Genomic DNA, 71,532 nt, shown 5'->3' on the forward strand with positions numbered 1-71,532 from the left:
GCAGCGCAGGTGTGTCAGTCCCATGCACCGACCACCAACAAACTGCAAGTTGAAGGAATACAGGGTTAGAACTTAACTCCATTATTTCAGTATGAATGAAGTAACAATGATTGCAATGGATCCATTAGTATTCTGGAAGTCAAAGTGGAACGAAATAAGTGGAAACTTTGTTTCACCAGACCACAAGAGAATGGGCTCTACTTTACCTTGTGGTAATTCCATCATTTCCTTAATTGCTGATGAATCTGAACCTAACGAACCCAATTTTCTTCTATATACTTCAGTTTGTGCTTTGACTTTCTTTGGATCATAATTACCATTGGCCATTTGGGTGATGCAGACCTCAATACTGCTGATGACCTCAGGATCATTACAGGCATGGTCTTTGTAAAAGACACTTGGGTTTAGAATATATAACCAGCAGCATGCAGTGGGGAATGCAACGAATGGAATTGTGTAACCTTCAAAACGTCAGCCGCAACACACCAAAATGCATCTGTCTTCACTATGTGACAGATATGCCAGAACGTACCGCTAGCATCCCAATCAGAGGAAGCCTATTTAGGAGAGTTAAACATCTCCACCAGATTTGCTCTCTCGGAAACTAGCTTCTCTAGTGTCAAATGCAGCAACATATTTCAAACAAGAATTGCTCACAATCTCGCCGTTTCCAACCAGTATAACCGGCATCTCATTGCCATGTATAAACCTTGTTATTTCCTTTGCCTTCGTTAGAACATAACAATGACAAGCATTCAACATAAATAACATTCACCAAGAATAGTACAGTAAATTCATCAACTAGATTTACCACCGTTGATAATTACGAAATATGAAAAAAGGGCAAAATATTCAACTCCTTAATATATGAAATGGTAAATTATAAAAAACAATATTATACTGTTAATGTGTAGGACATTTTGTTGATATATGGAAATCCAACCACTATATTATGTGTATACTACAATACTAGAATTCTAGTTTAATAAAATTTGAGTGGCTAACAAAAAAATACGTACACGCATATATAAATAAGGCACTACATTCGTGCATGTCTTGCAAAGAAGGGTAACAAATCTTGCACTCTTTCAGCCAGGAATTAAACCTTACAGATGCAGCCAGGAATCGAGCATTTCGGTTTCAATAGATTATAAGAGTATATGGTTCCTACTAACAAATTTTGTCCACGCAAAGATGTCAGATTATGCATGCACTACGCATCACTGTTTTGCATTAGATGCAAGGAATGAATACAGGGTAAAGTTTAGAAATAAGGAAAATATAGGTAACACCCACACCGGGGTTACAGTAAGGTACCTCCAAATGTCATCTGCCATGGTTCTGATGGTTGAATGTCACAGATTTTTTTCTACTACACCACAATTAACCACAGTCGGTTTCTATGGAAAATAGCTAGGTCCACCTGGCTATGATGATTGTTCAAGAACTAAAACAAGCAAGAGTCTGATGAGGCACAATCAGAATCACACCAGAATACCAGCTTGGAGATGAGAGCATGAGCGCTTCTGGAAAAAGAAAAAGGAGATGGACGCATTGCTCCAGAGTCTGGATGGTGAGCCGTCATTGGCGATGCCGCGGACCCCATATCCAATCACAAGCGGACTGGCAGGTTTACCAACCTGATCCCCACAAAGACCTCCTATGAGTGGTTTAGCACTGGCGAGACGCATATTGTAGTGGACGGACTCCAGGCCGCGATACAGGTCCTGGTCATGAAATGGCTTCGCCTCATGCACCTTCTCAGATATGTGCCAAAGCATGTTTGGCTTAATATCCGGGTCGCAAGGGTTTGCAGCGCAGTTTGTGTCAGTCCCATGCACCGACCACCAACAAACTGCAAGTTGAAGGAATACAGGGTTAGAACTTAACTCCATTATTTTAGTATGAATGAAGTAACAATGATCGCAATGGATCCATTAGTATTCTGGAAGTCAAAGTGGAACAAAATAAGTGGGAACTTTGTTTCACCAGACCACAAGAGAATGGGCTCTACTTTACCTTGTGGTAATTCCATCATTTCCTTAATTGCTGATGAATCTGAACCCAACGAACCCAATTTTCTTCTATATACTTCAGTTTGTGCTTTGACTTTCTTTGGATCATAATTACCGTTGGCCATTTGGGTGATGCAGACCTCAATACTGCTGATGACCTCAGGATCATTACAGGCATGGTCTTTGTAAAAGACACTTGGGTTTAGCATATAACCAGCAGCATGCAGTGGGGAATGCAACGAATGGAATTGTGTAACCTTCAAAACGTCAGCCGCAACACACCAAAATGCATCTGTCTTCACTATGTGACAGATATGCCAGAACGTACTGCTAGCATCCCAATCAGAGGAAGCCCATTCAGGAGAGTTAAACATCTCCACCAGATTTGCTCTCTCGGAAACTAGCTTCTCTAGTGTCAAATGCAGCAACATATTGCAAACAAGAATTGCTCACAATCTCGCCGTTTCCAACCAGTTTAACCGGCATCTCATTGCCATGTATAAACCTTGTTATTTCCTTTGCCTTCGTTAGAACATAACAATGACAAGCTTTCAACATAAATAACATTCACCAAGAATAGTACAGTAAATTCATCAACTAGATTTACCACCGTTGATAACAAAATATTCAACTCCTTAATATATGAAATGGTAAATTATAAAAAACAATATTATACTGTTAATGTGTAGGACATTTTGTTGATATATGGAAATCCAACCACTATATTATGTGTATACTACAATACTAGAATTCTAGTTTAATAAAATTCGAGTGGCTAACAAAAAATATGTACACGCATATATAAATGAGACACTACATTCGTGTATGTCTTGCAAAGAAGGGAAACAAAGATGCAGCCAGGAATCGAGCATTTCGGTATCAATAGATTATGATAGTATATGGTTCCTACTAACAAATTTTGTCCACGCAAAGATGTCAGATTATGCATGCACTACGCATCACTGTTTTGCATTAGATGCAAGGAATGAATACAGGGTAAAGTTTAGAAATAAGGAAAATATAGTTAACACCCACACCGGGGTTACCCAAGGTACCTCCAAATGTCATCTGCCATGGTTCTGATGGCTGAATGTCACAGATTTTTTTCTATTACACCACAATTAACCACAGTCGGTTTCTATAGAAAATAGCTAGGTCCACCTGGCTATGATGATTGTTCAAGAAATAAAACAAGCAAGAGTCTGATGAGGCACAATCAGAATCACACCAGAATACCAGATTGGAGATGAGAGCGCGAGCGCTTCTGGAAAAAGAAAAAGGAGATGGACGCATTGCTCCAGAGTCTGGACGGTGAGCCGTCATTGGCGATGCCGCGGAACCCAGATCCAATCACCAGCGGACTGGCAGGTTTACCAACCTGATCCCCACAAAGACCTCCTATGAGTGGTTTAGCACTGGCGAGACGCATATTGTAGTGGACGTACTCCAGCCCGCGATAAAGGTCCTGGTCATGAAATGCCTTCGCCTCATGCACCTTCTCAGATATGTGCCAGTCAATGTTGTACCTTTTAGCGCCAAAGCATGTTTGGCTTAATATCCGGGTCGCAAGGGTTTGCAGCTCAGGTGTGTCAGTCCCATGCACCGACCACCAATAAACTGCAAGTTGAAGGAATACAGGGTTAGAACTTAACTCCATTATTTTAGTATGAATGAAGTAACAATGATCGCAATGGATCCATTAGTATTCTGGAAGTCAAAGTGGAACGAAATAAGTGGAAACTTTGTTTCGCCAGACCACAAGAGAATGGGCTCTACTTTACCTTGTGGTAATTCCATCATTTTCTTAATTGCTGATGAATCTGAACCTAACGAACCCAATTTTCTTCTATATACTTCAGTTTGTGCTTTGACTTTCTTTGGATCATAATTACCGTTGGCCATTTGGGTGATGCAGACCTCAATACCGCTGATGACCTCAGGATCATTACAGGCATGGTCTTTGTAAAAGACACTTGGGTTTAGCATATAACCAGCAGCATGCAGTGGGGAATGCAAGTAGATATCCCATATCTTGTCAACCCAAGACAAAATATCACCATGCTTATCTCCAACATAGCGCAATATCTCTTCTTTAGCACAATCCATGGCCTCATACAAGATACTCATTGGACAATCATCACGTTCTAATTTAAACAACACCTTGACGAATGGAATTGTGTAACCTTCAAAATGTCAGCCGCAGCACACCAAAATGCATATGTATTCACTATGTGACAGATATGCCAGAATGTACTGCTAGCATCCCAATCAGAGAAAGCTCATTCAGGAGAGTTAAACATCTCCCCCAGATTTGCTCTCTCGGAAACTAGCTTCTCTAGTGTCAAGAATGCAGAAACATATTTCAAACAAGAATTGCACACAATCTCGCAGTTTCCAACCAGTTTAACCGGCATCTCATTGCCATGTATAAACCTTGTTATTTCCTTTGCCTTCGTTAGAACCTCACTGATGTGACCAAGTGCTGCAATTTTCCCAAGCAGAAAGTTAATGCAAAAGTCAGCACACAGCGGGAAGAAGAATGAATGGACATGTCTCTTCAGCACTCTATGCCGTGCATTTTGCATATACGGCGAAGCATCATCCATGACAACTTGAACTATGTTACTGGCGCCAACTTCATCAACCACGCAAGAAATTATTTCTTCTAGCATATGCACGTCCTCAATGATTGCAGACACATCTTTGGATCTGAGGAACAACATGCCTTTCCTGCAATGTACCAAAACACTTACGAAGCTTTTTGTACCACATTGGCTCCCCCAACTATCCAGAATTACACTGCAACCACTTTTCTCCCATTCTTGCTTCAGTTCCCTTTCACGGCTCTGTATTTCTTTTAGTTCCTCCAGCAGAAGTGATTCATATGTAGGAATTGCAACCTGAACCTTATTGGCAATCGCACAAACCGTCTTCTTGAAATATGATGAGTTTAGAACATCAGGCCCATGTCCAACTTCAAAGATGAACTTGCGTATTGCTTCTATTGTCAGAAAATCGGAGAGAGCATTTGCCTCCGTTAGTGGTTTCAATTGTTGTACCTATGATGCAGAAGACATGTCCACAGAGGACTAGAGTTAACTCGCTGTCCTGAAGATGTTTTTGGCTTCTTATTCGTCAAACAAGGATTTTGATAGTTTGGGTAAGTGGCTTCTATAGTCTGGTCTCCCTGCAATAATTAACAGCTTTAATAATCCTAGCAGTCATGTATCCAAAGTGCAATTCTCATATATTACTGGATTCTCACATAATAAGACCACACATAACGTACAATTACTAAAATGATCCAACATGTACCATAGCTAACACAGAAGAGGATAAACAATACTGCTTTAATGTCATATTTTATTCCGTGTAACTGGTATCAAGGAACTGTTGCCTAAAGTGCGAAACACATTTACCAACTGCCAGTAGATAAAGACACGACTTTTCACAAATAAAAGTATTTCCGTCACGGGGCAAAACAATCTTTTCGCAACTATAACAGTAACCATGACAAGGCAGTTGAAGATTTCCCATCTTCAACATAACACCTTCAAGTATGTAATTTTTTAGCTGATAGACAACATAATTCTTCCTTGCAGATACAAACAATTGTCTAGTGAGTTGCCACATGAGCCATACAAAATATTATATTAAAGTAAAACGTTGCCAATTTTGGTAATACCAACGGAGCAGTTTCGTAGTATTTACAGACTAGTTATATTCTATTACAAACAACGTGATGTAACTTTTGAAGCTGGCGGGGAACTCTGTAATTTACTAAACAAGGGAATGGGAAACCAAGCTGGTCCAAGGCCTCGAACTAGGGTCAGCCGAGAATTAAACAGCCCTTGTAACATCAGGCCATTAGCATGCCCCCTTCAAAGCTAATTTACACAGTAATAATATCCCTGCAAAACCAGCCACCGGCAGCAAAACTACCTTTTGGTGCCAAATTTAATCCCCGCAAAACCATATTCACTTTGTAGGTATGTCCCATCAAAAGTTTAAGCCCTTCCCTGTCTACAACTTCCCCCACCAGATCACCACCCAAAAGGGGGGAAATGTAGTACTTCCTCAGTTCCAAAATATATGATATTTTGGTAGCTAAAAATAGCCTGCCAAAATGTCTTATATTTAGGGACCGAGTTAGTACTATTTAACTTCGCTAATCAACCTAGGTCATCTGATTGGTCACTCTAGTTAAATCAAAAAGCAGTGTTATACGGGAACGTGTGTCATAATTTATTAACTGGACATCCTGAATCCGTGTAGGATATTTGCCATATCTGAAATCTTTTTGCCGAATCCGACACCCGAATCCGTGTCGGATTCCGGAACTGTGTCGGAGTCCGAGTACCACTTACAGACCACCTAATGAACCAAGACCTGAACCTAAAACTGGGGAAAAATGAATCCTTTCTTGTAGATATACTAGGATTAAGCAACCTAAAGGTCCCTCCCTTTGTTCAGCCCATATCCCGGAACAGGGCACGGATCACAGTCCAATCTTTTTCGTCTAGGGGCGATCTAGATGGCGTACCACGTTTGCACCGGCACACCTAAAATTTGCGCAAGCCAGCAGGATTCAACTAATCACCGAATGAAAAAGAAAGATAGCGAATGCTCACCAATGGTTAAGTCGTTAAGACCGCCGACGGGGCTGAGGAAGAAGCGACGGGACGACGCGACGAGGGGAGGATGGGGGCGGCGGTGACGGCGACGAGCGCGTGAGAGGCGGAGGAGTTGGGGCTTGGGAGGGTCGAGGCTTCGGCGGCGACGTCAGCTACGGTGCCAGGGCGGCAGCGCTAGGGAACAGTGGCGGGGTGGGCTGCGAGAGATGGATTCAGAGCCGCCGCCGATCTACGGGAGAGGGCGGGGTTGATTTTGGAGGGTTTGGAGAGGAATTCACGCGGAAATGCGGCGGGTTCACATGTACAGTTCTGTTCTTCCCAAATTCATCCACGCCGTTACCACTGTTTTCTGGCCACTCTCTCAAGTGTAGTCGACCTATACAAGGCCTCGGCCCATTCCTCATCCGGCAGATGAGCCGATAGCATCCTGGGCCTGGTGCTGCCTTGTTAAGATAAATTCATTGAATCCCCTAAAAAAAAGCAAAATTACTTAAACCAAGCACAACCTGATGCAAAAGAAAAACACCAGCAGCCAGAAAAGACTCATTGCTATTGATCAGCTTATTGGTTCCCCATTTCCATTACAAACGTGAAAGTTATATACATATACATACATACCCTGGGTAAAACTCAGGTTCACTCGCATGCTACCAACTTCCATATGTGTATTGTATATCAATATATCTTTTTCGCAAAAGATTTGCTTTTCTATGCATTGATAGAAAAAAAAAGGTTTTGTATGTACAAGCCCAAAGTAGGACCAACGCCACACCGTACAACTCAACCCAAAAAACCTAATTTAGGGGAGGAGTTGGCGAATCCCCGGGTCGCTCGCGTCCGCCCAATGTCGTGCCTTGGCCTTGATGTCACTAAGCAAGGAGGCCAACGAAGGACGTGCGTTGTTAAAGACCGCAGCGTTCATGTGCTTCCAAATCCACCACGCTATGAGCATGATGAGTAACGATGTACCTTTACGCTATTGGCGTGGGGTGGTCCGCACCACCAAGGACCACCACTCCATGAAGTCACCCTCAACCGTAGGAGGCCCAACAGTGGATTGAATCCACGAAAGAACCTCAAACCAAACTGTTCTAGAGAAGGAACAGTCGGTCAGGATGTGTGCCATAGTCTCCACCGACTGGTTGCACAGCGGGCATCTTGTCGCATGGGGCAGTCCCCGACGCGCCAGACGCTCACTCGCCCAACACCTATTGTCGGGGGGATGGCCCTCGATAGTCCAAGACTATGGAAAATATGTCATGATAAACCATTTGTATACCGGATTATAGGTTAATCCAGATCCTGTGAGTTAAGTTTAATAATGTTAAACTGGTACAATCCGGTATCCTAGGAGGGGTATGCCGGAGTACGGGGAGCAGAAGAGTTTAAGCTACCAAGGCAAAGATGCCGGAGCTCACAGGTAAAGGTACCGGAGATCCGGCATAGGCTCAACTCTAGCATGTCGGCACTCCGGTCAAAGATTCCCTCAAGGACTAAAGGACAAGATGAGTGAAGCACTTCAGATTTAATCGAAGCCTTGACGCCAAAGCAGAGGATGTTGTAAAATAAACCGGACGAGGTCATCAGCCTCCGATTAAAGACAGAAGCATCGTCACTAGGGCCAAAGAAGTTTTATAAAGTAGCTTAGGTCATCAAAGATGCCATTAGGGTTTCTTCCCTTGTAAGCCACCTCTCCCCTATATAAGGAGAGGAGGGGCACCCCTGCGTGGGACGGTTTACTGATAATCGATCTAGGGTTCAGTAGAGGTTCTCACCTTGTAGTCCGTACCTTCTTCAACATGTGGCCATTTTGGCTAAGTTCCTTAGAATCAATACAATCCAGAGTTCAATCTCTTTCTTTTCCTCTTATCCTTCCCCTCACCCAGATCCTCAAGCGTACATCCGGCCCCAACTTAAGCCATCCTATGGCATCTGTCATTCCACCACGACGACAGTTGGCGCCCACCATTGGGCCAGTAGCTGCGCTTGCTGGAGTACATATCCGGGCGGGTCTCCTCACCGTATCCGGCGAGCGTGTGGTGTCCGGCTTCGTCCAGCACCTCGGCTTGCTGGATTTCGTCAATGACAACTGACGTGGGCATTACCCTTCGGGTAACTAGTATTGCCCTATCCGGTATTGACAAATTGGAGGCCCATGAAGATACCTGAAGGCGAGATGGGCCACCAGGTCGGCGCACCAGAAGATTCCTTGACGGGCAAGACAAGGAAGCGAGCAAACAAAGAAAGATTAGATCTAAACTACTGTAAACCTAGTCGTACTCGGTTAGGACCCTTGAGACCTGGCCTCCTATATAAAGGCCAGGAGAGGGGCTGCCGAAGGATAACGAACAATCTTAGCAATCTTAGCCCGGAAAAGCTTAGAGCTAGATAACCCTAGCAATAGCAATCTCGACTAGATCTCAGCCGAAGTATTCGGCACCCCATTGTAACCCATTATCATCATAATCAAAGAACAGACAGGCAGGACGTAAGGGTTTTACCTCATCGAGGGCCCCGAACCTGGGTAAATCGCTCTCTCCGCTTGTCTGTGAACCGATGTCTCGTGTCAGCCTATAGGATTCCATCAACCCTAAGCCCCTATCGGTGGGCATTGGCGAGGAGTACCCTCGACAATTGGCGCCGTCTGTAGGAAGCGCGACGTATGGATTTTGTCATCCGGACGGGATCCGTCGAGTTCATCATCATCAACCTTCAAGGATCTCAAGTTCATCAAGCATCATCTTTGAGAGATCGGAAAATTCGAGTGTCATGGAAAAGATCGCTTTAGGCCGAAGCATTGCATGGGGATGTGCGTGCAACAGACAAAGTTGTACGTGTGCCTGTGTTCATCGGTTATCACAGCAAGAAGACATCCAGACGTGGAAGGAAAAATCAGCGTGCCAAAAAGCTCACATCAATCATCATCGTGCGACTTGGGCTGATGGATTAGTACACAATTACCCGCCAGCAACCAAGAAAAATAGTCAAAGCGTGTGCAGATCGGATCAGTTTTTTAATTCTGATACGCTGGCTTGCGGACGGTCAAAGCTGAGTCTTCATGGACAGTTTAACAAAGGGAGAGAACAAGAAGAGAAGATAGCGGGTACCAAAGAGCTCGGCATGGTTTACAAAGTAATTTAATCCTACACGGCAGGAGCACTCACGAGGAATCAGGAAAAAGCAAGATCAATCATTAGCTATCACATGGCTTTGCTCTTAGCTGATTCGAATTAGGAGATAAGCACGGGTACGACGTATACCTGGCTTGCTTGCAATCGTAATTTTTGACTCGGAGACGGAACAAAATACTGGTCGCGAGGATACCGCCTGTTGAGGACCTGCCAGGCTCGGAGGCTCGTCATCACCAACATGTTGAAGCAAAACTTCTATTACTCTGCCCCGTCGACTGAGCCCCGTTTTGCCTGTCATAGACCCGCCATTACGGACTAAATATATTCGGATGCTCATCTGTCGCGAGTCCGCAACATCGACTGCGTCCTCTTCATCGACCACCTTTGCCTGGCGCCCGCGTGGATTATCTTGGATGGCGCAATTACTTCAGCTGCGCCCGCCGCACCGACTATCTTGGATGGCGCAATTACTTCGGCTGCGCCCGTCGCATGGACTATCTTTGGCAGCGCAATTACTTCGGCTGCGCCCATTGCATGAACTATCTTGGATGGCGCAATTACTTCGGCTGCGCCTGCTGCAGCGCCGGTTCGCTGGAATTGCTCGGGGGCTCCTGGAATATCTTCGAACTATTGCGGTTACTCTCATCGGGAGCGCTGGTTCGTTGGAACCCAAGAAGATATGAAGACTATTACTCCCATCGGGAGCGCCGGTTCACTGGAGTTCAAGAAGATATGAAGACTATTACTCCCATCGGGAGCGCCGGTTCGCTGGAACCCGAGAAGATATGAAGACTATTACTCCCATCGGGAGCGCCGGTTCACTGGAGTTCAAAGCAAGATTTGAGGACTCTTTATACCTGAAATTGTCATCTAAAAGCCTTTGAAAATACAAGTGCCTTGAAGATTCGACTGTGCTCACGGTCCCTTGAAGATTCGACCGTGCTCACGGTCCCTTGAAGATTCGACCGTGCTCACGGTCCCTTGAAGATTCGACTGTGCTCACAGTCCCTTGAAGAATTGACTATGCTCACGGTCCCCTGAAGATTATTTCGAGGACCTTGCTCTTGTCCTTTGCTATAGATGCCTCAAAGAGTGCCGCAGATAACAAGGATCATGAAGCAACGGGGACCTTGCTCTTGTCCTTTGCTATAGATGCCTCAAAGAGTGCCGCAGATGGCAAGGATAATGAAAAAGCCTCTGAAATTACGAGTGCTATGATGCAAAATCAACGAAGACCTTGCTCTTGTCCCTTTCTATAGATGCCTCAAAGAGTGCCGCAAATAGCAAGGATCATGAAGCAACGGGGACCTTTCTCTTTTCCTTTGCTATAGATGCCTCAAAGAGTGCCGCAGATAGCAAGGATCATGAAACACGTACGAAAACGACCCACGGTCAAGACATGCATCGGTTGAAAGCAAAGTTGCACGTACAACGGGTTTAGCAAGACCTGCAACACGAGCTGATCACTCAAATAATTTGCTGACCAACGAATACACATACGTCTAAACGGGCAATTAAGATTTGCTCCTTCAAAATTTGCCAACGGCATTAACACGGTAAAAGTACATATACATGTATCTACCGAACAAAAGGTCTCGACTACGCAATCCAAACACTTGGATGAAGTAGCCAAAATACCTATTTCGACTTGAGTTTATTCACGGTTGCAAGCATCAGTGCCCAGACTCGGGGGCTACTTCCATCGGGAGCGCTGGACGTGCACCCGATAAAATCATCGACTCTTCCCGGGTATCATACGAATCATCGGCTCCTCTGGGCCATCATCCAAATCATCGGCTCCTCTGGGCCATCATCCGAATCATCGGCTCCTCTGGGCCATCATCCAAATCATCAACTCCTCTGGGCCATCATCCAAATCATCGGCTCTTCTGGGATATCATCCAAATCGTCAACTCCTCTATCAATGACATCATCAGAATCATCGGCATCATGTTCTCGGAACTCGAGGACGTGTACGGTATTTGACTTAGCATTTTTTACACCCTATACATAACTATTTCATATTTATCTACAGGCTCGGGGGCTACTCCCATCGGGAGCGCTAGTCGCGCACCCGATAAAAAAATATGGCAACCTCGCCAACAAAGAAAAAGACGTCGGCATCAACAATCAAGATCTTCGAGTAGTACAACTTGAGTCTATGCGTGGCTGCAAGCACCCGCCCATATACTCGGGGGCTACTCCCATCGGGAGTGCTTCGCGCACCCGACAGAAAGCAACTTCGACTCTACATCAAGCACAAGATTCAACAGATGATCAAGACATTCGGCGAAGGCAACTTTAGTCCCTGCCCGAAGCTTCACTTCGGCCAGACACTCGGGGGCTACTAACGTGGGCATAACCCTTCGGGTACTCGACATTGCCATACCCGGTGCAAACTATGGAGCTGGACCGGCACAAGGACTCGACGAGCTAGACCTGCACGCGCCTCAACTTGGACTACAAGGAAAGAAGACTCCAACACGAATCCTACTAGGACTCTTGTAAACCCTAGCTTGGCTGATATATAAAGCCAGGCAGGGGCACCCCTTAGGGACAGACAATCAGAAACATAATTATAGAGGCAGGGGCACCCCTTAGGGACAGACAATCCCTTAGGGATGCTTCACCAACGGCGGCCGCTTCTCCAAGAACGAACGCATCATCGAGTTTGGCTCGCACCATGTCTACCTCGGCACCGTGTCGGAGCCCCGGTACCCCTCGCTTGTGCTGGTGGCGCCGGATCCGCCAAGGTCTGCAGCTGCCCGCGGGGCGTGCACCGGCGTCAACACCCGGATTTTTAAGTCCAGATGCCTATTATGTCATACATCGCAATCCCAGGAATATTGTTGTTGCGAGACATAATAGTCGATATCATAAGTCATCATTCATTACAAACCATATTGTCTTAAAAATTCAGATCACATGATCCATATTACACAAATAGTTGATCTGTTGATCAACGAACACAAATTTCATAGCGGAAGCGTAAATAGAATGGACTCTCTAGTCCACAGGCCAACGCTTGACGTCGAAAGACTCCTAGTTGTCGTAGGCATCCTGCTGGTCGTCACCTTGGTAGTTCTGTTCATCTTCATAGTCTGGCCATTTGAATAGCCAGGGACAAAGCCGTGAGTACTTTAAGTACTCGCAAACTAATACCAGTGTAAGTGCTACCAATTCTAGTAAAGGGGTGCTAAGCTCTAGTTTTATTTGCATAAAGCCAATTTTAGTTCACAAGCATTTAATAACAGACTCTTCATATGCTAACTAACTCAAGTGGGAACATTAGTGTCATTCCCACAATTCAGTTATGATTCAAGTCAAGTCACCATTCAATTCCTCAACCATTTTCAAGAAATATCTGACACCGGAAACAGTATGGCCTTTCCAACCGTCTGTAACCGTGGACACGGCTATTCGAATAGATTTACACTCTGCAGAGGTTGCACACTTGTGCCACAACATTTGATTACATCCATCAGGGATAACCCTGAATCATCGTAACTCAGTACGCGGATCATCAACCATAACCTTTCACTTACATACCCTAGTATAGGCATCTCTCCCCATGAGCTTGGCCTCCCAGTGAAGACAACCTGTCAACCTGGGAACTGCACAGGGCTTGGGTTGTACATTCACCTCAATTCACAGCATTTCACTTTCAACGGAGGCAGCCTCGGCATAACCCCTATGATGCTTGTTCAGAGGGAACCCATACTAAGATGCATAAATTTCCAGTTAAGCCCTACCCATAATCAGGTATTGTGGGGGTACTCAAAAATTGGAAAGGTATCGCATCCAAACCCAACATCAGTTTATCAACATTCACCATCTCATTCAAGTCATATTCACCTTCAAAGATCTTTCAATAGAATGACTCATCATTCCAAGGTTTTCAAATTCATTTCAAATCACACGTTCCCATCTAGAGTAGTCAATTTTATTTGTTAGCACTAGCACTAATCATGAGGGGTGCTATCTTGCTTATCCAGCTTGAGGCTAACTTTACTACTCTGGTAACACTCTATACTTAGACCAAAGTTAACTATAAAAGTACATCCTTAGTAAACAAAGTAAAAGCTTGTAAGGTAGAGACTTGGGATGGGATCATTGCAAGTAAGGTAAGAGTAAGGGTGCCTTTCTCCAATAGAGCTTTGCACTTGCAAGAATATTAGCTTGTCTTGGTTGGTGTACTGAGCAAAGTGGTCTTCTTCTTCCTGGCAGTAGACCTCCTCCTCCTGGTACTCCTCGGTACTAGCGTCTAAAGACGGATACGAGATAACAATCACCAAACAAGCTTAAGATCTAGACTAAACACATACAAGGAGCACACAAACTAATTTATCACCACATTGCTAACATGTTGGTTGACTTTGTTTTCTCCTTAAGAAAAATAATTTCCTCTCATTACAAATCTTGTTTAGGGTTTCTCTTTAAGTCTTTGAGGAAATAATTTCATCTCATTGAATCTTGTTAAGATTTAAATTTCTCAAATAAATAATGTATGAAACCATGTTGACCAAGGTCAACAAGTCATAATTATCATGTGGGAAAAATGATTTAAATGAGGTAAAGTACCTCATGCAACTTAAACAACTATTTGATTTCAGATCCTCAAGTGAGCAAGTATGAGACCATGCAACAAGGGTCATCACATTACTTCATAACACTTGGGAAGAGGATTTAAATGAGGTGCTACACCTCATAGATTTGAAACCCTAAATTTGAAAAGGATTTAAATGAGCTAGTATTGACTACATAGCCAATTTTTGATTCTAGCCCATGATCATACAAGGTAACCATGTGATATTTTTGCATAAACAATTAGATTTTTTGAAATGTGATTTATGAGAATTTGAATCACCTCCAAATTCATCAAGGTTGATTTTCTAAATTTATTTGAAGTTGGAAAACCTTCTTACTTGTTAATTTTTCTATTCAAAATCTACAAAAGATTTTGGTTTGAATACAGTGTGGTTGGATAGAGCTTTTCATAAGCTTTCCAATAATATAAAGTTGGTCAAATTTGGTTTGGTAGATTTTGTTTGATTTAAATTTAAAGAGGACACCAGTAAGCATTTGAATTGAATTGAATTAAATCGAATTCAAACTAACTGGGCTAGGCGGGAAAAGAAATGGGCCAGGAAGGGAGAGAGAGAGGTGGGCCGGCCCAACTGCGCTTCCCGCGCGGCAGGCCACCTGACAGGGTGGGGCACGCCTGTCTGCGCCTCATAACTCCCGAAACGGTACATTTTAACTGGGGTCGTTGGATTAGAACTGGATCAGACGCACGAGGGGCGTCGTCATCTCCGGCGAGCGCGGGCTTACTGGCGGCGAGGGTTTGGTGCTGGTGAGCTCACCGGTGGTCGGTGAGACAGGGCATCGATGGTGCTCGAGGTTATTGATGACGGCGGGTTCAGTGGTGGTCGTGGGAACGCCTGGGGTGGTCGCAATCGACGGCGGCTTGCTGGTGTTCTGGCGGGGCTCCGGTGATCAATGTGGATGGGAGAGGAGTGGAGGATGCTCAGTAGGAAGAGGGGAAGCGAGGGGTGTGTGGGATTCATGCTGGGGCATGCTCTATTTTTAGAGGCGAGAAGGTCTGCGGGGGTGCGGCGAGGTCGAGCGTGGCGGCGACGTTTGGGACGATGAAGGGGCCAAGGCGACGTGCGCGTGAGCTTCCTGGTATCAAGGCGGTTCTGGGGAGCGTGATGGCGAGGCTAGGCGGTGCTTAACCGTGTCAGGCGCGTGCGAGCATCTGCGCGTCCGCGGCGGGATTCATTGTCGTCTCCGGCGACGGCGGGTGCGGGTCGGCGAATTGAGCATGTCTGCGGCGTTCAGGGTGCAGTGGTGAGTTGCTGGGCGAGAGAGGGGGTCCGGGGGAAGTCTGCTGCGTCGGGGCGACGCGTGCCCGTGTCGCGCGCCGTCGTGCGCACGACGACGTGGCCATGCCGATCCTGGCGGCACAGGGCGTCGCGGGCGCGCGCTTGTCTGGGCCTTGTCATGCATCTCTTGGCCAACGGCGAGCACCAGCAGCTTCAGGGGATCAAGGGGGTCCAGTGGGACATGGTGGCCAGGCTCGGAGGTGAGAGGAGAGAGGGGAAGCATGTCCATGGGGGACATGGCCAGCATGGCCATGGCTAGGCCATGTTTTGCCCTCCTCTAGGGTTTTCAATGCCTTGGCTTGGTTGAGAGGGGACCAGGGGACAAGGTTGAGTCAAGTGGTAACCAGAATTGGGCTAGGCACTATTTAGAATAGTGAATTTGGGATTTGGTTTGATTTGATCACAAGGTGTTTGCAAAAATGGTCGCATGAATTCAATTTTGAAAATTTTGAATGAAACTTGGTGGTGTTGGTTCCCATGATCAAGGACACACAAAGGTGGTGGTGATTTTCAAAATTAAAAAGAATTGCAAAATTTCAAATTGGGTAGAAACTAGAATCTGATTTGAAGTCTCTACTTTGCTTGATCCTAGTTTGAAATTGGGAAAGAATTTGCAGGGGTGGTTTTGAGAAAAGTTGTTCACCTTGATGTGGTCTTGGATGAGGTGCAAAGGTTTGACAAAGTTTAGTTTAGAAAACTCTTAATACAAGGCTCAAAGTGGGCAAGATATTAAAAGTGGCACATATGACCATGATCATATGTGACTAGGTATTTGATTTTATCTTGATTTGATTTGGGTTTCTTTGGTTCAAAAAGTGTTTATAAGTGTTTAGTAACATTCTACAAATAATGGCACAAGCCAAATTGGCCTAGATCAAAGTTTTGCAAAATGGCCATAAACACATGTGTGTGTGTTGAATTGGATTTTCTTATTTTTTTCCATTTTGGTTCACTTGATCCAAATGGGCATGGGTTAGGGTCTATTTAGGGTTAGATTAGGTTTAGTGATGGTTTCAAACCATTTGGGTAGGGTATGAAGGCATAGGGCAAGATTTGCTATTATGGCTAAGTGCCACATATGCCTCTATGCACTTTGTTATTTTATTTTTGGTTTCACCTTGAATTGGGTTGGTAAGCACTAGGTTAGGTTTGTTGAGGAATTTCAAATCATCTACACCAGGTAGCCATGGAAAAGTTTATCATTTGCAAAAAAAATAGCCATAGGCTTACATAGGCCTCTCTTCTTAATTTAAATTTCTTTTTATTTTGGTTTTCTCTTGGAGGATGAAAAAGAAGGGTGAGGTTTAGGGTTTTGAAATATTTCAAAGTAGTTCACATAAGAATTTTGGCAACAACACAATTATCAAGCATAAGCACTATGCATAGCACTTGATTCAATAAAAGTTTTTGTTGGTTCTCATTTTTGGAAACAAGAAATTCATTTTCTTCTTTGTTTGAAAATTTGGGATGTTACAAACCCTTCCCCCTTAAACAAATCTCGTCCCGAGATTTTAAGAAAAGTTAGGTTCTTAAGAGAGATTGGACAATTGGATTAACAGGAAAACATACTTGGCATGGCCTGAGGGGCTTCCGGTGCTTCTGTTGCCTTCATGTGGTAGAGGCGACCGTTGTGGTTGTTCTGGTTCCTTCTGGCTGCGAAACGGCGCTGTTGTTGGGCAGGTGCAGCAGGGTTGGTGGCAGTCTTGGCTAACCTTTTGGGGCACTCATTGGAGTAGTGTCCCACAACTCCGCATTCATAACAAGTTATTGTTGACTTGTCCTTGGGGGTGACGGGGATGGCATTGCTTCCAGTCCTCGGGCCAGTGTTGTTGTTGTTGTTGTTGTAGTTGTTCCCATTGTTGTTATTGCTGTTGTGGTTGTTGTTGTGATTGTTGTTGTTGCTCCCGGGCTTCGGGGGTCCTCCATTATTGTTGGAGTAGTTTGGGCGGTAGGTATGAGTAGTTGGCTTGTTGTATCTTGGGGCAAATCCTCCTGATGAGTTGTTGCGGTACTTCTGGGCATTGCTGGACCCATTCTGGTTCATCATCCGGCGTTTGTGATTCTCGTTGGCTTGGTGAAGCTTCCCTTCCATCTGGATGGCGGAGTCCATCAGGGCTTCTAGGTCAGCAAAGGGAATGTTGACCAGCACTGTCTGCATCTCATCATGCAGTCCGTTCAGAAATCTTTCCTTCCTCTTCTCATTGGTGTCGGTTTCGTCCGGGGCGTACCTTGAAAGAGTGAGGAATCTGTCGTGGTATTCTACAACGGACATCCTTCCTTGTTTGAGTTCGCGGAACTCGTCTCTCATCTTCTTGATCAGTCCTTGGGGCACATGGTATTTGCTAAACTTGAGTTTGAAGTCCTCCCAGGTCATCATTTGTCCCGCATTCATTGCGCTGGCACTTGTCCACCAGGCTCTTGCAGGTCCTGACAGGTAGTGGGTGGCGAATAGTACTTTCTCTGCGGCTTCAACTCCCGCAACTTCCAGGTTGTTCTCCATTGTCTGGAGCCAATCATCAGCGTCAAGTGGCTCTTCGGTCTTGCTGAACATGGGTGGGTTGGTGTTCTGAAAGTTCTTCAGCTTGGATCCAGGATGATCATGGTTTCCATGGCCTTGATTGTTCTGGGCTATCTGTTGCAGTGCAGCAATATTAGCTTGTCTTTCAGCTCTCTCAGCTTCTTGGTCTGCCATCATCATCTGCATCATCTGCATCATTGCATCCTGGTTGGTGCTGCGGGTTGGTGGGGGCATCTGACATTGAGGTAGATGATAAGATAAGAGGGAAATTTATATGGTTTGTTTGGTTCAAAGTTCAAAAAGTTTCAAAACTTGAGTAGTGTTGAGGGGGTAAAACCAACAACACTTTTTCGTTCATTCCAAACAACACACATTACAAAGCTAACACACCGTTGGTTTGAAGAACCATTCATTCGTTCTACGATACAAGGGGATCCTGATACAAACTCACACCTACTCCAGCGCTTTAGTGATACTACTCTTCAGGGTGGATTCTTCGTCTTCACGGGTAATGTGCTTGGCGAAAGGTGAGGGCGTTGTCCAACTCCTTGCGGGTCTTGTACAGCATGAAATCCAGATGTGTCACATAGTGGTTCATCTCCGGGTGCGGTGGCATGGTCATTGGTCTTCCCATGGGGTCATGTCTTGGGTAGTAGATGAAGCGAGTGTTTTTGAGCTTGTTCTCATTTTGTCCACACAGACGGGCAATTGCTTCTTGCATGGCTTTGACTAATCTGATAGTTTTTATAGGTTTCAAAGTTTGCACTGTTCACTACTTCAGATTTCCATATCTTTTATTATTTCACAGCCTAAAATACAAGGTATTTCGAATTGATAATTTGCACGTTCATAGAATACATCATTGCCTATGTCAAGAATTTTGTTCAAAAAAATTGGAATTTCAGATTACCATTTTCAAAATTTTCAGAAGATGGCCTAGATGTAGGCCAAGCTTCAAAATATCGCACTCTCTTTTCTACTTTTTGTCTCTGCAGTTTTGGCAATACATGCACCTACCACAAAAAATACTTCGACTCTTTCAGCCAGGAATTAAACCTTACAGATGCAGCCAGAAAACGAGCATTTCGGTTTCAATAGATATAATAGTATGGTTCATACTAATAAATTTTCTCCAGGAAAAGATGTCAGATTATGCATGCACTACACATCTCTGTTTAGCATTGGATGCTTTAATGAATGCGGGATAAAGTTAAGAAATAAGGAAAATATAGGTAACATCGACACCGGGGTTACAGTGATGTATCTCCATGTCATCTGTGATGGTTCTGATGGCTGAATGCCACCGATATTTTTTCTATTACAACACAACTAACCACAATCGTTTCTATGGAAAATAGTTCGGTCCACCTGGCTACGATGATTGTTCAAGAAAGAAAACTGCAAGAGTCCGATGAGGCACAATCAGAATCACACCAGAATGCCAGATTGGAAATGAGAGCGCGAGCGCTTCTGGGAGAGATCAACCCATTGCTCCAGAGTCTGGACGGTGAGCCATCAATGGCAATGCCGCGGACTCTAGATCCAATCATCCAGCGGACTGGCAGGTTTACCGACCTGATCCCCAGAAAGACCTCCTATGAGTGGTTTAGCACCGGCGAGACGCATATTGTAGTGGACGTACTCCAGCCCGCGGTACAGGTCCTGGTTATGAAATGCCTTCGCCTCGTGCACCTTCTCAGATACGTGCCAGTTGATGTTGTGCCTTTTAGCGCCAAAGCATGTTTGGCTTAAGATCCGAGTCGCAAGGGTTTGCAGCTCAGGTGTGTCAGTCCCATGCACCGACCACCAACAAACTACAAGTTGAAGGAATACAGGGTTAGAACTTAACTTCATTCTTTTAGTATGAAATGAAGTACTACTAACAATGATCGCAATGGATACATTAATATTGTGGAAGTCAAAGTGGAACGAAATAAATGCAAACTTTGTTTCACCAGATCATGAGAGAATGGGCTCTACTTTACCTTGTGGTAATTCCATCATTTCCTTAATTGCTGATGAATCTGAACCCAAAGAACCCAACTTTCTTCTATATACTTCAGTTTGTGCTTTGACTTTCTTTGGATCATAATTACCATTGGCCATTTGGGTGATGCAGGCCTCAATACCGCTGATGACCTCAGGATCATCACATGCATGGTCTTTGTAAAATACCCTGGGGTTTAGCATGTAACCAGCAGCATGCAGTGGGGAATGCAAGTAAATATCCCATATCTTGTCAACCCAAGACAAAATATCACCATGCTTATCTCCAACATGGCGCATCATCTCTTATTTAGCACAATCCATGGCCTCATACAAGATACCCATTGGACAATCTTCACGCTCTAATTTAAACAACACCTTGACGAATGGAATTGTAACCTTTAAAACATCAGCCGCAGCACACCAAAATGCATCTGTCTTCACTATGTCACAGATATACCGGAAAGTACTGCTAGCATCCCAATCAGAGGAAGCCCATTCAGGAGAGTTAAACATCTCCACCAGATTTGCTCTCTCGGAAACTAGCTTCTCTAGTGTCAAGAATGCAGCAACATATTTCAAACAAGAATTGCTCACTATCTTGCCGTTTCCAACAAGTTTAACTGGCATCTCATTGCCATTTATAAACCTTGTTATTTCCTTTGCCATCGTTAGAACCTCACTGATGTGACCAAGTGCTGCAATTTTCCCAAGCAGAAAGTTGATGCAAAAGTCAGCACACAGCGGGAAGAAGAATGAATGGCGATGTTTCTTCAGCACTCTATGCCGTGCATTTTGCATATATGGCGATGCGTCATTCATGACAACTTGAACTATGTTACTGGCGCCAACTTCATCAACCACGCAAGAAATCATTTCTTCTAGCATATCCACGTCCTCAATGATTGCAGACACATCTTTGGATCTGAGGAACAACATGCCTTTCCTGCAATGTACCAAAACACTTACGAAGCTTTTTGCACCACATCCCCAACTATCCAGAATTACACTGCAACCACTTTTCTCCCATTCTTGCTTCAGTTCCCTTTCACGGGTCTGTGTTTCTTTTAGTTCCTCCAGCAGAAGTGATTTATATGTAGGAATTCCAACCTGAAACTTATTGGCAATCGCACGAACCGTCTCCTTCAAATATGACGAGTTTAGAACATCAGGCCCATGTCCAGCTTCAAATATGAACTTGCGTACTGCTTCTATTGTCAGCAAATCGGAGTGACCATTTGCCTCCATTAGTGGTTGCAATTGTTGTAGCTGTGATGGAGAAGACATGTCACAGAGGAACTAGAGTTAACTCGCTGTCCTGAAGAGTTTTTTGGCTTCTTATTCGTCAAACAAGGATTTTGATAGTTTGGGCAAGTGGCTTCTAAAGTCTGGTCTCCCTGCAATAATTAACAGCTTTAATAATCGTAGCAGTCATGTATCCAAATCGCAATTCTCATATATTACTGGATTCTCACATAACAAGACCACACATGACGTACAACTACTAAAATGATCCAACATGTACCATAGCTAACACAGAAGAGAATAAACAATACTACTTGATGCCATATTTTATTCCGTGTAACTGGTATCAAGGAACTATTGCCTACAGTCCGAAACACATTCACCAACTGCCAGTAGATAAAGACACGACTTTTCACAAATAAAAGGTTTATTGCCGTCACGGGGCAAAACAATCTTTTCGCAACTATATGATGCATGAACAGTAACCATGACAATGCAGTTGAAGATTTCCCATCTTCAACATAACACCTTCAAGAAGTATGTAATTTTTTTAACTGATAGACAACATAATTCTTCCTTGCAGATACAAACAATTGTCTAGTGAGTTGCCACATGAGCCATACAAAATATTCCATTAAAGTAAAACCCGTTGCCAATTTTGGTAATACCAACGGAGCAGTTTCGTAATATTTACAGACTAGCTATATTCTATTACAAACAACGTGCTGCAACTTTTGAAGCTGGCGGGGAGCTCTGTACTTTACTAAAAAAAGGGAATGGGAAACCAAGCTGGTCCAAGGCCTGGAACTAGGGTCAGCTGAGAATTAAACAGCCATTGTAACATTAGGCCATTAGCAGAATGAAAGCTGATTTCTACAGTAATAATATCCCTGCAAAACCAGACATGTGCAGCAGAACTACCTTTTGGTGCAAAACTTAATCCCCACAATACCATATTCACTTTGTAGATATGCCCCATCCAGAGTATAAGCCCTACCCTGTCTACAAGTGCCCCCACCAGATCACCACCCAAAAGGGGGGAAATGTAGTGCCTCCTCAGTTCCATAATATAAGATGTTTTGGTAACCTAAAAATAGCCTATAAAGGTCTTATATTTAGGGATGGAGTTAGTACTACTGTATTTAGCATCGCTAATCAACCTAGGACATCTGATTGGTCACTCTAGTTAAATCAAAAGGCAGTGTTATATGGGAATGTGTGTCATAATTTATTTCCCCAAACCGGACACCCTGAATCCGTGTAGGATATTTGCCATATCTGAATTCTTTTTGCCGAATCAGGCACCCGAATCCGAGTCGGATTCCGGAACCGTGTCGGAGTCCGAGTACCACTTACAGAACACCTGCTGAGCCAAGACCTGAACCTAAAACTGGGGAAAACTGAATATTTTCTTGTAGATATACTAGGATTAAGGAACCTAATGGTCCCTCACTTTGTTCAGCCCAGATCCCTGAACAGAGCACGGATCACAGTCCATCTCTTTCCTTCAGGGGCGATCTAGATGGTGTGCTGCTTTTGCACCGACACACCCAAAATTTGTGCAAGCCAGCGCGGGATTCAACTAATCACCGGATGATAAAGAGAAAGATAGCAAATGCTCACCGATGATTAAGTCGTTAAGACCGCGGACGGGGCTGAGGAAGAAGCGACGGGACGACGCGACGAGGGGAGGATGGGGGCGGCGGCGACGGCGACGAGCGCGTGAGAGGCGGAGGAATTGGGGCTTGGGAGGGGCGAGGCTTCTGCGGCGACGTCAGCTACGGTGCCAGGGCTTAGCGGTGGGGTGAGGTGCGAGAGATGGATTCAGAGCCGCACTTGTAGCCGCCGCCGATCTACGCGAGAGCGGGGTTGTGTATAATTTTCACTTTGAGAATGGAAATGCGGCGGGTTCTTCCCAAATTCATCCACGCGTCGGCCGCCTCAGAGCCGTTACCACTGTTCTCTGGGCACTCTCTATACAAGGCCTCGCCCCATTCCTCATCCCTCAGATGGGCTGATAGGATCCTGGGCCTCGTGCCGCCTTGTCAAACAAAATTCATTGAACCAAGCACAACCTGATGAAAAAAAAAAAACACCAGGAGCCAGAAAAAACTCACTGCTATGATCAGCTTATTGGTTCCCCATTTCCATTACCAAAGTGAAAACTATATACATATACATACATATCCTGGCTAAAAATCAGGTCCACTCATGCTACCATGCTTCCATATGTGTAGTGTATATCAATATATTTAATGGGGGAAACTTGTCACTGAGAAGTGATGAGCTTCTACCAATTGCCAGGAAACGGCGAAGCGTTGGAAAAATCTGACGGCTGTTATGAACACGGGGACTCACTCAGGCCATGAACCTTGGCTCTCTTCGTGCCCACTGGCGAGCCACGCTCCGTGTCTGCGTCCGGGGCGGCTCTGCTCGTGGACGGCTGAGGTGAAGAAGCCGTCACCGCTTCGGGTTCAGTTCTACCTCTGGACGTCGATTCGGACGGCTCAGTTGGGGTTTTCAGTGGAACAGATCTCCCACTGCCGTTGCCAGCCTTCTGCTGCTCCTCCAGTATCCTCTGCAAGTATTTCGCGTGCTCTTCGATGCGTAGCTGCAATTGCCTTTGCATCTGGCAAGTTAAACACAGTCACAGATTGTCAGAAAACCAACAACCTCGGGGCAGTTTTCTTACTCCTACATGACTTTCAGGTTCGGATATCTATCTCTGGTGAAATGAGCTTATGTCAATAAAAGATTGCATTCTAGATTTCTAGAACGCACCTCCAGTTGTTCATGGAGCTGCTTCTGAACCTCCAGTTGCATCCGTAGAGCTTCTGCCAAGTTCCTAAGGAAAGTAGGGAAGATGACATAAATTTGCAAGGCCATGGTGTCTACTATGCATACTCAGGTGTAGCAGTTCAGAAAGCTCACTTGTTTTTGCACGGATCACTTCCACTACTACTTGCTTGTACCCTCTTGATGTCCGAGGAGGCCTTCTTGTCTGCATACAGTATTATGCATCAGAATTCAGAATGGTGAACTTGTAAAGCACCCATACATATATTACTTTGCAACAGCATTTATCTTTTCTTCATTTTTTACCTTCTTTGGTCATCTCTGGAATATACTTTGCATGGCGATACTTCTGTGAAATAATAAGAGACAAGACGTAAGTAACGAAAAAAATAGATGTGATATTTGATCTTTTTCAGTGGAGATGGAAGATTATTCTTTAGTATAGTACCTGTAAATGGCTCTTTACATGATAGATGGTGAGGCCGTCCACTTTCATAAGTTTCAGCACGCCCTTGGGAGTTGCTTCTGCACAAGATATTCAAGTGAACTTTTTAGAATGAAAAACAGAGAGTTACATAATATGCGGGAAATAAAACGATAGAACCACCACCCTACTTTCAGGTCCTTCAAGCTTGTTCACGGCCTCTACAAAACGCTCATGGAGCTCCAGTGTCCACCTCAATCTTGACTTGTTAGATGCTGCAGACGCAGAAGATGACAAGGATGCACTAAGCGGTACTTTAGCCGGAGATCCCAGACTCTGCACACTCTGATTTGAGCAGGATGATACTGGAAGTGATGACATTTGTGGCGCCGGCGTGTTGTATATGTCCTGAAAAACAACATATCAAATTAGGAATTATAAGATTTTAACCCTCATATTACAAAAAAATATAATGTCTCAGCAAGGGCAATGAACTCACATCTAACTGAGGACTCTCCTCGTTATCAGTGATGGCAATTCCTAGCTGCTCAGACAAGTATTGGAACTCCATCTGCTCGGCGAAAGCAAAGGCATGGTTTTCACCATGGAAGCTGCCATCTGAAGCATCTCCAGAAAGATTGAGAAACTCCTTTATGTCATCTGACTGTTCCGCTTCATCATGAACATTGCCAGTATCACCACTGAGTTGCAGGGAGGAGCTTGAAGACTGCCCTGGGAAAGCTTCTTGCTCAAACTTGGGAGGGTGAGGCAGGAAAGGCAAAGCACCCATTTGCCGGCATGGTGCCTGCAGGTTTATCGACGATGACGAAAACAAACTCGTGCAGAACGTTGAAGAATTTGAGGCCATAGGGTCTGAAAAATTGGGATGCGAGACGTGCGACAACGGGCTTTCTGGGTCAGATTCAGAGTTTCTTTTCTGAAGGTTAAATGGTAGGCTACTCCTTGGCAAGCTCGACGATCGGATCAGCTCGGTCTTGATGCTTGATGACTGACTAGTAGATGACAAATTATCATCCAACAATCCAAGATGATCCAATTTATCATCTAGGAGCTTATGAACTGAAGATTGTGTGGATCCACAGGCATAAGAATGGGCTGTTTTGTCCGGCACGGCGATTGGCTTCGCAGCAACAACACCCTGGGAGCTCATGCTGCTTCAGTTGATTAGCTGACCTGATCTTACACTGCTCAGCACATCAAAATAGATGCTTGTTAATACTTATCCAAAGAAAAAGTTCAGAATGCAAACACTATTCAGAAAATGTCGATGCAGAAGTTATTCACAAAGAATTTTTTTTGTACATGGATAAGAAGCTTGTCTATGACCACAGAGACCATTATATGCTGCAGCTGCCGTTATTACACAATGTCATGACTTCTGTCTAAGTAATAATAAAATCTGTGATGTGCCAACAGGAATAGATCTGAATCAGTGGTTATTAGCACTACTGCATACATCACAAACTACATGTCCACATACCCACACACTACCCATGCCCAGGTTCCAAATTTGGAGCATCAGAGGTAGGGGTGAAAACCGATAGCAGGTAATTTCTTGGAACAATAAGAAGAAATTCGTTTGGAGACAAATCACTGGTTTACTAGCACAGCCCATGAAAATTCCTGTCAATGCACAGGAAACGAGAAGGGATAAACAGGAACAAAATTCTGAAAGAGGACAAATAGAGCACATCGACCAGAAATGGAAAAAAAAAGGAAAAGATCTTTATTCCCCTTCCAAATTACATATTCCAGCACTAACCAATACTATAAGAGTTCGCCTAAAAATATCAACGGAAGCATGGCAACATCGCCAAAACAATACAAAGGAGGGGACAAAGAACTATGGCCTCTAGAGCCTAGATTGGAAACAAGGAACCTAGGAGACATCGGTACGCAGACGAAATGCTTGAGATCTTTGTAGCCCCAGTCTCACCTGGAAGAAGAAGATGTGTAGCAGCGCCAGGAGATTCAGAATCTGGAAGGAAATCCTCTCATTCTGCTATCTCCACTCTCTTCTTGTCTTATCCAACACGAACTCTCCTTCCCTCCGTAGAGCTTTCTCTAGAGAGGGAAAGAGTCAGAGACGCCTATAAAGTCTCATCTCTCTTCTCGCAAATCATTGGTGCTTGGTGACTACACTGCTCTTTTCTTGTACTACTCCTACTCCATTCTGGTTGGCTGCCGTGCTTCGGTCTTTCAGATGGCCTATTAAATGTGTAGCCTTTGCTTGTATTTTCCTATTTGTGTTTTGATTATTTTCTGATTTCCAGTCGATGTTTGCTAAAATGGACTCCCTGTCAGTTCCAACTTTTTAAAATCTTGAGAGCAGAAGAGGTCAGTAGTTTTTACCACAAAATGCCAGCAACCATTTCTGGTATATATTCTTTTCAAGGGCCTAACATGGCCATTTGTGGCTGTGATTTGGTGTGTCAATGTTATCACGTCTGTCCAATGCGAGTACTAATTACTACCTCCATTTCAAGGAATAAGGCGCACGCGCATCCCAAGACGAACTTTGACCATAAAAATTGAGCAACAAAATCTTGATTTATATTATATGTAATTATATTTTCAAACAAAAAGCTCGTAAAACAAGGACGCCTTATTTCTTGAAACGGAGGTAGTACTTTGTTTACCAAGTCATCGTGTTGCTATCTTCAGATAATGTTTGGCAACATGCTGTTATATCACTATTTTGTCTGAAAATCATGTGCGAGATAACAAGAGTGGTAACCGGTTAGTGCATAGTCAGCTAGATTTTGTGTATGTGATGCATTTTCGGATAATTGGAGCAAGAAATTCACAAGTATACTCTATTATACTATTGTTCTATTGGAATTAGTGAAGATATATATATATCAGGAAGGCATATGAAATAGCAGCCTTCCAGATTATACTAGTGTAGAAGTCATCACATTTTGTGAGCATGTCTAACAGGCCCCGTATAACCCGTCCACCCCGTAAAATTCCGGCGGGATACGGGGCAGGCGCGATATGGGCCGTCTAGCAGGCCCCGTATTCAGGCTGGCCCGTTTCGGCGGAATACGGGGCCCAGGAAATCGGCCCCGTCGCCCCCTACTTATACTGGGCGCAGGTGCGAGTGAGGGGTTAACCCCTCACTCGCAACCCTAGCTCCGCCGTGCGCCGCCGCCTCCTCCATCCTGCTCCGGCGAGAAATTCCTCACTCCCCCGCGCCGCATTCCACCCCATCTCCGGCATGGACTCCCGCCGCCGCAGTACTGCCTCGCCGGCGAGCGGATCGAAGCGATCCCGCTCGCGGACACCGTTGAGGAGGCGTGGCGGCTCAAGTGCAAGAGATCCGCCGCCGGGAGCCGCCGTGCGGCGTACCGGTACGCCGGCGCGCTGTACGTGCCGGATTCGCTCCGGGAGTACGCCGCGGGTGGGCGGTGGTACCGACAAGACCCGCCGCTCAAGCCGATGAGCGGCGGAGCCTTCGAGAAGTGGCTCGCCGAGTGGCAGCGCGACCGCACGTCCAAGACGGCGACCATCGGCAGCACCAGCGGCGGAGGAAGCGGAGGCGGCGAGGAGGAAGAGGAGGCGGCAGAGGAGGAGGCGGCCTTCCGGCGTGCGGTGGCCGAATCCGAGAAGGATGCCGCCGAGAAAGCTCGGGCGGAGGCAGAGGAGGAGGCGGCGGCCATCGCCGCCGTCCGGGAGTTCGAGGCGCGGGAGGCGCAGGAGGAGGCGGCCTCCATCGCGTTCATCCCCTTCGTCATCCTTGACGAGTAGATGTAGGATAGATGTAGTATGATCACAATGTATGTATGATCCGTAGTATGATCAACGAAGATGAACTTCCCGGGGTTTTATTTTTAAAAATACGGGGCGAAATATGGGGTCTGCTAGATGGAATGGCTCTTCCGTTAGCAATTTTTCGATACGGGGTGAAATGCGAGTGTTATACGGGGCAGCGAAATACGGGGCCCGTTAGACATGCTCTTAAGACATAAGAGGGGTTTGCAATAAGTGATCATTACTCCTCCGCAAGTATAAATTAAACTAGTCCAGGTAGTGTGTCTGACATAAGCATAGGCTTAATCAACCCAGGGGTAATAGAAAAATGAGATGGATGGAATCTGGGTAACCTCTGATGTAATCGAGAGGGCAAGCAACATCGGTAAACCGGGGAATCGGATTATCCAGACAAAAAATAATCACCTGTGAGAATCATAGTTACTAGCTCACCCCGGTGGGGCGGGGCTGTCATGCTCAAGTGAGGACAAATTAACTGATGGTGTGTGCAAGTGCAAGTCCGCTTCGAAAATGATGATGGCGATTTGTTTAGTTTAATTAGATGATGTGTGAGGCAGAACCTGCGTTCAATTAGTGGTCAGTGCAGCTACTTGCACAAGAGTGGATAACACGGCCCCATCAGTTCATTGTAAACAACTAGCAAGTGACAACTAAGTTTGTGTAAGTCTAGGATGACTCCTAAATGCTGGCAAACGGCCAAGCAAAGCCAACCAAAATTAAGCAAATCCATCTACTCACAAACCCCCATATCGTTTGTTTGTACGACAAAACAACTTCTAATCTTTCAACAACTAGTTGCAACCAAAGGCTAGCTTATTGGGTAAGCCCTGAACATGCACAAATCTATTTTGGCTTATAGATGTAGATACACCCACTACCCAAAAAATATTTTTCAACATGTCGAAAAAAATTGATAAAATATCTAGGTATACATCAGTACATTCTATGTCCCCAAACAAAGTTTCACGAAACTTGTGTAAGGGCCCTTTTGATTTATAGGATTTTTATAAGAATTATGTAGGATTTAGATCATATGAGAATTTTTTTCTACACTAGTTGTTTGATGTATAGGAACGTATTTCATAGAAACTAATTATATAGGAATCTTGTAGTGTCAATCGTAAAGGAAAAACATAAGATCATACCTCATGAAAAAATTCTTTGATATAATTAAAGAGAACTCATCATCTTATAGGATTCAATTAGGCATGACAGATTAATCCAAAACTTTTCCTATTCCTATGTTTTTCCTATCCTATGAATCAAAGGATCTCTAAGAAAGACAATTTTCGGTGCTTCAAAATAGCTTCTCACAGGATATTTATTATGTCTTTTTACACAGTTGAGAGAAAATATCTTTTTCCCATAAAATTTTGTGTGCAATCACAGCATGTCCGAGTGTATACTCAGGATTTTTTCACCTTTTTTAGATTTTAAATAAATTTCAAATGCCATACTAGGTGCATTTAGATCTATGAGCCAAAGCACCATGTCCATCCTTGAACATGGCAAAACTAGTCACAATGTGACACAAGTGAAAAGTAGTGCGGAAGATATGGCGACGAAATACTTTGTTTTTTCGATAAGGGGAATATATTAATATCGAAGATATCAATTACACCCAATCTCTGCAACAACGCAACACCCTAATGGCAGTACGGATGCACACAACAACAAAAAAAGAAAAGAAAAAAGACAACTAAGACAACACCCTAATGACAGTAACAATACAACCACCACCAAGACAACACCTAAACTCCAGACTCTTCAAAAGTGATGTCTTCAAGAAGGGAACATAGCACAAGCACCGTCATCACCCGATCAAAGATCTCAGGTTTTCACCTGAAGATAGTCCCCGCTCTCAAAACAATAACTTCAACAAGGTCACTGCGAGGCACAACCAATTAAGGTCAGACCTTGGATTTTCACCCTGAAAGGTAGGACTCTGAACTTCCCATGTGCTTCCGCCCCCGCTTCCATACTGTTGCTGCGAAATCCAGAAGACCAAGAAAGTCCCTCAACAACGCAGAGACTCGAAACTCCATTGGTAGTCCTCCAACCCAACCTTCATGATATTCTCTGCCTCTTTGTCTCCACCATGGATCAAAATGTCACTTGATGGTAACAAAGAGTAGAGCTTCGCGCCGCTCCCTCCAGATCCAAACGGTCAGAATAAAAACAAGGGTGTGCACGACCGAATACTACCCGATCCAGCGAACTCCAAGCATCAGTGCACTGTTACATCCGCCTCGGAGCCTTCCGGAACACACCACTCCGGCTAGATGAAGACGAACCGGCCACATGGAGGTCTCCATCTTCACACAAGAAGAACCCTAGGACCACCAGCTTTATTCTCCGAAGCAGACGAGTAGGCTCCCACGCCGCTATCTGTTGGCCAACGACGACGAAGGAGGACTCGGTGGACAAAATGTGCTAAAATAGTACAAATAGTACTATATGAAATACTTTGTACATAAAATGTGCTAAAATAGTACAAATAGTACTGTACGAAATACTTTGTAGATAAAATGTGCTAAAATAGTACAAATAGAGGGCAAAAGTATAACTCACTCTCTATTTTTAGATCAGATCAAGCCACAACAACATTGCTTGGAGATGATTACAGTCCGGGTTACAGACAACAGACTGTAATCTAATCAGCGTCATCGTGTGGGTGCTCTAATCATCACGCCATTTTCTAGTGGATTTGAGTCCACCGTTCATCCACTTGCCCGCAGAAAATATAAGAAAGCTATTGCACGTACTAGTATAATATGCCCTGCTTTATTTCCTGGTGGGTCCTTTCGTAACCAGGAACCACGTCTCGGATTGGTCGATGCAGATCAACAAACGACAAGGTTACTTCATATTCGACGTGAATTTACATCGTTGCCCTGTCAGTTGTGCTGTACTGGTCTTCGAGACGGGAAAGATGCTTCTGCGCCGATGACATAGTTCAGATGCAGTAAAAAAAAAAAGTGTTGAATGTTCTACTACTTCTAGTAAAACTCGGCGGCTTGTTTGGGTGAAAATCCGGCTTGGATCAGTTGGAAAGGTACATGATTCGGGTGACGCATTCTTTTCTAGTACGACTTGTCTGGCACATGAACGCCACTGTTCACATCAAGTTTAAACTTTCCGGCGAGAGATTTCTCCTTTTCATTTCTCAAATACTACCTCCGTTTGGATGAACAAGATGTACGTGTATTTCAAGATAAACTTTAAACAAAAAATCAAGGAACATATTTTAATTATAGTACGTAATTAGTATTCTTTGGATTTATATTGAAAAATAATTTCTAATGATACTAATTTATAGCATCATTAGACCAAAATTTCTAATGATGCTAATTTATAGCAGAGAAAAAAAAATGCACCCTACTCATTTCTTACCAGATCAACCAAAGAACTGGTTGGATCGAGATGGTTATTACGGATTCCAGCTTACAGGCATGCAGCACACTCTAATCTAATCAGCATTCTGGGGTGAGACGGTGGGTGCCCTAATTAATCATCGCTACATTTTGTATTGGATTTGTCTCTACTGTTCATCCACTTGCCCGTAGAAATAAGAAGCAATTGCATCTACGGTGCCCTATATATGATTAATTTAGTGACGTCCCTCGTAACCGCATCTTGGACAAGCCTAAGATTGGTCGATGCAGATCATTAAACGACGAGGCTGCAGTGGATTTACGTCATTGTCCATTTTTCAAATAGTCAAAAGAAAGACTAAGCACCGTACATGGACAGAGGCGATTCGTGAGGTAGCTGCAAAACCCATCTAGTTTCGTCTCTCTCGCCGGCGAATACGGCTGGTTTGCTCCATCTTCAATGGCTTTGAAGTCTTGAAGGTGTGGCGGACCATGGTCCCTTGACGGCAGGAGGGTTTTCTTTTTTTGTTTAGGTTTTGCTCGGTGTTTTCTTCGAGATGTTGAAATGGCGGCTATCTCTTGAAATTACAATAAGGTCCTTTTCGTTCCATTCTCATTCCGGTGGTGCGTCTAGTGTCGGCAGATGGCACGTGGAGTTGTGTCTCCCGTAGTCCCGTGGATCTCCTGGGATTTAGTCGGTTTTCATGTTCGTTGGTGCGTTATCTTAGGTACGGATCTCTTGATCTACGGGTCGCATCTTCGTCGATGGTTTCTGCTCTGGTGCGTTGGTCTTTTGGAGGCTTAACAAGACGACTAGCTCTACTACGACAAGTTTTGCCCTATGCTGGTGATGGATGTTGGAGATATGCTCAAGTGTTTATTATTATATCTTTGTGTTTATGATAAATGTTTGCATCCCATGCTATAATTGTATTAACCGGAAACATTAATACTTGTGTGTTATGTAACAGAAAAGAGTCCCTAGTAAGGCTCTTGTTAAACTAGCTTGTTGATTAATAGATGATCATGGTTTCCTGATCATGAACATTGGATGTTGTTAATAATAAGGTTATGTCATTGGGTGAATGATATAATGAACACACACCCATAATAAGCGTAGCATAAGATCAAGTCATTAAGTTAATCTTGCTATAATCTTTCGATACATAGTAACCTAGTCCTTCGACCATGAGATCATGTAAATCATTTACACCGGATGGGTGCTTTGATTACATCAAACGCCACTGCGTGAATGGGTGGTTATAAAGATGGGATTGAGTATTCGGAAAGTATGAGTTTAGACATATGGATCAAGAGTGAGATTTGTCCATCCCGATGACTGATAGATATACTCTAGGTCCTCTCGGTGGAATGTCGTCTAATTAGCTTGCAAGCATGTGACAAGGTAACATGAGATGACATACCACGGTACGAGTAAAGAGTACTTATCGAAAATGAGGTTGAACTAGGTATAGAGATAACGATGATCAAACCTCGGATAAGTAAAGTATCGCGCGACAAAGGGAATCGGTATCGTATGTTAATGGTTCAATCGATCACTAAGTTGTCGCTGAATATATGGGCGCCATTGTGGATCTCCAGGTCCCGCTGTTAGTTATTGATCGGAGAGGAGTCTCGATCATGTCCGCATAGTTCACGAACCGTAGGGTGATGCGCTTAAGGTTCGATGTCGTATAGTAGATTCAGAATATGAGATGGAGACCGAATATTTTTTGGAGTCTCAAATGGGATCCAGAACATCACGAGGAGGTCCAGAATGGTCCGGATAATAAGATTCATTCAAGGAAGGTTAATTTCTGGGGTTCGGAAAAATTCAGAATTTTTTCGGTGGAAGACCGAGAAGGTTCTAGGAGGTTCCGGAGGGTCCACCAGTGGGCCCACGAACCAGCCCCTCAAGGCCCAAGCCGGCCACACCCCTAGGGTTTAGGGGAAACCCTAAATTTGGTAGGCTTGTGGGGAAGGAAAGTTTCCCCCCTTGATACGTCTCAAACGTATCTATAATTTCTGATGTTCCATGCTAGTTTTATGACAATACCTACATGTTTTATATACACTTTATATCATTTTTATGCATTTTCCGGAACTAACCTATTAACAAGATGCCGAAGCGCCAGTTCCTGTTTTCTGCTGTTTTTGGTTTCAGAAATCCTACACAGGAAATATTCTCGGAATTGGACGAAACAAAATCCCACGATCTTATTTTTCACGGAAGGTTACAGAGAGCCAGAGAAGTGCCGGAGGGGGGCCAAGGGGGACCCACACCATAGGGGGGTGCGGGTCCCACCCTGGTCGCGCCACCATGTGGTGAGGGAACCCTGGGACTCCTCCGAGGCCGCAATTCCGCCTATATATTCTCCCGTCTCCGAAACCCCTAAAAGAACAGAAGATATTCCACGAAGAGTTCCGTAGCCGCCGCCATCACGAAGACAAGTTTCGGTGGACAGAAGTCTGTGTTCTGGCACGCCACCGGGACGGGGAATTGCCCCCGGAGTCATCTCCATCGACACCACCGCCATCTTCATCGCCATTGCTGTCTCCCATGATGCGGAGGGAGTAGTTCTCCCCCGAGGCTGAGGACTCTACCGGTAGCTATGTGGTTAATCTCTCTCTCCCATGTACTTCAATACAATGATCTCATGAGCTGCCTTACATGATTGAGATCCATATGATGAGCTTTGTAATCTAGATGTCGTTATGCTATTCAAGTGGATTTTACTTATGTGATCTCCGGAGACTCCTTGTCCCACGTGTGTAAAGGTGACAGTGTGTGCACCGTGTGGGTCTCTTAGGCTATATTTCACAGAATACTTGTTCACTGGGTTATGATTTGAGTTGGATGTCTCTATGAAATTGTGGTGTGTTAGTACCTCCTATGAATGCTCACAGTGACAGCGTGGGGTGTTTATTAGTACTTGGGAATACATCTTTAAGGTTTGCTTTTGCAGCCCTACACGGTGAATTAGTGTTCGTTATCCTGCCAGAGAGTAATTCAGAATAGCATAGTGAAGTGCTTATATTTATATTCCTTTATGATATCATTGTTGAGAGTAACCACTAGTGAAAGTATGATCCCTATGCCTTGTTTCTAAGCATTGAAATACCGTTTCCAACAAGTTCTGCTACATGTTTGCTTGCTGCCATCTTTATTTCAGATTGCTACTACTACTTACAATCATCCATATTACTTGTATTTCACTATCGCTTCGCTGAACTAGTGTACCTATACATCTGACAAGTGTATTAGGTGTGTCGGGGACACAAGAGACTTCTTGTATCTTAATTGCAGGATTGCTTGAGAGGGATATCTTTGACCTCTACCTCCCTGAGTTCGATAAACCTTGGGTGATTCACTTAAGGGAAACTTGCTGCTGTCCTACAAACCTCTGCTATTGGAGACCCAACACTGTCTACAGGAATAGAAGCGTGCGTAGACATCAAGCTATTTTCTGGCGCCGTTGCCGGGGAGGTAAGGTAAAAGGTATTCACATCCTCCGACTACTAAGCTATTTCCTAGCACTGATTGTCGGTGTGTGAGTGCTCGAAGCTATTTCCTTTAGATCCTGCAATTATATCTTTTTGTTTCTTGTTTTTATTTCACTAGTTAGGCTTAATGGAAAACAACAAAAAAATTAGAGATCTTTATGAACTTTATATTGAATTAGGACATGATGAGTTTGAAGAGAGAATTAAAAAACCCATGGAACTTTGTTTGCAAAATAGTTGTAGCAATGTTATTAGCATGAACTCTTTGAACACTATTATTTCCAATGCTATGGAAGAATTTAAGCTTGGGGAAGCTGGTTCTGATATTTTTAGTCCCCCAAGTTTTGAGGAGAAAATTTTCTTTGATGATACTTTGCCTCCCATTTATGATGATTATAATGATAGTGGTATTTTGGTGCCACCTACTATGGAGGATAAAGTTTATTATGATTATACCATGCCTGCAATTTATGATGATTACAATGATGGTTGTGATAGTTTTACTCCCACTATTACTAATAAAATTGATTATGCTTATGTGGAGAGTAATGATACTTTTATGCATGTGAATAAGAATGCTTTATGTGATAGTTATATTGTTTAGTTTGTTCATGATGCTATTGGAAATTATTATGATAGAGGAAAATATGGTTGTAGAAATTTTCATGTTACTAAAATACCTCTCTACATGCTGAAAATTTTGAAGTTACTCGTGTTTTATCTTCCTATGCTTGTCACTTTGCTCTTCATGAATTTATTTGTGTACAAGATTCCTTTTCATAGGAAGTGGGTTAGACTTAAAAGTGTTTCTTATTTGCTTTTGATGCTTTCTTTTTGCTTCAACTCTTATTTCTTGCGAGAGCACCATTAAAATTACTGATCCCATCTTAATGGCTATAAAGAAAGCACTTCTTGGAAGATAACCCATGTTTTTATTTTTCTACTGTTTTGTTGTGTCTTGGAAGTTGTTACTACTGTAGCAACCTCTTCTTATCTTTATTTTATTGCATTGTTGTGCCAAGTAAAGTCTTTGATAGTAGAGTTGATACTAGATTTGGATTACTGCGCAGAAACATATTTCTTGCTGTCACGAATTTGAGTAGATCTCTCTGTAGGAAACTCAGAAAAATCTGCGAAAAATCATGAGTAATACTCAGATATGTACGCAACTTTCATTCAATTTGAGCCTCTTCATCTGAGCATGTTAAGTGCCTTGAAAAAATTCGTCTTTACAGACTGTTCTGTTTTGACAGATTCTGCCTTTTATTTCACATTTTCTCTTTTACTGTGTTTGAGTGGATTTCTTTGCTCCATTAAATTTCACTAACCTTGGGTAATGTCCAGAAGTGTTGAGAATGATTGTGTCCTTTCTGAACATGTGAATTTTTTATTATGCACTAACCCTCTAATGAGATTGTTTTGAGTTTGGTGTGGCAGAAGTTTTCAAGGGTCAAGAGAGAAGGATGATATAATGTGATCAAGAAGGGTGAAAAGTCTAAGCTTGGGGATGCCCCCGTGGTTCATCCCTGCATATTTCAAGAAGACTCAAGCATCTAAGCTTGGGGATGCCCAAGGCATCCCCTTCTTCATCGACAACTTATCAGGTCACCTCTAGTGAAACTATATTTTTATTCGGTCACATCTTATGTGCTTTACTTGGAGCGTCTGTGTGCTTTTATTTTTGTTTGTGTTTGAATAAATTCGGATCCTAGCAATCCTTGTGTGGGAGAGAGACACGCTCCGCTTTTTCATTTGAATACTTGTGTTCTTAATTTACTTTCATATTCATGGCAAAGTTAAAAGCTGCTGCATTTGTTGCTATTTGGTTGGAAACAGAAAATGCTTCATATTGTCTTGAATAATTTGATACTTGGCAATTATTTTGAGCTCTCAGGTAGATCATGATTAAGCTCTTGCACCATGTAGTTTGAACCTATTAGTGGATAACTACCGTAGAGCTTGTTGAAATTGGTTTGCATGATTGGTCTCTCTAAGGTCTAAATATTTTCTGGTAAAAGTGTTTGAGCAACAAGAAAGACAGTGTAGAGTCTTATAATGCTTGCAATATGTTCTTATGTAAGTTTTGCTGTACCGGTTCATAATTGTGTTTGCTTCAAACAACCTTGCTAGCCAAAGCCTTGTACTGAGAGGGAATACTTCTCGTGCATCCAAAACCTTGAGCCAAAACTTATGCCATTTGTGTCCACCATAACTACCTACTATGTGGTATTTCTCTGCCATTCCAAAGTAAATTTCTTGCGTGCTACCTTTAAAATTTCATTCCTTGTCTTTGCAATATATAGCTCATGGGAAAGTAGCTTAAAAACTATTGTGGTAAAGAATATGTCGCTTATGTATCTTATTTCTTATAAGTTGCTTGTTGAGCGGTAACCATGTTTCTAGGGACGCCATCAACTATTTCACCTTTGTTGAATATCATGTGAGTTGCTATGCATGTTCGTCTTGTCTGAAGTAAGGGTGATTTATCATGATTAAATGGTTTGAGTATGCATATTGTTAGAGAAGAACTTTGGGCCGCCAACCAAAGCCATGTATCATGATGGAAGTTTCAGTTTGGACATTAATCCTCAATCTCTTATGAGAATATTATCTGTTGTTGAATGCTTATGCATTAAAGTGGAGTCCATTATCTGTTTTCTATGTTTGTCCCGGTATGGATGTCCTCAAGTTGAGATCTATCAAAAACGAGAAATCAAATGCGATCTATCTCCTTGGACCTTTGTACAGGCGGCATAGAGGTACCCCTTTGTGACACTTGGTTGAAACATATGTAATGCAATGATAATCCATGGAAATCCAAGCTAATTAGGACAAGGTGCGAGCACTATTGGTATTCGATGTATGAGGCTTACAACTTATAGGATGTCTTATGCATAACACATATGAATTATTACTACCGTTGACAAAATTGTTTCTATGTTTTCAAAATAAAAGCTCTAGCACAAAAATAGTAATCCATGCTTCCCTCTGCGAAGGGCCTTTCTTTTACTTTTATGTTGAGTCAGTTTACCTACTTCTTTCTACCTTAGAAGAAAACACTCGAGTCAACTGTGTGCATTGATTCCTACATACTTGCTTATTTGCACTCATTATATTACTTTGTGTTGACAATTATCCATGAGATATACATGTTGAAAGTTGAAAGCAACTGCTGAAACTTATATCTTCCTTTGTGTTGCTTCAAAAACTTCTATTAAGAATTTATTGCTTTATGAGTTAACTTCTATGCAAGTCTTATTGATGTTTGTCTTGAAAGTACTATTCATGAAAAGTCTTTGCTATATGATTTAGTTGTTTAGTCATTGTCTTTACCATTGCTTTGAATCACTTCATTCATCTCATATGGTTTACAATAGTATTGATCAAGATTATGATAGTAGCATGTCACTTAAGAAATTATCCTTGTTATCGTTTACCTACTCGAGGGCGAGTAGGAACTAAGCTTGGGGATGCTTGATACGTCTCAAACGTATCTATAATTTCTGATGTTCCATGCTAGTTTTATGACAATACCTACATGTTTTATATACACTTTATATCATTTTTATGCATTTCCCGGAACTAACCTATTAACAAGATGCCGAAGCGCCAGTTCCTGTTTTCTGCTGTTTTTGGTTTCAGAAATCCTACACAGGAAATATTCTCGGAATCGGAAGAAACAAAAGCCCACGATCTTATTTTTCACGGAAGTTTCCAGAGAGCCAGAGAAGTGCCGGAGGGGGGCCAAGGGGGACCCACACCATAGGGGGCGTGGGTCCTACCCTGGCCGCGCCGCCATGTGGTGAGGGAACCCTGGGACTCCTCCGAGGCCGCCCTTCCGCCTATATATTCTCCCGTCTCCGAAAACCCTAAAAGAACAGAAGATATTCCACGAAGAGTTCCGTAGCCGCCGCCATCGCGAAGACAAGTTTCGGGGGACATAAGTCTATGTTCCGGAATGCCGCCGGGACGGGGAATCGCCCCCGGAGTCATCTCCATCAACACCACCTCCATCTTCATCGCCATTGCTGTCTCCCATGATGAGGAGTGAGTAGTTCTCCCCCGAGGCTGAGGGCTCTACCGGTAGCTATGTGGTTAATCTCTCTCTCCCATGTACTTCAATACAATGATCTCATGAGCTGCCTTACATGATTGAGATCCATATGATGAGCTTTGTAATCTAGATGTCGTTATGTTATTCAAGTGGATTTTACTTATGTGATCTCCGGAGACTCCTTGTTCCACGTGTGTAAAGGTGACAGTGTGTGCACCGTGTGGGTCTCTTAGGCTATATTTCACAGAATACTTGTTCACTGGGTTATGATTTGAGTTGGATGTCTCTATGAAATTGTGGTGTGTTAGTACCTCCTATGAATGCTCACAGTGACAGCGTGGGGTGTTTATTAGTACTTGGGAATACATCTTTAAGGTTTGCTTTTGCAGCCCTACACGGTGAATTAGTGTTCGTTATCCTACCAGAGAGTAATTCAGAATAGCATAGTGAAGTGCTTATATTTATATTCCTTTATGATATCATTGTTGAGAGTAACCACTAGTGAAAGTATGATCCCTAAGCCTTGTTTCTAAGCATTGAAACACCATTTCCAACAAGTTCTGCTACATGTTTGCTTGCTGCCATCTTTATTTCAGATTGCTACTACTACTTACAATCATCCATATTACTTGTATTTCACTATCTCTTCGCCGAACTAGTGCACCTATACATCTGACAAGTGTATTAGGTGTGTTGGGGACACAAGAGACTTCTTGTATCTTAATTGCAGGATTGCTTGAGAGGGATATCTTTGACCTCTACCTCCCTGAGTTCGATAAACCTTGGGTGATTCACTTAAGGGAAACTTGCTGCTGTTCTACAAACCTCTGCTCTTGGAGGCCCAACACTGTCTACAGGAATAGAAGCGTGCGTAGACATCACCCCTCCCCCTTGTGTCGGCCCTAGATGGGTTTGGGCTTGGGGGGCCACCCCAACCGACCCTCTCCACTATATAAAGAGGGGAGGGGTGGCCGGCCAAGGCTCCCACTTGAAACCCTAGCCGCCACCTCTGCTCCCTCCTCTTTCTCCCTGCTTCGGCTTAGGCGAAGACCTGCAGGGATTCTCCTCCACCACCACCACGTTGTCGTGCTGCTGGGATTCAAAGGAGATCTACCACACCTCTGCTGCCCGCTGGAACGGGGAGAGGAAGTACTTCATTGACACCGTACGCACGACCGAGTACGGAAGTGCTGCCGGATTGCAGCACCGGAACGATCAACTACATCAACCACAAGATCTGATCTCGTTAAGGCTTTGGATCTTCGAGGGTTAGTCTATCATCTCTCTCGTTGCTCTGATCTTCATAGATTAGATCTTGGTTTTTCCTAGATTGGATATTGATTTTGTTCTTATTCACGATAGAATTTTTTGTTTTCCATGCAACGAACCCATCAGTGGTATCATAGTCGTGTCTATGCATAGATCTGTTGTACGAGTAGAACACAATGATTTCGCGGGCGTTGATGCTTTTTTGTCTTTTGTTATGTGTACTTTGCATCTTGCGGGATGGTGGGATGAAGCGGCCCGGGCTAAGTTTACATGACCGCGTTCATGAGACTTGCTCCACGCTTGACGTGCAACATGTATTGCATAAGTGGCTTTGCAGGTATCTGTCTCTCTCACCATAGTTAAGATTCAATTTACTATTGCAATCGACAACACTAGTATCACCATTGTGGTTCATGTTCGTAGGTACATCAGATAGTACTCGAAAGCCCCAAACCACGTAAAACATGCAAACAATTTTTAGAGGCGTCTAACTTGTTTTTGCAGGGGCATGTGATGTGATATGGCTATGTGATTGTGAATATATTTGATGTATGAGATAATCATTATTGTATTGTGGCAACCGGCAGGAGCCTAATGATTGTCTTTAAATTTGTTAAGACTTGCGTGTCTATTCATCATGTAATAGCTTTATTTCAAGTAGTTGTCATGGTACCTATAAGTGATGGATAACCATGAAGCAGCGCCACTGACCTCGACGCCATGCTGGTGATGATGGAGATCATGTTTGTTCTTTGGAGATGGAGATCAAAAGCACAAGAAGAAAGGCCATATCATATAACATATTATGAATTGCATGTGATGTTAATCCTTTATGCATCTTATTTTGCTTAGATCGCGACGGTAGCATTATAAGATGATCCCTCTCACTAAATATCAAGATAATAAAGTGTTCGTCCTTAGTATGCACGTTACTAAGACTTGTCGTTTCGAAGCATCACGTGATGATCAGGTGTTATAGATTCTACATATGCACACAACAGGTGCAAGCCAGATTTGCACATGCGGATACTAAGGTTAACCTTGACGAGCCTAGCATGTATAGACATGGTCTCGGAACACGGGATACCGAAAGGTAGAGCATGAGTCATATGAATGATATGATGAACATTTTGAATGTTCGCCTTTGAAACTACATCTTCTCTCGTGAAGATCGGACTTGGTGTAGTGGATTTGGTTCGTGTAATCACTAAAACAATGTGAGGGATGTTGTTTTGAGTGGGAGTTCACCTAGTTAATTTAAGAATTAAAATAAACTCAATTTATCATAAACTTAGTCTAAACTCTTTGCAAATATGTTGTAGATCATGGCGGCCCCCACCATCAATTTTAATCAGTTCCTAGAAAAAGAAAAGATTAAGAACAATGGAAGCAACTTCACGGGTTGGATCCGTCATGTGAGGATTGTCCTAACTGTTGGACAACTGCAATATGTGCTCGATGCAGCGCTAGGTGCCCCACCTGTAGAAAATGCTCCCGATAAGGTGAAAAATGTTTACCAAACTCGGAAAATTCATTACTCCCAAGTTCAGTGCGCCATCCTGTACGGCCTAGAGGCAGAGCTGCAAAAGTGTTTTGAAAACCCTGACCCTTGTGAGATAGTCAGTGAGCTCAAAGCTATCTTTGAAAGTCATGCGGCCGTGGAAAACTATGAAGTCTCGGAACAGTTCTTTGGCTGCAAGATGGAAGAGGGTAGCTCCATTAGCGAGCACTTGCCCAAGATGACTGGGCACACGAAGAAGCTCAATGACTTGGGAATAGTGATTCCTAACCAGTTGGGTATTCATCATGTTGTCCAATCACTGCCACCTAGTTACAAGAACTTCGTGATGAACTACAATATGCAGTGCATGAACAAGGAGTTACCTAACTCTTCTCCATGTTGAAAACTGCTGAAGAGGAGATAAAGAAAGAGCACCAAGTGTTGATGGTCAACAAGACCACCAGTTGCAAGAAACAGGGCAAGCCTAAGAAGGGCAACTTCAAGAATGGCGGCAAGAAAGATGATGCGCGTCCCAAGAAGCCCAATGAGTTTGTACTAGCATAGATGATTATCAATAGATAGGTGGACCTTTTTTGAAAAAAAAGACTAAGATGTATTGCATTTCACTGTTGCGTAACACTAGGAGGCGGCTGATACACCTAATCGAAGGGCACAGCCAGTGCAGAGGCTGCTGAAGCGCTGATGGCGGTGTTGTGGATATGCTAACTAGGTATAATGTGACATGCCCTTAATTTCGGTAAGCCCGGGTGGCCCAAAGATGGTGGTGAGGCCTATGGCCCAACCGAGCGACCCAGTTGCCGAAAACTAAAGAAAGAAGGATCCGGTCCAGAGACAAGCTGTCGGATCCGACCCATGATGAAGGTCGGTCGGATCTAGGACGTGCACGACAAGGAATCACCTATGTAGTTTAGGCTTAGTCGTATCAGGTAGGATCTCTACTTGTAACCTAGATTCGGAGGAAGGGGACTTTTGGCTCGCGGGTGCCACACACCCTCATACACCAAAAAGTGTAGTAATTTAAAAAGGTCAAAAAAAATTTGAATCTTCATAGAAACCAAGGATGATCAAGTTTGTACTCGTAAAAAAATGTTTGAAAAAAATGATTCCCATGGTCTCCAGGGTAAAAAATACAAAATTATGACAACTATAAAGTGAATAGTACGTGATCATGGGGCGTTTCGAGTTTTTTTTTTTACCCAGGATACAATGAAGGTAATTTTCTAGGGAAATATTTTTGTACAACTACAATATCCGATTATCTTTGATTTCAAAAAAAGTTCGAACTATTTTACCTTTATTTTTTATTGTTCCAATTATGGGGTGTCTGGCACCCGGGAGCCACTACACATTTCTCTAGATCGAGTCTTTATAAGCTGGATCCGAGGAGCCTTTGCGGCAAGACACAACTCCCTGTAATCATGCACTTGTTTCTTATAGTGAATTATAGCAGCACGTAGGATCCGCCGCCGTTGCGAGGCTGAAGCTGGGTAACTCGTGTGACCCCATCCTGGTGACTCCTCGCCCCATGGATCCCCCTCTCTCTCCTCCATGAGGCTCCCCTCACTTGAGACTCGTTGAATACGCAACGATGGGCAGCGTAGGTGCGGGACGACGCAACATAGGTGCGGGAGGAGTCACCAGAGGAGTTGCTGGCCTCCCTTGGGCCAGCGCAGATGCCCGCAGTCGGACAACGAGGCCATCCCACTGAGCGAGCTCGGCGATGGCCATTTCCATGGCCTCCTCATACGTGAGGTTTGGTGGTTGGAGTTCATCCTCCTCGTCCAAGGCGTCGAGGACTACGACTTCGTCCTCATCATCATCGTCGAGGCCGACACCGCGCTCCCAATTGAAGAAGTTGACGTCGCCGAGGTAACCTGCGAGCGATTCTTTTAAAAAAGTGCCATGTGGTAACTAATTTATTCATCCTACCTAGTTATATTTTTCTCCACCAAGATTCCCAAGAACAGCTTGTATGCTTAATTAGTTGCATAAAAAAATCCAATTGTGTGATTCTTTTGCTATGTTTGAAGGAACTTGTACAGCTTTCCGTATGATATGCAGAGCTGTAGTACAACTGTACAAGTGTACTTGGAACCACAGATCGTAACGACTGCCTATCATTTTTTGTCATCTGGTGAGAGGTGAATGCATGTGTGATCTGTCGTCGTTGTGCATCGCCGTCTTCTTCTTGTCCCGTCGACGTCACACCTTTTGGGTGTCAGTTTCCAACCCGCGGGGACGCCCGGCTCGGGAGCGGATCGATGGAATATGCGGCGGCATAAAAAGAGCATACTACACAGGTCGTTTCCCGCGCACGTCAAGGTCGATCCATCGGCCATCGCAGCAGTGGAGTGAAACAAGAAATGTCAAAACAGCTCGATTTCGCGTAGGGCCGGATAAAATAGCCAAATCTGTTTGTGTCCGTAGTTAATGGTGAGTGCCCATCACATGTCGTCATGAACACTTTACATCTTGCAAGTATTGTGTTATCGGTGGTGCTGACATGGCCACAACGTAGCCACCAGCCGGGAATCAAGCTCAGGTGCGTCTAGATATAGATATCGACCATGCCAATTCGCAGGGAATATTAGGGCTCGAATTTTATAATTGCAGTGTGTCTGGTCCAGATATTTGGTGCTGAGACAAACTTGTTGGATAATGAAACTCCTATATTATTGCGAGTTCTAAAAGCATCTTTAATAGATACCGTAAAAATGGTTGTCTTGCTATAGGGTGTCGCCTTTGCCGCTAGGGCGGTTGAGTCGTCGGCTCGTTTGGAGCGCGGTCTCGGGGCCGGTGTGTTGCCCTGTGTTGTTCGGTTTTTGGCCATGTTTCCGTATAAACTGGTTATTTTTTCTCTTCTTAATGAAAAGGCTGCCAGTTGCTCCAAACAAAAGAGCAAATTCTTAAATAACGGGCGTTCAATCTTGTCGGTTCGGCTAACAAAAATGACCAGATAGATCCTAAGCGTCTGAAAGACGACTATTTTTGCAGCTTCCCGCAATCCGTCCACCGGGATTGCGACAATGGTAGCTGATTCAGGTGGCATGTAGGACTAGCGGGGGTAGAGCAGAGCGGCATTGCAGTGGTGCTGGAGCAGTGGCGACGACAAGGAGTGGCATTGACACGAGTGAATGTTGGAGAGCTCTTCACTAGTTAGTACGAAGTGCTTTTATTCTTGTGTAAGATAACACCATTGAAATAGAGAAAATATACAGCTGACCCTAATGAGATATTCCCTAGCTTAGTCCCTCGGCAGGGCCATGAAGATGAGCTTGCATTAAAAAAGGAGAAAAAAGGAAAATGTACTAACAAGTGGGCCCATGTGTAAACTTAGTGTACAGATGTTAGAAGAACAATTTCGACACGGTAAAAACGTTTTACAGTTTACCGCAAACCACTTTGAAGATATATGCTAGAGTTGCCCTAATCAGAAGTGTAGTCAATCATTTCGTTTGGCATCTTTTCGTCAAACTGTTATGGAATCTTTTGGTTCCATCACTGATATTATATACTTTCTATGAGTATGAGTATGAGTATATAAGGCCATATACAATGCAAGGTGCTTAGCTAGGTATTCACGAAAATAAACAAAAAAAAAAATCTTAAGCACGAGCGCTTATTTGTACACAAGAGATGCCTAGTTAGGCATCTTCCTTGTAAGTAAGCATCAATGATTAAAAAAACCAGGTTTATTTTTCTAAACACCTACCTAAACATCTTGCATTGAAGATATTCTAGTAATAGTAAGAGTAGTAATATTGATTGTGTAGATGGATACGTGCCTACTGCCTAGGAAGGTATATCCGCCAGCATCCACGCTGGGAATCAGAGGCGCCAATCATTCTCAAAACCAACCAACCCACTCGAGCGCGGGTCGTTTTCCCCCAAAAGCGATGCTTGCCAGCCGCTGCGCGCAGACGCTGCACCCTGCTCGTCGTCGTCACCTTCGTTGTCTCCCAAAGACAAAACGCACCGGATGAATGGCTCCTGGCCTCGGTGAAGAAATAGGCCGAGGCTGCGCGCGACGCCGCGGCTCGTCCCGTTCTCCCCCCGGCCCCCGCGGGCAGTCGGGGTCACACACACACACCACCAGCCACCAGCAGCGCTCGTAGCCGACATGACGGGTCCGCTTCACCTCCCTTCTGTTTCCTCCTCCCTCCCCCGTCTGGGAGCGGATGGGCCCTCCTTCACGTGGAGCGGGGCATCATCAGCTAGCGCACGGACTGCCTGCCGCTGCTACAGTCACATCGCAACACGACGGAGCTCCTTCGCTCGTTCGTCCGTCGAGCTGCGGCTGGCAGCCATGGATCGGGATGGATGGCCCCCGCCGCGACGGCGACGCGCGGGTCGGCGCGAGCCTGTCGTTCGTTGCGCTGTGTGCTGACCAGTGACCACGACCTGGCCGGGAACGGGAAGGTAGGAAACGAGCTAGAACCGCGCGACGTTTTGGCGGGTGGTGCTCGCTGTTGCTGGCGAGGTGACGATCGGCGGCGACCAACTTGCCCATTTGATAATCTACAGGTTTGTTTGCTGTGGAGAGATTCTGCTTCATGCTCCCACTGTCCTTGGAGCAGTGCGCATGGTGATGCATATAGTGACGGCCAAAACCACCATACCTGGTTATATTACTTTTCGACTATAAAAGGACGTTGAAATTTGACCAAATTCAAATGTATCTCCAAAATTAGACAAACTTTCGCATCCTTTAATGGATAGAGGTAGGAGTAATACTAATCGTGAGATGACCAATAAAAAAAGTAGTAAAAAAATACCAAATGAAAGAGAAGATGAATGATGGAGTATTTTTTTCCCCTGAAGTTAATGTAGTAGAAGGCAGTAGCGCAGTTTCCGGAATAAAAGTGCCACCAAATGATAAACGTACTTTTTTAAAAAGAAATTATATTGTTTTTGAATAAAAGAGGCGACCAATGATGCCAGTTTTTTTCACAGTACTCGAAAAGGTACTGTTGACGAACGGACAACATTTTTTTTCCAAAATACTGTAAAAGGTATCGCGGAAGCACTGGCAAAGTACTATAGTCCCAGATAATAGAGGCACATGAAGTTGTAGATGTGCCCCTAGGTGATCTTCAGCCGATTAAGTTAGCAATATTTTTCAAATAACATAGACGAATGAACGACCCAACAACTTTTTTCTGAAGTCAAGGTACGGTTGACGAACAGTAGTAGTATATTTATCGAATAAAAGATTCGACAAATGATAGAGTATGTTTTAAAGTGGGCAACAATATTTTTGCCTGATTAAAGTGGCGAAGGATGATCGAACAATTTGCTATTCATTCAAATAAAGACAGTACTAGTTTTTCCAAATAAAGAAGGCGATAAATTATGCAATTTATTTAAAAGTAGGTATTAGTACTTATACAAATGATGGAGTATTTTGTAAAGTAGGCTGTGTCGGATAAAAAAAGTCACAAAGGATCCACCATTTTTTTATTCACAAGAAGACATTAGTATGTTGCCCAATTAAAGAGGCGATAAATACTGCAATTCTTTTTTAAAGTATACATTAATATATTTTCCTGATAATATGAGCATAGAAGATGACCAATTTTTTTCTTTCAAAGTATTGCAAATGCTTCATTTCGTTCTACTTTAATATATAGATCTATGTACTTCATCCCTTCCAAATTAAAGTGTTCAAGATTTCTTGTGATTTACTCCCTGCGTCCCGCGAAGGTTGTCTGAGATTTGTCGAGTTTGAATCTATGTAGATTGTTTAGTGTCTAAATATATCTAAATTTTAGCAAATCTCAGACAACCTTCGTGAAATACAAACATAACCCACCGCTTGGATGGCTGGTTTAGTTTAGTGGCCCGGAAAGTTTCCGTGCCTGCTTCACGGTGCATCTGGAATACGAACATGGAAATAATACGGGCCTCGTAAATAAGTACAAACTGAGCGCACCGCAGATGATTACGGACCAGATAGTTTAACATCCGTTATGACTAAAATCCAGCTATTGAAGCGGGACCTAAAGTCTACTCCCTCTATGCTAAATTGTAAGACGTTTAAGAGTAATACAACGTCTTATATTTTTGTACGGAGGGAGTAGATAACGTACGAATCTACACAATTCTACGGCACTGACATTGTTACGGTGGGATCATTATGTTACTTTGACAATTACAAACTGAAGAATCCGAGATTCACCATAGAAGGAAATACACACATCTTTTTTTTATGAACCAAATAATCTGTTTTGACTTGTCGATATGCACGATGCAGTATATGGGCTGCCCAATGCGTAATGCCTGCTGAGTTTAGACCCATGGGCTTGGTCTTTTGTGTGCAAACTGGAGAGCCACACTGATGTCTGATGTAAAAAAAAAAAACTGATACTAATATTGATCTGAATTCACGGTTCCGTAGGTTTCCATAGGGCGGCTACCTCCATCCGTTCACGGTGGTCTAGCAAGGGCTTGATCTGCCGAATACCTAGCTAGGTGGGCACCTCGAACATCGAAATTCAATGGGATACCAATATTGATCTGAATTCCCACGGTACAAGCAGCCGGGCCATGGCGCCCGCGGGCGCAAACATAGCCGCAACCGTACCGGCCCTGCCGGAGGACGTCCTCGTGGAGATCCTCCTCCTCCTGCCGGCCAAGTTAGTCCTCCGGTACCGCGCCGTCTCCAAGCAGTGGCGTCGTCTCCTCTCCGATCCCGTCTTCATCCGTGATCACCACCGGCGTGCACCCCGCGCCATCCTCCTCAACAGCACCTTCGTCGGCATGGGCATCTCCGTGCTCCAGTTCCCCTACACCGATCAATCGACAGTGGCTCCTCTCTATTGCGGCATCCCTTGTCAGCATACGTATCTCCACGGGTGCTGCCATGGCTTACTCCTCTTCTCGTGCAATTGCTTGGAGCCTCATGAGATCGATACCAACGGAGACGTGTTCCGCTACTTCGTATGCAATCCGGCGACGCGGGAGTTCACCAGACTGCCCGCTAGCATTGGCCAGCAGGTGGAATTCGTGGGTTTCTACCGGCACGCGCCCACGGCCGAGTACCGCGTCCTCTGCCACAACATACATCATCCTTACAAGATTTACGAGTACCTGGTGGTGGCGCCGGGCCATCACACGGCCAGGCGACTCGGACCCTCCAACTTGTGGATGGACACCGACTTTCCGTTGATGGATGAATCGGTGATTCACCGTAGCTGCCTGCACTGGATGCTATGGTGGCGTCACATGGGGATTGTCGTGTTTGACACCATCTCGGAGGAGTTCCGACTAATGTGTGGCCCGGTGGACAGTGACACTCATGCAGACAGCATGTTCGGCCGGCTTGTGGGAGTGGACGGGACATTGGGCGCGCCGCTATTCGTGGCAGATGAGGGGGTGCTCAAGCTGTGGGTGCTCGAGAGCTACGAGGAGGAGGCGTGGGTATTAAGGTACATGATAGACACTAGCTTACTAGATCAAGGACGCCGGTTTTTCTCCATATTGCTCGTCCACGTGAGCGACGAGGGTGACGCTGTAGTCATGACCTTCGAACGGAAAGGAGTCGGTGTGTACAACCTAAGGAGGGGTGAGGTGGTGAGCACCATGCAGAAGCCGTTCCACGATCATCTCTATGAAACGGACCATGTCTACCAGGAAAGTCTTTTGCCATTGGCTTCAAAAGGCCTCGGTGACCCTACTCCACCATCGTGGCAACAACCGGTCACGATCTCATCGTTGGATATGTTGCGCGCGATTCGGGCGTGAGATTCTGGTATTTCCCTCTCTTGCTGGGTATTTATTCTTGCACATAGGATACATATAATACATACATGTCCCACTTGACCCGATAATATCTAGCCACAACCGCACAGGCCACCATCCGGCGCGCTCTTCATCGTTTCTCTCCTCTCCCCGCATCTCGATCCGGAAAAGGCGGCGGTGCCGCAATGGCGTGAAGATGGCGGCCGGACTGCCCGTGTTTGCACGGCGAGACAGCGCCGCTGCTCCTGCCGCAAGGCAGCAACGGAGGGCAACAAGCTGGCGTGAAGACTGTCGACAGTTCTGCGGCCGGAACAACGGCGAGGCGGCCGCCTGCCGTCGGCCGAGGTGAGGCCTGCATCGATGGGCTCGAGGAGCTCGCTCTGCTCCCTCTCCCGCTCGTGCTCTTCCCAGAGATTGCCTGCAATCTTTTTGAGTATTTTCATCGGCTTCCCCAGCCATTTCAGCCAGAAAATGTTCAGTTCTTCATCCGCTGTTGGATCCCTCAACCCTCTTCTTTTTTTCTCATGTTGTTTGCCTGTAATGTTCTCTCATGCTTGGATCTGTGGCTTACTACTCGCCATTATAGCATCTGATTGGTTAGGTACCAGCAATTTAAGAGGTGTGATCAATCTCTAAAAAATGAATGGGTCGTATTTGGTATCGACCAAATTTCAGAAAGGAATACATGTCATGTTTCCCTAAACTGAGATGTTACAGAACCCATTATTGAAAGTTACATGTCATGGTTCCCTAAACTGAGATGTTACAGAACTCAATATTGAATCATATCTTGTCCGTATGATTGGACCTACCATTCACTTCTCCATATCATACTTTTTATCAACAAAATGTGACATTTGTATTTTTGTATTTTTCTTAATTTGACATCCAAAGTAATTCTTGTAACATATCTGCTTGGGTTCAGTTAACTTATGTAACATATCAAAAAGTTGATTTGTCTGTTTTCTCCGTAAAATTGTGAAACACTTGTGGTGCAAAGAAATGATTGTAATCAATTTGATTTGTTAATGAGATTTTGTAACAATGCGTGGAAATTATTTTCTGCACAAATATGGATTGTAAACGGATGTCTCATATATAAATGGTGTATGCTATACTTTGTTGATATAATTGTACAAAATATATTATATGTACGCATACTTAGAAAACGCCCGCTCCCAGCAGCCAAACCACCGTCGAAGAATCGACCACTGACCTAGCCATCCCAAGGCGGCGCCTTGAGGAAGGGGACGACGCCGGTGCGCCGCCGCCGCCCAAGTCGAGGCTTTTGGGTTTTCACCCGAGATAGGCTAGACAGGGAGAGGATAGACTACCTCGAAATCGCCTTAAAGAAGGAGATCGGCACCAACAGCGTCGACGACTTCGTGGCCGCCCCGTCGGCCAAGAGTTTCCCCCGGTCTGGCGCTCCACCTCCAACAGCAGCAACCCACCAGAGCAAGTCTAGGGTTGGGCAGGGTCGAGCTTGACGCAGAAAGGCAACAGCTCCAGATCCGGCGCGGGAGACCACCGGGGCGATCTCCCCACCACATCCCTTTTTTTGGAGCAACCGGCAGGAGCACTGCCTTTTCATATAAGCAAGGGGGAAAACCAAAACTGTACAAAGAAGGCATGTTTAGATTGAGGTGTAGAACATGCCAGAAACCACCGAGGTAAAAAGAAAAACACAGCTGCCTAGTCAGGCTCCGCTGGGATGGCGACTCTAACAGGCGCGAAAGCACGCTGCCTTTGCTCAATATCCTCCTTGACGATTGAGGCCACCTCGATGTAGGTGAGGCAATGTCCAGTGAAGATGCTTCTGTTTCTTTCTTTCCAGGCGTTCCATATCACATAGAGAAAGCGTCCACTGAGGCGGCGCCTTTCAGAGCCCGGCTTGCTCTCAATGATGTTGTCCCACCAGTCATTGATAGACATGAAAGTCTGGCCGTGTGAAGCCGGGTTGTGGTCGCCGTTTTGGTGGATGTTGTTCCATATAGCTGTGGTGAAAGGGCAATCCTTGCAGAGGTGGGTAGCCGTCTCGTGGGCAGACAAGCAAAGGGGGCAGACTGGGTCATGCGGCCACCCCCGAATGGCGAGCCTGTCGGCGGTGAGAAGTTTAGCGTGAAGGGCAAGCCATGCGAAGATCTTGCATTTTGGCTCCGCGTGTGCAAGCCAAATCTTGGCGGCGTCAAACTTGGGAAAACTGCCCAGGAACTGTAGGTGGTAAGCGGATCCCGCAGAGTAAGTCCCCTGCGAGCTCGTAGAGCAAGCAATGGTGTCCAGGGTGTCCGGGTTCAGGTGGGTGGACATCACGAGATTCCAGACATCCAGGAATTGCGCTAGCTGAACCGGCGTGCTGAGGCCGGCAATGGAGCGGATCCAGTTGTCATCGAGGAATTCCTTGGCGACGGATCTTGATTTTCTGGTGGCCACCTTAAAAAGATCAGGGGTCCACAAGCATAGTGGCCCGCGTTCAGACCATGAATCGAACCAGAAGGAAGTAAGTTCCCCATTGCCGATGGTGATCTTCGTTGCCGCCCTAAAAAGGGCCATGTCAGTATCGTCACAGGGAAGCTTGGAGCCCACCCAGGGCCGCTGAGGGTCAGTCCATCGAAGCCATGGCCAGCGCAGCCTCAAGGCGCGGCCCTTCCACGTGGATGTGTCTGCATTATTACCCATATGTGCTTTCCATACTCTCTCTCTTTAATTATTGATCTCCGCCTCCACCACAACATGTGAGGGTGAAATATATTTTAACTATTTTCAATACAAATTTGAAGTTATGCTTTGTAAATTTTTAAAACAACTTTATAGAAGCTCCCTACAAGATTTACACATATTCCAGTTATATTTCTTTATTTCCAGAACAGTGTAAGTTTGTTTCAGAAAAAATCAAAATATCTTCAAAATTTGTGAGCTACTCAAATCAGATTCTGTAACATCTTGGAATCAAAGAAATTTTACATATATTACTCACATTTATATAATTTTTTTTCATACCTAGTACAATCCAACTAGCTAGGTTTCGGACATCAACTATTTTGATTATGGATAGCATTATGATATGAACAAATTATGGTATATAATATTAAAATGTGAGACTTTTTTTAATATCAAGTTGGTACAAACTACATATGCCACATTTACCATGTTTCAAATATTGTATCAGTTTTTAAATAAATGACAAAATCTTCCTACGAAATATCATGTCACAATTTCCTATTTTCGTAAGTTCATAGAAGTTCCATATATTATTACCATATACTCCAATCATCTTACATTGTTTTCATAAAAGTTTTAGGTCATGATTATTTTTAAGAAAATATGCTCCTTTTTTCGCACATATTCCTGTTTTATTTCTTTTCCACACAAATATGATTCACATATATTATAGTTCACTACTAGAAAACAGGCTATCAGTGGCGCACCACTTTTTGTCATCAGTGGCGAACTAGTGGTGCGCCACTACTATCACGCCTAGTAGTGGCGCACTACTCATGCGCCATTGCTAACTCAAGTAACAGTGGCGCACTACCTAGTGCGCCACTACTAACTTATAGGTGCGCCACCCTTGACACATCCTTATATTAGGTGCGCCACTGCTAAGTCTGGGGTGGAGCTGAATCATAAAATAAATATAGCAATGGCGCATGGTTGTTGTGGTGCGCCACTAGTATTTTCATAGCAGTGGGGCACCTGTTTTTGGTGCGCCACTGCTATATAGCAGTGGAGCACCACTAGAGGGGTGCGCCACTACTAGTGATCTTACGGCACCATTTGAGAAATCCTTTACTATCCATATATGTCATTAATAACAAAATACAATTAAAATATTTCTATTTTTGAGCTAATTCCATAAAATGAACAAGAGATGTTTCAAGTATGGTTTCACTAACATTTTGGTATAGAAGAGATATGACATATTGCATATAAGGGTTATACATGATTTTCCAAGCTTTCCATTAAAAAATTATTTACGATTCACATGTGTTTCAATTATTTTGCTTTGTTTTCAGAAATTTTTCAGTACATTTAAAAAAACAATTTTTTATATATCTTTGAGCTAATTCCATAAAATATCTTGTTCACGAAATATTTTATTGAAATTCTGAAATATAATTAAACTATTATAACATAAAATATATAACTGGATTATGTGTGAATCATATTTATGTGAAAAAACAGAAATAATTGGAGTATATGTGAAAAATGAACTAAAATTCTAAAAAAAATCTAAAAAATTATGTAAACCCATACGTAGACAAATATCTTGTTCGTTTGATTTGGGTTGGTCATAGAAATTTGAAGAATATTTTATTGAAATTTGGAAAATACCTTAACTGAAGTATGGGTGAAAAATGAACTAAACTTATTTTTAAAAATTTATACTAATCATAATTTCAAAACTTGTAGCGAAAAAAAGTACTCTAAATAGATTTTAGTGTAATATGGGATTATTAGCTAGCTGTTGTGGAGTCGGCGTAATAAGCCAAGAGAGAGAAGGTGCATGCAAAGGGACAAAGGCACGTGGGTGGGGCCTACGTAGGAGCAGAAAATAACACAATGAACGCATACACAAGAATACATAGATGTGGTAGACCTGTACTAGATCAGCTGGCACCACATGATTGGTTGCTGGGAGTCCGGTAGTTACCGGCTCCGTTAGAAGTGACTATCCGCTCTCCTTATGCATTGATACTCTTCTCGGCCTGACTGGACCGTGGTCAATCGACCTGAGACCATGAGACGTCTAGGCTAAATCCAAGAGCAGACTCTTAGAGCATGTCTAACAGACCCCTTAAATTTCTGCCCCGTATAACACGAGTACAGGGCCCTGTATTCGATTTCGACCGGCCGAAAACTCGTCCGAGCTAGCAGACCCCGTATACCTAACCTGTAAAAGGGAATATTCCCAAAATATGCCAAAAAAAAAAATCTCCTCTTCCTCCTCTCTTTCTTCCTCCTCCTGCCTCATCTCCTGTCCCGCCCTGCCCCGGCCGCCCCCGCTCCGGCCGCCCCCAGCCCGCCACGGCCGCGCGCCGCCGCCTGCCCTGCCTGCCCCCGCCGCCACTGCCCGCCATGGCCGCCCGCTCCGCCCGGCCGCCCCCCGCTACGCCACGCACCGCACCAATGCGCCGCGCCCGCTCCCGCCCCGGCGCGCGCGAGCCACGGCCGGCCGCGCCCGCACCGCCGCGCCCGAGCCCGCCCGGCCGCCACGGCCGCGCGCGAGCCACGGCCGGCCACGCCCGCACCGGCTGCGCCCGCTCCCGCCCGGCCGCCGCCGGCCCCGGCCGCGCCCGCTCCGGCTGCCCCCACGCCGGCCGCGCCCGCTCCCGCTCCGGATGCCCGCCATGGCCGCGCCCGCTCCAATGGGCAGAAGCAGTTGCTAGCTGAAATTTCAGCCCGCCAAAGGTGAGGGGTTGGCCCTGTATTCCCCCTCCCGCCCCGCACAAGTAAGGGGCGATGACCCGCCCCGTACTCGAAAACAGCAAAAAACGATGCGGGGGCCGTTTTTACGGGGCGTGCTAGACGGCCGGGTAGAGCCGAAACCCTCAAATCGGCGGTTATTATACGGGTTTGCCCCTTTTACGGGGTCTGTTAGACCTGCTCTTAGTATTATACTCCATCCGTCCCATAAAATGTGTCTCCACTTTGTCTCAATTTGAAGGTATCCAGACAAAAGTTGAGATATCTTTTATGGGACAGAGGGAGTACACGTATTTATTGTCTTACAGCTATAGTATTTTGCAAACTGCATCCCCCTTTTTATTGATGGCAAATTCAGTGTCATGATTTAATTGAGTAAATTAATTATCGGTTTCTCTCTTCTTGTTGGGTTGTAAGAAATATTGTCAAGTATATATAACAGGAAGCATCCCCTTTAAAACCCAGATAGAAGAATCAAAAGAGCTCAATTCTCTTCTCTTGCTGGGCTATATAATAATCCTGTTAAAAAGAAAAAGAAGCATTTGCAATGCTTAGAAAAAATGCAAAAAAGTTGGTTAGGCCGACCGAACCAACAATTTTCTGCAACTGCATGGAGAAAGAAGAAAACAAGTAAACGAGGAATGTAAGACAGCGTTTCCGTAAAAGGAAAATCTTGTTTATCTCAACCATCTAACAGAAGTAGATCCCTCTGAAAAAAGGATGAATAACCTTATAAAAATTATTGCTTAGTAAAAAAAACCTGTTCGTATGCTCAAGCCTCAAGGAAAGGGAGGCAATACAGACACTCATTGCGCAAAATTATTCGACAGAAAATAATCTCTAAAAAGGCTTCAAGTATATACAGGCACTCATGATACATGTGTAGAGCCATCTAAAAAAAGCAGGCCTGCAGAAGAAATCTTATACTGTAATAGAAATTAGAAATGGGAGCAAACAGAGCTTGGCTCTGGTGGTTAGGTTCCTTGTGGTGGAACCAGCCCACCCAGGTTCAAGTCCTAGACTTGACATGGGTGTTTGCATTTACCTGGATTTATTCCAGGATTTAACCGGCGCTATGCTTTCAGTGGTAGGTGACGTGCCCGTCAACAGCGAGGCGCCAGTGGTGACTTCGTCAACCTCAAGATATGCCGGCTCAGTCCCTCGGAGGTGCTCATAGGGGTAGGGTGTGCGTGCGTGCGTTCATAGGGGTGTTTGTACGTGCGTGTTTGTGAGCGTCTGCGTTGTACTGTGTTCTCAAAAAAAAAAAATTAGAAATGGGACATAAAATGTATATAGATGTCAGCAGAAAGGAACTAACATCCGTGGGTAGATTTCCACCATTGTTGGAATCTCCATGAAGTGGATCTGAATTCATATTTTCTTGGCTAGAACCTGGCGCATTTGAAACGTACGTCACCGAGCGAAGACAAAGCTAATTGGTGCCTCTTGAACTCGTGTTCCTAGAATTCTTTAATGACACGATTGCTGTATGGATTACAAGAACTCTTCCAAAACTGCGAACGTTAGCGATGTAGTAGTGTAGGTGTGTATGCGACGCTCCTTGGTGTCTCTCCACGAGTCCAGGTCGGCTGCGGCGACATATTTCGGAGCGGAAACGCTTTTTATCATATGGATGGGTCGTACAGGTTGCCAATAGGGCAGCTAGAATCAAGCTACTCCTACTTCGATCCGTTCACGATTTAAGGTGGCTGCTCTACCGATCAAAGTTTTCACCTAGGTGGACGCATCGAACACCGAGATCCTATAGGGGTACCAATATTGATCTGAATTCCCACAGTAAAAGCAGCCGGGCCCGTGCAATGGCACCCGCGGAGGCAAACACAGCCGCAGCCGCGCCGGCGCTGCCGGACGACGTCCTAGTGGAGATCCTCCTCCACCTGCCGGCCAAGTCCGTCTTCCGATTCCGCACCGTCTGCAAGTCCTGGCGTCATCTCCTCTCCGACCCCGTTTTCATCCGCGAGCACCACCGGCGTGCACCCGTCGCCCTTCTCCTTAACGACACCTGCATCGACAACGGTGATGCCGTCTCCGCGCTGCCGTTCCCCTACGGCGAGCAATCGACGGCGGCCCCCCTCTACTGTGGCATCAGTTCACAACAAACGAACCTCGAGGGGTGTTGCGACGGCTTACTACTCCTCTCGTGCAGCGTCTTGCAGCCCGAGGAGCTCGACGCCAACGGAAACGAGTACCGCTACTTCGTATGCAACCCCGCGACGCGGGAGTTCGCCAGACTGCCTGCCGACCTCGGCCAGGTAGAATTTGTGGGCTTCTACCGGCACGTGCCCACGGCCGAGTACCGCGTCCTCTGCCACAAATACCACTCGTCCATACAGCATCCGTACAAGATTTACGAGTATCTCGTGGCGGCGCCGGGCGATCCCACGGCCAGGCAGATCGGGTTCTCCAATCTGTGGACGGACGATGACTTGCCGTTGATCGGCAAACCGGTGACCCACCGCAGCTGTCTGCATTGGATGCTATGGCGTGCCAGCCTAGGTGTGGTCGTGTTCGACACAATTTCGGAGGAGTTCCGCCTTATGCGCGGCCCGGTTGGCGGTGACACTAGCATGGATGACCCATTCGACGGCCAGCTCGTGGGAGTGGACGGGACACTGGGCGTGACACTGTTCGCCGAATCCGAGGAGGCACTCAAGGTTTGGGTGCTCGTTAACTACGAGAAGGAGTCGTGGGCATTTCGGTACAACATCGACATTAGCTTCTTGGATCGAACCTGTGGAGGAGGCTTGGGATTTTACTCCGTGTCTCTCGTCCACGTGAGCGACGAGGGGGACGCTGTACTCATCACCATGGCACGGAAACTTGTCGCTGTCTACAATCTAAGGAGGTGCGAGGTGGTCACGAGCGCCATGCGGCTGGAGCCGTTCCACGGCCATCTCCTTGCGACCGACCATGTCTACCAGGAGAACCTCGTGTCACCGGCTCCAAAAGGCGTTGGTGATCCTAGTCCACCATATTCTTCTTCGGCCTGACTCGATGAATAATCGTGGTTATCTTGGGGGAGGTTAATGTTTGGTTCTAGCTTTAATCCGTGTACATGCTCTTATTTTATACTAACTAGGTAACATCCGAATTTACATTTGTTCTACATTCGTTCTACACGTCGATACATTCCTTATTTATTCTTGTTTAGTACTTTTTTCTACGGTGTTATGTAAAAGGACACTGCTGAGGATCCTTCGGAGGATTATTTCCTCCTGAACCTCCGAGTCCCCCATCCGACACATGTCCCTCCAGAACCACCACCCCACGTCCACCACTTATATTTTTCACAGAGGAAAAAAAAAGAAAAACAAAAACAAAATAAAAACATCACGCAATGGCCGCACCATCCTCCCGGCACACCTAGAAACACCTACAGTGAGGGATCTCGCCAGCGACACGTGAACTCCGGTGGGACGCACCGCCGACTCTCCTTGCAGCATATGCGCTCCTCCTCGTAGCACCGCCTCCCGCCGATGGAAGCTCCATCTTCCTCCTATGGCAGCACCACCGGCAGAACCACCGGCATCACTGCCGGCGCCGGCTGGTCGCACCACCCCTGGCGCCTGTAGCACTGTTGCCCCCGCTGGCAGCAGCCATGCTTGGCCTTTGCAGCTCTGGTGGCGGGCCTTTGCAGCAGCCATGCTTGGCCTTTGAAGCTTCGCCGGCGGACCTTTGCAGCACCGGTGGTGGGGACTTGCAGCTCCGCCGGTGGCCCTTGCAGCAGCCATGCTTGGCCTTTGAAGCTCCGCCGGCGGCCCTTTGCAGCACCGGTGGTGGGGACTTGCAGCTCCGCCGGTGGCCCTTGCAGCTCCGCTGCCGCCCTTTGCAGCATCGGAGGAGGGGATTTGCAGCTCCGCCGACGACCCTTTGCAGCTCCGCCGCCGCCCTTTGCAGCATCGGTGGTGGGGATTTGCAGATACACGGGCGTCCCTTTGCAGCTCCGACGCTGGACCTTTGCAGCACCGCCGGCCTGGTCTTGTAGCGCCGTCATGGCGCCGCCTCCAGTGCAGCAACTATGACCGCCGCTCGAGCAGCACCACGAGGGAGAGAGAGGGACGGTGGCGCATTGGCGAGATGGGGGCGGCGGAGCTGGTCGGAGTAGAGCTCTGGTAGGAGGGCCGGCGAGTTACTCGGTGGCGTGAATGCAGGAGAAAGAAATGGGGGATTTGTGTGGACGGGAGAAGATGAGGTGAGAAGATAAGGTAGGTGGTGGGTCCCACGCACATGGACAGTTCTTTCTCTCACGGACGCGTGGCGCACGGTCAACCCGGAGGCATCGTGCGTTGTAACCTCCGGAGGAAAACGAGCATTTTCCTATGTAAAATGAATATGAATACATCTGAATTAGTACTCGGACTCAAAGATAGCTGAAATCGCTTGATGCCCTTTCGTTATTTTTTTTTTGAAACGCTAGGCAAAAGTTTTGCGCGTTCCATTAATTAAGAAGAAAGTTGTCTGGTCAATTACAGAAATCCAAGCGAAAACCGATACATCAGCGACACACGTCAGTCTCGAGACCATGCACCCTCCAAGCCGTCAGCTCTACCACTGAAGCAAGCAAAGACAACAACCTAACAAAGGAGCCGCTGCTCCAGCACCCACACCAGCCCTGAGGCCGCGCACCCGGCAAGCCGACAACTCCGTCGCCCAATCAACACAAGACACACACACCGACCCCGAGGCCGCGCACCGAACTGGTCGACAGTTCCGCCACCCAAGCAACTAAAACTGACACCCAAAAAGAGTCGCTGCTCCGAAAACCATGCCGACCCCAAGGTCGTGCCCCTGCCTAGTTGAAGTGGAGCTCCTCGCTGGCAACCGCTGGCTTCCGCTAGTCTGTAAGGGTATTTTACCCTTATCCATTATTTTGGTAACAATGACACCGTGCTAGAGTTGTTGGCCTAATATGTTTATAAGGATAATCTCAGGTATTAGGAAAGGGGCATAAATGGTGTATCAAAGGAACAAGAAGGCTAAAGGAGACCCCCCACTTCAACAACAATCGAAAAGGGGTCAGAAATCCGGTTTGCCGCCCGGTCAGCCGCCCCCCCCAACCGGCCAGTCCGGCGTGTGGCCCGGTCAACCGGTCGCCAACCGGTCGCCAACCGGGCGCCAACCGGGCGTCAAAAGAGCGCCTAAGTGGTCCGGTCTGCTGCCCGGTCTGCTGACCTACAGACCGGCGGGTCCGGCGTACGGTCCGGTCGACCGGTCGCCAACCGGGCGCCAACCTGAGGAGCTCCTGGACGACGCAAAGTGTCCTCCGGTCTCTGGCCCGGTCCGACCGGCCTCTGCACCGGACTATCCGGTCAGTGGTCCGGTTGACCGGGTTTGTCGAGAGAAAAGATGAGGTGGCAAGTGACCAACGACCATATTTCGAAGAACACTATAAATAGGCATTCTCCTACCTCTGAACAGTTAGGCACTACACTACAAGCTGTTCTTGAGCTCTCTCTCTCTCTTACTCCATTGCTAGAAACACCAAAAGCCTCAGATCTCCCTCCTCCTCCACCCAAACTCAAATCCCTCCGGAGAATCATTAGAGGAGGACCCGATCTACCGTTCTACCAAGCCAAATCTCATTCCCCCTTGTATTCATCGAGAAGCTTGCTTCCTAGGGTTCCTTGGAAACCCTAGGTGGGCAAGAGGAGTCCGGAAGCATCCGGGTTGTGGATTTGCTCCGGGCAAGATTGTGAAGGTTTGGAGGCTACCTCAAAGTCTACCACAAGTGAGTGAGCTATTCCTTCGTGGGATAGGCTCCGGAGAATAGGGTGAGCCTTCGTGGCGTGGGGAATCCTTCGTGGGACCTCCACCCCTCCAAACGTGACGTACCTTCTTGCAAAGGAAGGGAACATGGGAATACATCCTCGTCTCCGCGTGCTATCGGTTATCTCTAACCGAACTCCTTACTTGTGATTTAGCTGCCTGTGAGAGCCTTCGTGCTCGAGTTAGTTGTATCCTCACATAGGTTGCTTCACCTAGTTTGCATTAGGCTCACCTTTATATTCCGCAAAGCCTAATATTGCAAAGAAAGAATTAAAATCTGTAGAAACCTATTCACCCCCCCTCTAGGTTTACCATCTCTATACTTTCAATTGGTATCAGAGCCTGTACTCTTATTAAGGGCTTCACCGCCTTAAGAGTGAGATGGATAAACTATTCGAGGGTCTAGATGAAGACTCTAACCTTTCGGTTAAAGAGATGAAATCTAGATTCTTGGCATATGATGCCGAGAAGAAGAAAAAGGAGGATGAACTACAAAGCCAAATGGCAGAGATGTCTGCCATGCTTAAGAACTTGACTAATGGGTCTCCTAGTACGGCCTCGGCCTCTCTATGGAGCTATCGTGAAGTCAACCATGACTATCCCAAAAACACTTCACCCATGTGATGGGGATATGCCCATAGGGGGTGGGTCGCCAGTCCCACTCGCCACAAGGATGAAGGCCCAGGAAGGACCGCCAGTCGCCTAACCGACTGGGCCTGAAGGCGACTGGGCCGAAGTCCCAAGGAGATGATCTGCTCGGCTGGAGGTGGAGATTACTTGAAGAAGGGTGTGGTATCCCGGATTAATAGTAACTGATGTGATTCGGGGTTATCCCCTTGTAACCCTAGACCGGGGGTGGATATATAAACCCCCGGGCTAAACCCTAGAGGACATCATCTGAGATCCAATCTCCCCTTTGTAAGCTCTTGGCTCCATGCCGACTGAGCCCCCCCATTGTAATTCTCCACTGAGCAATAAGATCTAGCAGGACGTAGGCCTTTTACTCTCCGGAGGGGCTGAACCTGGGTAAAACCTTGCGTCCCTTGCACCTCGACCCGTAGATGGCGATGTTCCCTTACCCTCGCATCAACAAAGTGCTACCCCCTGTAGCATCTGCCGTGGTTACATCCACGACAGTGGCGCCCACTGTGGGGCATGGGACATCAAGCCCACCGTGGAGCTACGGTGAGGCCCTACTCGCCAGTGCAGCGGCCGGTCGCTTCCGGCAGGATGATCGCCACCGGCAATTTCTTCCACATCCAACCAAGCACTTACCGGCCTACCTCGTCACCTCTCAAGCACGCCTGGATGGTGCCAATCGGCTCCATCAACCTCTTCGTTGGGCTCGCCGGCGTCAGCGACCCCACCGAGCCCCGCCCTAGTCGATCGCACGACCCCTTCGCGCCGGGACAGCTTCTCACCGCCACTCGCCCAGTTACCAGCGAGGTATACGCGGAGGCCGAGTCGGCCCTGGAGGACGACGCCGACTCGGCGGCCGTGGCGCCGACCGCCAACCCCATCGTCACCGCGTCAGCCGCCGACTCCATCGACACCGTCCCAGCCGCCGACTCCATCGACACCGTCCCAGCCGCCGACTCCGGTATCGCAGCGATCGACGCTGACTTCATCACCACGGCATCGGTCGCTGGGTCCACCGCTGTGTCCCCGACTGCCCGCTCTATCGCCACGGTGTCGTTCAAAGACTCCATCTCCTTGGTCTCTCACCCAAGCGACTTCGAGGATGGCTTCGAGGACGACTCCATCCTCTCCCTCTTTGGCAGCGACTCTGACTCGGACTTCGTCGAGGGCCCATGATATCGTTACCCAACCGCAGTCTTCATGGCAGGAGCCGAGGAGGAGCCTCCGGTCGACGCCTTCACCACCCCGCTCCCTGCAACTGCCACCGCGACGGAGATCGAGGCGCACCGGGCGGCCCTCGAAGAACAGAGGAAGAAGGAGCTCGCCGAACGGCAGAAATTTCGTCTCGAGCAAGACGAAGTGAGAGCTGTATCCCACTATCGCCAGCAGCGCAATCGCCTGCGCATGGAGCGCGCCCGCGCGAACGACTTCCCCAGCGCGCGCCTTAACTTCGACGATCCAGATGGAGAAACTCGGGTTGCCCGAGTACAGAACCCCGACATCCCGGAAGGAAGTCGGGCTGCCGCCGACAGAGCGGCACACGGAGCACCGCCACCACCACCGCCACCACCACCACCCGAAGTTCCTCGGGCAGAAGTTGACGCCAACGGCCTACCATTGCACTCGTCTCCAGCCGACAACGTCGCGGCCGCCCAAGCCGTCCTTGCAAGGCTCCCCGAAACGGGAGACGGCGCGATCCTCGTCCAGCACGCCAAGGCCCTGGTCGCCAAGGCATTGGAGCAACAGCACGCCGCAGCCGACTCGCAAGGGCGACTCTATTCACGCACGTCCGCCAGTCGCGCGGCGTCGTCGGGCGCGGCAAATCGTGCAGTCATCAACGCCAACAACGGTCCGCCGCCAGCACCGCGCGCGGCCCACTCGACCAACAACAGAATCGAGCCGCGCCCCGCGCGGGTGATGGTCGCCGCCAACGGACAGCCCGTCGACGCGCGAACCCACATCGTCAACGATCAAGAATGGCGGGCGCGAAACCGGCTGAACGACCGCTACGCCGATGAAGCCCCGCGCCAGAGCGCGTTCACTCGAGTCGGCCCGCACGCCGGGCCAATGATCAGAGGCGAGCCGTACCCCGCTGGGTTCAAGGGACCCCGTGACATCGAGAAGTACGACACACATATCGACCCCACAGTCTGGATCGATTCGTACGCCATGGCAATGGGGATCCAAGGCCACTCCGAGTTACTCGCGGCACGCTACCTGCCTCTCATGATGGACGGCGTCAATCGCCATTGGTTCAACACCCTCACCGCCAACAGCATCGATTCGTGGGAGGAAGCCCGCGCCGCATTTATCCAGCACTTCGCCAGCGCGTACACCCGCGCGACAACTATAGAAGACCTGGATCGATGTGTCCAAGGCCCGCGCGAGTCGACTCGTCGATGGGTCCAGCGCTGGCAAGACATGTGGACGACCTCCAGCGGCATCAGCACGGACACGGCAATCTACTGCTTCCGACGGTGCTGCCGGTACGAACCGCTAAGCGCCAAGCTCCGTCGCGTCAGCAGAGATAACATCTCAATCTCCGAGCTCTTCGACATCGCCACTCGCTACGTGATACGTCCCCGACGTATCCATAATTTCTGTCGTTCCATGCTTGTTTTATGACAATACTTACATGTTTTGCTTGCACTTTATGATGATTTCATGCATTTTCCGGAACTAACCTATTAACAAGATGCCACAGTGCCAGTTCCTGTTTTCTGCTGTTTTTGGTTCCAGAAAGGCTGTTCAGGCAATATTCTCGGAATTGGATGAAATCAACGCCAAACCTGCTATTTTTCCCGGAAGCATCCAGAACACCGAAGAAGAGTCGGAGATGGGCCAGGGGGCCACCACACCACATGGCGGCGCAGGCCAGACCCTGGCCGCGCCGGCCTAGGGTGTGGCGCCCCCAGGTGCCCCCCTGCGCCGCCTCTTCGCCTATAAAACCCCTTTCGACCTAAAAACGCAGTACCAATTGACGAAACTCCAGAAAAGTTACTGTGGCGCCGCCGCCATCGCGAAACTCCAATTTGGGGGACAGAAGTCTCTGTCCCGGCACCCTGCCGGGACGGGGAAGTGCCCCCAGAAGCCATCTCCATCAACGCCACCGCCTCCGCCATGCTCCGTGAGTAGTTCCCCCATGGACTACGGGTTCTAGCTGTAGCTATGTCGGTATTCTCTCCCCCATGTACCTCAATACAATGGTCTCATGAGCTGCCTTACATGATTGAGATTCATCTGATGTAATCGGTGTTGTGTTTGTTGGGATCCGATGGATGATACATTATGATTAGTCTATCTATAAAGTTTGTGAAGTTATTGTTGCTGCAATCTTGTTATGCTTAATGCTTGTCACTAGGGCCCGAGTGGCATGATCTTAGATTTGAGCTCTATACTTATTGCTTAGATTGTATCTACAAGTTGTATGCACATGTCACTGTCCGGAACCAAAGGCCCCGAAGTGACAGAAATCGGGACAACCGGAGGGGATGGTAGTGATGTGAGGATCACATGTTTTCACGGTGTGTTAATGCTTTGCTCCGGTACTCTATTAAAAGGAGTACCTTAATATCCAGTAGTTTCCCTTGAGGCCCGGCTGCCACCGGCTGGTAGGACAATAGATGTTGTGCAAGTTTCTCATTGCGAGCACGTACGACTATATACGGAAAACATGCCTACATAATTAATAAGCCTGATGTTCTTTCTTAATGCTTTGATTCCTATCAATTGCCCAACTGTAATTTGTTCACCCAACACTTGTCACTTATTGGAGAGTTACCACTAGTGTAGATCGCTGGGAACCCCGGTCCATCTTTCATCATCATATACTTGTTCTACATGTCATTGGAAGTAGTATCAACTATCTTCTGGTGCCATTGCTCTCATATTGCTATTCTTTCTGTGTATTCTTGTTACTATTGCTCTCATATTACTGCTACTTTCACATCACCCCCTGTTGCTAGTGCTTTTCAGTGCGGCTGAATTGACAACTCGGTTGTTAAGGCTTATAAGTATTCTTTACCTCCCCTTGTGTCGAATCAATAAATTGGGTTATACTACCCTCGAAGACTATCGCGATCCCCTATACTTGTGGGTCATCAAGACTGTTTTACGGCGCCGTTGCCGGGAGGCATAGCTCTACTCATAAGTTCACACAGGAGTACACTCTACCTCTTTCTCTGTTTTATTTTATTTTGTTTTGCTTAGTTTACTTTTGTCTAGTTTATTTGTTCTTAGTTTATTTCTGTCTAGTATTAGTTTGCGTAGTTTACTTTTGCTTAGTTTATTTTTGTCTTGTTTTATTTGTCTCATATACCCAAAAATCCATAAAAATTTGAAAAACCAAAAAATTAAAAACTGCTGTTATGGGAGAACCTACAACCTACTTGGAGCTTATAGAATGCTATAATAATTATAGAGAATCAAGAACTGGTAAAATAATGAGTGCTATGATAGAAAAATTGAATACAATGGCTAGAATCTTGCTTAGACACCATGATATAAACTGTTGCTCTCAACAGGATAAGCATTTTAAATTTCAATGTGGCTCTAGTGAGGAATTTTTAATTAAGAGCTATAATCGGAATTGCTATATTCATTATGGGTTCGAAGAGGTAGAACAATTTGTCTTATTTATGGGAGCCTCCGAGATAGAATCCTTCATGGTTGAGAATTATGAAACTTGTGCTATTTGTAAGGACCTTAAAGATTATGTCTCTACTATCCTTAATTCTTGCATAGAATGCTACAGTAGGAATCCTTATATCCTTGATTATAAAGAGAGACACATTAATGCACAAGAATGCACTCACAATTTGCAGGAACCGGTGGAAGAAGAAATTGATGAACCTGAAAGCTCATTGGATGAAAAAGAGGAGGAAATTGATGGACCTGAAAGCTCATTGGATGAAAAAGAAGAGGAGAGCGACGAACAAAAGGAGGAAGAATGGATTAGCTACCCATGCCAACCTTCTAATGAGAGTAACTCTTTATCTCTTACATTATTTGATTGTCCTCCATGCTTACCGAAAGAGGTTGAATGTTATGTTCCTGTGGATTCTCTTGAAATATTCCCTATGAGTAAAACTTGTGAAAATAATTATGCTACTGTTATTTATGATAATCCATGCTACTTTGATAAATCTTATGATAATGCTTTGTTTGTGCCTGATGTCGAAATGCATAGTACTAAAGAATTTTGCTTAGCAAATGTTTATGATAAAGCTCTAGATGATGGTCCTATGTTACTTGATAATATTAATTGTACTACTAATGAAAATGGGATTGGAGAGTTCTTGACTTATTCTATGAGTCCCATATCTCTTGAGATTGATCAACTACCTTGTTATATTATTAATAAAAGTAAGTTTGAAAGTTTTAATTCCACTATTCTTGAACTTGATAAAAATTATGTGTTTGGAAATCATGAAAAGTATGCTTCATGTGATAGTTATATTGTTGAGTTTATTCATGAAGCTACTGAAAATTATTATGAGAGAGGAAAATATGGTTGTAGAAATTTTCATGGTACTAATACACCTCTCTATATGCTGAAATTGTTGAAGTTACACTTGTTCTATCTTCTTATGCATGTCACTTTGTTCTTCATGAATTTATTTGTGTACAAGATTCCTTTGCATAGGAAGCATGTTAGACTTAAATGTGTTTTGAATTTGCCTCTTGATGCTCTCTTTTGCTTCAAATACTATTTCTTGCGAGTGCATCATTAAAACTGCTGAGCCCATCTTAATGGCTATAAAGAAAGCAACTTCTTGGGAGATAACCCATGTGTTATTTTGCTACAATACTTTATTTTATATTTGTGTCTTGGAAGTTGTTTACTACTGTAGCAACCTCTCCTTATCTTAGTTTTGTGTTTTGTTGTGCCAAGTGAAGCCTCTAATCGAAGGTTGATGCTAGATTTGGATTTCTGCGCAGAAACAGATTTCTATCTGTCACGAATCTGGGTCTATTTCTCTGTAGGAAACTCAGAAAATTATGCCAATTTACGTGCGTGTTCCTCAGATATGTACGCAACTTTCATTAGATTTGAGTTTTCTGATTTGAGCAACGGAAGTATTTTATTAAAATTCGTCTTTACTGGCTGTTCTGTTTTGGCAGATTCTGTCTCTGTTTTTTGCATTGTCTCTTGTGGACTTTAAGCGAGGTTTTCTAGACGTAGAGGGCTGTAGCTAATGTTTTATTGAGTTCTTACAATGTGCCACTACAGGACCAAGGTGGATTCAAATTTTTTGAGTAATAACCCCTCTAATGAAGTTTATGAGAAGTTTGTTGTGAAGGAAGTTTTCAAGGGTCAAGAGAGGAGGATGATATATGATCAAGAAGAGTGAAAAGTCTAAGCTTGGGGATGCCCCCGTGGTTCATCCCTGCATATTTCAAGAAGACTCAAGCGTCTAAGCTTGGGGATGCCCAAGGCATCCCTTTCTTCATCAACTTATCAGGTTCCTCCCCTGAAACTATATTTTTATTCGGTCACATCATATGTGCTTTACTTGGAGCGTCTGTGTGCTTTTATTTTTGTTTGTGTTTGAATAAATTCGGATCCTAGCAATCCTTGTTTGGGAGAGAGACACGCTCCGCTTTTTCATATGAACACTTGTTCTTCGTTTTACTTTTAATGTTCAATGATAAAAGTTGGAAGCTATAGCACTTATTATTATTTGGTTGGGAAAAGAAAATGCCTCATATGTCTTGGATAATTTGACACTTGGCAATTGTTTTGAGCTCTCAAGTAGATCATGATTAAGTTTTTGCATGTGGTTTAAACCTATTAGTGGAGAACTACCGTAAAGCTTGTTAAAATTGGTTTGCATAATTGATCTCTCTTAAGGTCTAGATATTTTCTGGTAAAAGTGTTTGAGCAACAAGGAAGACAGTGTAGAGTATTATAATGCTTGCGATATGTTCTTATGTAAGTTTTGCTGTACCGGTTCATACTTGTGTTTGCTTCAAACAACCTTGCTAGCCTAAGCCCTGTACTGAGAGGAAATGCTTCTCGTGCATCCAAAACCTTGAGCCAAAACACTATGCCACTTGTGTCCACCATATCTACCTACTATGTGGTATTTCCTGCCATTCCAAAGTAAATTGCTTGAGTGCTACCTTTAAACAATTCAAAATGCTTCTCAATTTGTGTTAATGTTTTATAGCTCATGAGGAAGTATGTGGTGTTTATCTTTCAATCTTGTTGGGCAACTTTCACCAATGGACTAGTGGCTTCATCCGCTTATCCAATAATTTTGCAAAAAGAGCTGGCAATGGGATTCCCAGTCCCAAATTAATTAACAAAAATAGACACTCCTCCATGGTATGTGATTGTTGGACGGCACCCGAAGGATTCGGTTAGCCATGGCTTGTGTAAGCAAAGGTTGGGAGGAGTGTCATCATAATAAAATTAAAATAAAAAGGCACTCCTTCATGGTATGAGATTGTTGGCAGGCACCCGAGGATTCGGTTAGCCATGGTTTGTGAAAGAAAGGTTGGAAGGAGTGCCATCCAAAAATAAAATAAAATGGGAGCCGCTCTTTGAAGGTTTGTCTGGCAAGGGGGTTAGAGTACCCGCTACCATTCGTTGACAACAACATACACCTCTCAAAACTTTATTTTTATACTCTCTCTATGTTTTCAAAATAAAAGCTCTAGCACAAATATAGCAATCGATGCTTTCCTCTTTGAAGGGCCATTCTTTTACTTTATGTTGAGTCAGTTTACCCACTTCCTTCCACCTTAGAAGCAAACACTTGTGTTAACTGTGCATTGATTCTTACATACTTGCATATTTGCATTCATCATATTACTTTATGTTGACAATATCCATGAGATATGCATGTTGAGAGTTGAAAGCAACCGCTGAAACTTTAATCTTCCTTTGTGTTGCTTCGATGCTTTTACTTTGAATTTATTGCTTTATGAGTTAACTCTTATGCAAGACTTTTGATACTTGTCTTGAAAGTATTATTCATGAAAAGTTTTGCTATATGTTATCTACTTGTTAGCAACTATAGATCATTGCCTTGAGTCACTTCATTCATTTCATATGCTTTGTAATAGTATGATCAAGGTTATGTAAGTAGCATGTCACTACAGAAATTATTCTTTTTATCGTTTACCTGCTCGGGACGAGCAGGAACTAAGCTTGGGGATGCTGATACGTCCCCGACGTATCCATAATTTCTGTCGTTCCATGCTTGTTTTATGACAATACTTACATGTTTTGCTTGCACTTTATGATGATTTCATGCATTTTCCGGAACTAACCTATTAACAAGATGCCACAGTGCCGGTTCTGTTTCTGCTGTTTTTGGTTCCAGAAAGGCTGTTCGGGCAATATTCTCGGAATTGGACGAAATCAACGCCAAACCTCCTATTTTTCCCGGAAGCATCCAGAACACCGAAGAAGAGTCGGAGATGGGCCAGGGGGCCACCACACCACATGGCGGCGCGGGCCAGACCCTGGCCGCGCCGGCCTAGGGTGTGGCGCCCCCAGGTGCCCCCCTGCGCCGCCTCTTCGCCTATAAAACCCCTTTCGACCTAAAAACGCAGTACCAATTGACGAAACTCCAGAAAAGTTACTGTGGCGTCGCCGCCATCGCGAAACTCCAATTTGGGGGACAGAAGTCTCTGTCCCGGCACCCTGCCGGGACGGGGAAGTGCCCCCGGAAGCCATCTCCATCAACGCCACCGCCTCCGCCATGCTCCGTGAGTAGTTCCCCCATGGACTACGGGTTCTAGCTGTAGCTATGTCGGTATTCTCTCCCCCATGTACCTCAATACAATGGTCTCATGAGCTGCCTTACATGATTGAGATTCATCTGATGTAATCGGTGTTGTGTTTGTTGGGATCCGATGGATGATACATTATGATTAGTCTATCTATAAAGTTTGTGAAGTTATTGTTGCTGCAATCTTGTTATGCTTAATGCTTGTCACTAGGGCCCGAGTGGCATGATCTTAGATTTGAGCTCTATACTTATTGCTTAGATTGTATCTACAAGTTGTATGCACATGTCACTGTCCGGAACCAAAGGCCCCGAAGTGACAGAAATCGGGACAACCGGAGGGGATGGTAGTGATGTGAGGATCACATGTTTTCACGGTGTGTTAATGCTTTGCTCCGGTACTCTATTAAAAGGAGTATCTTAATATCCAGTAGTTTCCCTTGAGGCCCGGCTGCCACCGGCTGGTAGGACAATAGATGTTGTGCAAGTTTCTCATTGCGAGCACGTACAACTATATACGGAAAACATGCCTACATAATTAATAAGCCTGATGTTCTTTCTTAATGCTTTGATTCCTATCAATTGCCCAACTGTAATTTGTTCACCCAACACTTGTCACTTATTGGAGAGTTACCACTAGTGTAGATCGCTGGGAACCCTGGTCCATCTTTCATCATCATATACTTGTTCTACATGTCATTGGAAGTAGTATCAACTATCTTCTGGTGCCATTGCTCTCATATTGCTATTCTTTACTGCTTTGTATTCTTGTTACTATTGCTCTCATATTACTGCTACTTTCACATCACCCCTGTTGCTAGTGCTTTTCCAGGTGCAGCTGAATTGACAACTCAGTTGTTAAGGCTTATAAGTATTCTTTACCTCCCCTTGCATCGAATCAATAAATTGGGTTATACTACCCTCGAAGACTATCACGATCCCCTATACTTGTGGGTCATCACTACGCTGACGAAGATCCTACAGTCGACTCGGATGACGAGTACGGCCAGCGACGCAATTGCCGTCCCACTCACACAGAAACCCGACGC

General features: G+C 45.3%; 5 protein-coding genes and 1 long non-coding RNA gene across 6 annotated transcripts; 3 read left to right on the plus strand and 3 right to left on the minus strand.

Moving 5' to 3' along the window:
* Positions 1-2,879: 2,879 nt before the first annotated feature.
* On the minus strand, positions 2,880-6,955 carry LOC139834103 (uncharacterized). The gene is made up of 3 exons (XM_071824511.1): positions 6,647-6,955; positions 3,797-5,202; positions 2,880-3,632 (listed from the first exon to the last, which is right to left on the minus strand). The coding sequence occupies exons 2-3, from the start codon at positions 4,140-4,142 to the stop codon at positions 3,238-3,240; spliced, it is 741 nt and encodes a 246-aa protein (XP_071680612.1). The 5' UTR covers positions 4,143-5,202; positions 6,647-6,955; the 3' UTR covers positions 2,880-3,237.
* Positions 6,956-19,393: 12,438 nt separating this feature from the next.
* On the minus strand, positions 19,394-23,280 carry LOC127312562 (uncharacterized). The gene is made up of 3 exons (XM_051343090.2): positions 23,038-23,280; positions 20,169-21,566; positions 19,394-19,997 (listed from the first exon to the last, which is right to left on the minus strand). Exon 2 carries the CDS (start codon positions 21,454-21,456, stop codon positions 20,476-20,478), a length of 981 nt encoding a protein of 326 aa, XP_051199050.2. The 5' UTR covers positions 21,457-21,566; positions 23,038-23,280; the 3' UTR covers positions 19,394-19,997; positions 20,169-20,475.
* A 256-nt stretch (positions 23,281-23,536) lies between these two features.
* On the minus strand, positions 23,537-26,879 carry LOC127312561 (protein PHOSPHATE STARVATION RESPONSE 3). The gene is made up of 8 exons (XM_051343087.2): positions 26,592-26,879; positions 25,134-25,839; positions 24,826-25,042; positions 24,659-24,735; positions 24,517-24,559; positions 24,346-24,415; positions 24,196-24,259; positions 23,537-24,043 (listed from the first exon to the last, which is right to left on the minus strand). The coding sequence occupies exons 2-8, from the start codon at positions 25,803-25,805 to the stop codon at positions 23,753-23,755; spliced, it is 1,434 nt and encodes a 477-aa protein (XP_051199047.1). The 5' UTR covers positions 25,806-25,839; positions 26,592-26,879; the 3' UTR covers positions 23,537-23,752.
* Positions 26,880-48,698: 21,819 nt separating this feature from the next.
* Positions 48,699-49,822, plus strand: LOC127315245 (F-box protein At5g07610-like). Its single transcript, XM_051345749.1, has 2 exons — positions 48,699-49,695; positions 49,785-49,822. The coding sequence occupies exons 1-2, from the start codon at positions 48,699-48,701 to the stop codon at positions 49,820-49,822; spliced, it is 1,035 nt and encodes a 344-aa protein (XP_051201709.1).
* A 24-nt stretch (positions 49,823-49,846) lies between these two features.
* Positions 49,847-50,647, plus strand: LOC127312558 (uncharacterized). Its single transcript, XR_007858422.2, has 2 exons — positions 49,847-49,902; positions 50,003-50,647. It is a non-coding gene; the product is annotated as an uncharacterized lncRNA (long non-coding RNA).
* Positions 50,648-57,136: 6,489 nt separating this feature from the next.
* On the plus strand, positions 57,137-58,327 carry LOC127315244 (F-box protein At5g49610-like). Its single transcript, XM_051345748.1, has one exon. It carries the CDS (start codon positions 57,137-57,139, stop codon positions 58,325-58,327), a length of 1,191 nt encoding a protein of 396 aa, XP_051201708.1.
* Positions 58,328-71,532: the final 13,205 nt, after the last annotated feature.

The sequence above is a fragment of the Lolium perenne genome, chromosome 7 (genome assembly GCF_019359855.2).
Source record: "Lolium perenne isolate Kyuss_39 chromosome 7, Kyuss_2.0, whole genome shotgun sequence".
NCBI classification, from domain to species: Eukaryota; Viridiplantae; Streptophyta; class Magnoliopsida; order Poales; family Poaceae; genus Lolium; species Lolium perenne.

Excerpts from the sequence above, each read along its gene's own strand:
- LOC139834103 (XM_071824511.1), bottom strand. The coding sequence starts at position 4,142 with ATGAGTATCTTGTATGAGGCCATGGATTGTGCTAAAGAAGAGATATTG. Across the intron at positions 3,633-3,796 it reads AATGATGGAATTACCACAAG|TTTATTGGTGGTCGGTGCAT; the intron begins GTAAAGTAGAGC and ends TTCAACTTGCAG.
- LOC127312562 (XM_051343090.2), bottom strand. The coding sequence starts at position 21,456 with ATGTCTTCTCCATCACAGCTACAACAATTGCAACCACTAATGGAGGCA.
- LOC127312561 (XM_051343087.2), bottom strand. The coding sequence starts at position 25,805 with ATGAGCTCCCAGGGTGTTGTTGCTGCGAAGCCAATCGCCGTGCCGGAC. Across the intron at positions 24,560-24,658 it reads ATGTAAAGAGCCATTTACAG|AAGTATCGCCATGCAAAGTA; the intron begins GTACTATACTAA and ends ATTATTTCACAG. Across the intron at positions 24,416-24,516 it reads TCCAGAGATGACCAAAGAAG|ACAAGAAGGCCTCCTCGGAC; the intron begins GTAAAAAATGAA and ends TACTGTATGCAG.
- LOC127315245 (XM_051345749.1), top strand. The coding sequence starts at position 48,699 with ATGGCGCCCGCGGGCGCAAACATAGCCGCAACCGTACCGGCCCTGCCG. Across the intron at positions 49,696-49,784 it reads CTTCGAACGGAAAGGAGTCG|GAAAGTCTTTTGCCATTGGC; the intron begins GTGTGTACAACC and ends CATGTCTACCAG.
- LOC127315244 (XM_051345748.1), top strand. The coding sequence starts at position 57,137 with ATGGCACCCGCGGAGGCAAACACAGCCGCAGCCGCGCCGGCGCTGCCG.